Here is a 72,089-nt window from a genome sequence, read left to right on the forward strand (position 1 = left end):
GGAAATCTCCAAAGAATTCAAGTGAGAGTAGTGAGGTTAATGACACCCAAGATAATGGATTGGATGATTTCAATCATCTCTGCTTCAACAAGCAAGGAGGCCACTAGAGTTGTGATCAAACTCATATCCAACATTAGTTCCATTGATCTAATCATGAAAATTCAGATCAACATATCATATGCACTTGGACAGAAGTAATGACTCAAACTAGGCCACACATTTAGTTCTAACTAAGTCACTCCTTAGACCTAGCCAAGCATGGGTAGAATTGACTGAGTCACTAACTTAACCAAGAATGGTTATTTAGTGATATGTGAGAATTCAAGGGTTGAAGACCAATCTGACATTCTTCTACCTACCCAAGAATGGAGCATTTAATGAAGACCTAAATCATACATTTGATAAAAAGGAGAAATCATTGTTTCATTTTCATTACAAATTTAGAGTTTTCAAAAGAGTGTAGTATTCCTTGAGCTTCCAAAAGTGATTAGGCACAAGTTTTTTGAACAAAATCTTCAGGCAAATACAAAAACTTCAAATCTTTCATCAACCAAGCATCATGGTAGCATCTTCAAGTTCAAAGGTCAAGAAGGGATCATAAATGTTAATACAAAGTTCTAATTGCGTTCATCTAAAATTCCATCTTTATCCAGCAATTTTTGAGGAGAAGGATCCTTAAGGAGCTCACTCATACATCCCTCCAAAGGTACTCATTCATGATATGGTGCATTGTGTGATAGTGATGTGTTGAAGCCAAAACACAAATATCTGGAGGCCAAGGTTTTGAACCACATCATCCACATGTCAAGGAAATTTTGAGTCAAATGGACAAGGCTTATACTAAGTTGGGTTCATGATATTCATTCTGGCTAAAAAAAACCTATCCCATCATGAAGAAGATGACTCATAGGATAATAAGGTATCCAATGAAAGACAAGTCTAAGGAAACCAAAACCTTAGGTTGGGAAGAACTGAAAAAGTTGATCTAGCTGAAGGGATGGTAGAGGCATGAAGCTTAAAAATGTAACAAACATAGAAATCAAGCTTGGCATCCATGTCACTGCACATAAAATATATAATTCAAGCTATGTAAAGAGCATGCCATGTGAGCCAGTACACCTATCATATAAGGTTCTAAAAAAGAATCTGTCTTTTGACCTTGTCGAGCTTTAACACACCCAACTAAGAAAGAACATGAACAACACTTAGGAGTCAAAGAAAAACACATTTATGTTTGGTTGACTCTTAGTCTATTTATTATTTTATGTTAACAAATTATTTCCTTCATAAGGAATTTTTTTTTGAAGAAAGACAACCCAGTTTTGTATCAGATAAATGAATTCATAAATGAAATGGGTGAAAACATTGAAAACGTCATGGATTCATAATTTGAAAATTTTAAAGAAAGCATGCAAAGAAGGATTAGGATCCCTAAGAAACTTGCAGAAGATTATGAGTGAGATATATGCTTTGTAGTTGACTATAATAGAGTTCACATAAAAGATATTAGATCTAGGATTGCATGGGTAAAAACTCTAGCATATGAGTTGAATATTGATGATACAAAAGACATTGTTGAGGCACTCATCAATGATCCAATGGACCCCAAGGCTACTTATTTTGGAGCATATAATGAAGCTAAGACAAGAAGAGGAAGAAGAAGAAGAGGAGGAGAGTGAAGAAGAAGAAGACGAGATAGATGAACCTACCAAGAAGAAGGTGAAGACTCCATCCAAGCCTCCATCTAGGAGATCTTCAAGGTCTACTCCTGTGATTACTGCCTACAAACCAAGAAAACCAAGAAAGAAAGTAAAGATTCATGATGAGCATGAAGATGTTAAAGATGAAAAAAATACCCCTATTATATATTTGAAGAAGGAACCTCCTACCTTTGAGAAATAATTAGAAAGTATAAGGGAGGGAATGGGTATGTCAAGGTTTAAATACATCATGAATGACTCTAGAAGCAAAGAGGAGCAAAAACAGATTGAGGGGGCATTGGTTGTGAAAATGGTAAACTGGAAATATAACCCTTATGAGGTTAAAGGGCATGCTTTTGAAAATATACGGAAGATTTTTTCAAACTATTGGGATAATGCAACAAAAATAGAGAAATAAATTAGAGACAAGACCCTAAGAAGTCTCATGCCCAATCTCTCTAAGAAAGAAATAGAGATGGAAATGTGAAATAATGAAACCAAACAAACACCAAGATTTAAAACTTTTCTAATATTGTCAAATAATATAGAAGATGTTGTGTACGCACTATAATGTGTATGTGATTTTCAAAAAAAAGAAATTATAAAGTGCATACGCGCTATTTAGAATTAAATTTAAAAGACTTTAAATAGCACGTGTAAGCTATAGCGTGCACACACTATAGTGTGCACACACTATTTAAAGCTGTGCATTCTACCAAGCCTAAGGTTTGGTTTTGCCTTGGGGATCCAACCTAAAGGTTTGGACATTGTAAACTGGTTTGAGACGTGTTTTGTTGCAAACATACAAAAAATGATTGAATTTTCTTGTGTGCTCTCCTTCAAGTTTCCTTGTGGTTGAAGATCAATAAAATTAGGTTACATGACATTGTCGGTCTCTGTGTTAGCTATATAACCATATAATATATTTTTTATTTGAACTATTTCAAGCCTTTCATCTGTAATTTCTCTTGAATGTATGTCAATTTTTTGTCAAAAACCAACATGTACTAATTGGGTTGTATATTTTAGCTCATTCATCAAATTTTGCAACAACTTAGTTTTTTAGAAACTAGACTCCATTCTACACACTTTGAAAAAAAGAAGTTTTGATTTTAGATTAGTTTTCAATCATTTCTAGGGGGAGCACACAGATATTTCACATTTTTGGGATGTCTCTAATTATAAAATTCATAAAAAAAAAATACACATTATAAAATTACCCAAAAAATCTAGGACAAACTACATAGTGTTAGGTAACTTTTGACTTGAGTGATTAAAGAATTTCAAAAAAAAAAAGTTAAAATTTTAGGGGGGGCACACTTTGTACTATGTTATATTTTTTTGGAATAAATAGTACCACTTGCTGTGGCCCCCTTTTTTGAGGACCTACAAATAAACCATTTTGAAAAAAAAATTAGTAGTTTAGAAACTAGATTCAAAGAACTACTACTTTTGTTTCTATCATATCTTAAAATTTTAAGCATAACTATCTTCAAATTCTTGTTGAAGTTCAAAATTTGTTGATTTTAGAAAAAAAGGTGTCCACTTATAGCCCCCTTTTGACACCACAACTTGGTGCACTTACCCTTGAACATAGTCCAATTGAGCTTTGGAGTGAAGTTTTTTTTAACTTCATCAAGTTCTATCACAAAAGAAAATTAAGCAATAGGCTCCTACATTCTAAACCAAACTACAACAGGCTTTCATAGTCTCAACCAAGCAATAGCAGAAGGACTTAGTTGACAAACGAAAATATATTATTCCTTCTTCAATATCCAAGAGCAAGGGTAAAGGAAAAATATTTTATGAGATTGATCATGATGAGGAGATTTTAATTTGGGATTTGGACCAATCAAATCTATCAGTTGAGGACATGGATATTTTGGGAGAACTATGGAGGAAAAGGACAAAGCAATAAATGCTAAGAGCTGAAAAAGATAGGAGAAAAGTCTTGGAAGACATCAAAGAAATATTTGTATATTCTCTATCTATAGAGGTAAATGATTAAATCACTATTATTGATCAATTAATTATTATTGTGCATAAATTCAATGAGGACACTGAAGGGCAAAACAAACTCCTTATCAAAGCTGAAAGGAAGTTTGAGAATAAAGTGCTAGAAAATGTAGCATAGAAGATAGGAATAGATCAAGTAAAACTATGGAATAGATCAAGTAAAACTATCTACTTTAACTTTTGCATTAGGAATTCTTATAAATAATGTTGTCTATGTATTTGTGAAGTTAAGTGATTCCACTAACTTTATAAAGGAAATAAAAGAGAAACTAGTCAAAGTTGACATGGAATTGAAAGATAGTGCAAATCAATTGGTACTCAATCGTAGCTCCAATTCCATTCATTTTGCCAAAACTAGATTCTCGACAGATCTTCATGTAGAAATGCTAAGGGAAGAGGCCAGAATAAGAGAAAATTTGATTGATACACAAGGTCTAATACTTCTCCACATGGACATTATGTATAAGAGAATGCATCATGCAAGGACATTGGTCAAAGACACAAATTTGTCAGTTGTAGATCATATGTATGAGTTATTAAAAAAGGTTCAGATTGATCTGCACATCCTTAAGGTGCTACAAGATAACTAGGAAAAGACATTTTCTATAATTTTGAAGGTACATAATAATTTTCTTTCTCATTTTGGTATAACCTTGTAATTTTTTCACATTTGTAACAAAAACGAGGTAGAAAGAAGATGTAAAAGGGGTGAAGAAGATGTACACGTGAGAAAGTATATTAAAAATGTAGAATGTACATATTCATACATGTAAAGAGAGATATGTATAGGAAGGATAAAATATGTATAGTAGGAAAGATATGTAAAAAGAAGAAAAACAAAAATAATTTTGAAAAACCAAAACCAAAGTTTTCAGTTCAAAACAAATTGCAGAGTTTTTTGTGCAAACCAAACTACAAAACAAAGCATACTCAAAGGGGAAGTTTTACTAAAGAGTTATTTTAGATCTTGTGTATGATAAGTTTTTTTTTTTCACTAATACCAAAGGTGGGCGATTGTTAATCTCATCGCAAAATATATTGTTAGTTAGCATCAAAACACTTAGTCATAATGGACAAATAGTGGTACCAGAGTTACTAGTCTTTAGTGTTGACCGAGCTCACCAAGGAACCATGTAAACAATGTTAACTAAGTAGAAAGTAAGCAGTGTCAAATGAGTTATTGTGCATGCCGAGTTGACAATTCCCACCAATCTCTAGTGTCGACTGAGTTGATAGTGTCTACCAAGCTCCAGTGTGAACCAAGTTAGGAAAAGCAATTTTGTTCCAATGTGGTAATCAAGTTAACAGAATAGTGCAAACCAAGTTAGCAGTATTTACCAAGTGATCAGCATTAATATAGCATCAAGTATTAGCTAAGTGCAAGAGTGAACCAAGGTGACATTATTGCAGAGTATCTTTAGCATCACCCAGGTAAACCATTGGACCCAAGTTTCAGCACTAAGTTGACTTGGTCATTTTTTTGGAATTAGTTATATTGTAGTTGACCTATGATGGAATTATTTGGATAAATATAAGTACAAGGCATTTTTTTATCCAAAATAATCCATTCATTGTACTATCATTCAACCATTAAGCAAATATGGAAGAGTGGATTATTTGAAGGCTGCAAGCATTCCAAGGAAAGGAAGAGACCCATCCATCAAAATTAGGGGATTAGTTTACTTGAAAGGATCTTCATCAACAATCATAGTTACATTCCAAAGATCAATCCATTGATTCATCCTAATAGGTGCATTAGTCCCAAATCCTTTAACTAGGTGGACTAAATGGTCCTTTCTAGAAACTCATAACAAAATACATACTTAACTATATTGTAAAAATCCTTTCACAAGGTGGACCCAATAGTTTTATTTCTCTTAACAAAGTAAGATCATTAGAAGTGATTATTTGTAAGCTTTAACATGCCAAATTTATTACTATAGTAGTGAAGCATCGTGGGTGTCATCGCCACCCTAATTTTACCTTCTACTTGGAGGGTTTTTGCATTAAAAATATTGTGTTATGGTGTTGTTACTTTAGTATTTTATGTTTCATGCATGCAAGTAGATTAGGCAACTTATTAAAGTGTTATAGTTGAAAAATTTTAAGTAGTTCCTAATTCACCCCCCCTCCTCTCAATTACCTAGCTTGCATTACATTTCCAATAGTTATATCTATAGCTTCATACATAGAATCTCTCTCTCTCTCTCTCTCTCTCTCTATATATATATATATATATATATATATATATATATATATATATATATATATATAGATACACGTACATAATAAATGTATACATACATATACATATACATATACATACACACACACACACATATGAATATATGTATAGATATACATATATACATAAACACACACATATATGCATATATGTGTGTATACATACATACATACATACATACATACATACATACATACATACATACATACATATATATATATATATATATATATATATATATATATATATATATATATATATATATATATATATATATATATATTTGTGTGTGTTTGTGTGTAGTCTCAAGAAAATTATCCTATGGGCTATTGATGTTCATATGTCAGACAAGATGTTATTTGTGATAATCTTTTTACAAGACCTTGATTGTTTTGAATGATGAATCTTTTGTTGTTCCTACCCTATTTTGGGTTGTTTTATTTTTGGCATTCAAATTTGATTCTTTTGATTGGTCTAGTAGCATTGCCACTTCTCTATATTGTTTCTTGTTGGCTTAAGATGATTAAATTTTTATTGCAAATAGCCCCCTACCCTCCCCCAACAATCATGATTGGGTCATCACGAATTTGATAGTTACACCATAGGTAACCTGGGTTTGGAAAATTGGAGTGGACATTTGGGAGACCCAAATGGAGATATGTTGGCAACCTACTAGGTGATATTGAGCATCCAAAGTGCTTACCTAGTTGAACTTCTTGCCCTTTATGATGGGTTATTATGCTAACAAGGATTATTATGCTGACAAGGAGAAACTTGAAAAAATGTCATTATTAAAGATGATGACATAAACATAATTAATATTTTAAAGCATGTGGCTAAGGTCAGATGGATGACAGAGATGTTATACAAATGATTAGATATTTGTTAATAAATATGGAGGAGGTGTCATTTTTCCATACCTATTGAGAAGTAAATCATGTCCAAAATAGGTTAACAAGCATAGGAAAATATATGAAGGGGTTGAAAATATGGGTTGGCGCTTCATCTAGATCTCAATGGAGGCATATGATGTGATCTTCTATGATTGCTCAAAAATCATGTATTAATGAAGTTGTCATTATTTCGTTTATTGGCATCTAGTTTCAAAAGTTTTTTGATGAGTTAAGCATTTTGGGTGTTTGAGTTATTTAGCTTGTGCGTGAAGATAGAAAATTGGTGTTCAATTTTCTTGGCTTTGTTCTTTCTAAAAGTTCTGTGTAATATTTACAATCACTAGAGTAGGAGAAGTATGGGTGGGGATCCATATTATATTAAACAAGATGAATGGGTTGAGTATCAAATAGATATTTCATTGTAGGAGACCCTTGAGCATGGTGGGATTACTATGTATATCATGAGTAGTAAGGGCTACAACCTTGAGCTTTCTGACAAAACTATGTTGGCTTGGGATGATGGAAAGATTACAATGGGTTTAGGAGTCCTTTTTTGGCATTACTGGTCTTCTCATTAAAGGAGTAAAGACTCTAAGGAATAAAAAATGTCCTTAAAAGAAGCACTTGAGTTCTTTCTTAACCCAAGGGAGAAAGTTCTTAGGCTTGATCATGCATTCAATAGAGAGGTGATGAATGGGTTGTAGCCAACCATGGTGAAAGTCAAAAATCAATTTATGACCTAGAAAGGAATGTATAAATAGTTTCATTCCCATATTTTCCACATGTGAAATCATTTTTGGAGGAATGATGCTTTCCATTTTTAGTTTTGGATTTACCAACCTCTTTTTCTATTTGTTGAAAAGTGTAAATTTATAGGATCCCTCATCAAATATCAAGGTCTTTTATTTATACTCTATGAGTTCCATTGTAATCCAACCCTTTAGTCCTCCCCTCACTTTGTACCTAAGTTAAACAAGAAAATTTTCAAAGCCAATTCTTCCTTTGTGAGGCAAGCTTGCATCTGGACCTCTGCTAGGACCTCTTCTAGTGTGACTATTATGACTATTTCCTCCACAAAGAGAAAAATAAAAAAGATGATCCCTCAGATGTCCATGATAAAATCATGGTTATTTCAGATCACTATTGTAATCCAACCCTTTAGTCCTCCCCTCACTTTGTACCTAAGTTAAACAAGAAAATTTTCAAAGCCAATTCTTCCTTTGTGAGGCAAGCTTGCATCTCGACCTCTGCTAGGACCTCTTCTAGTGTGACTATTAGGACTATGCCCTCCACAAAGAGAAAAATAAAAAATATGATCCCTCAGATGTCCATGATAAAATCATGGTTATTTCAGATCACTATGAGAAGGGTTCTTCCTTAGCTATGGAGAGAGATTGGACAAGTAACAACTCATCTCAATTTCTAATCCCCTTTCTATGTTTTCTACTATGTAGGTTATCCCTCCACCACTATGGATTAAAGCTACCTATGTGACCCTCAAGTGTCTAGGGAAGCCTCCTTCGGTCCAATTCAAAAAAAGAGGATGGTACCATTGTTTTGGAATGTCTTACCTTTCTTTTGACAAAAGTGACCTATTGATATAAAAGGTTGAAAGTAGTGGCTAGGTGGCTTCATTTCTAGATGCACATTGTCCACAGGAAGATTAATAAGCTAAAAACCATCATAGAGGCAGAGCAAAAATGGTTTGACTAGACGTTGGACTGCAAGGATGCACTGTGCTAGAATTTTTTCTAGGAGATGGGTGATAAGCTTCTTAACTTGGAATAATTAGAGGAGTAGGTGGAGGAAATTAAGAAAATGTGCTCTTGGAGGAAGAAAGAGATGAAATGTTGAAGGCTATGGTGTTCATAAAGAAAACACAAGGTCAACTTGTGGAACAAGTTAATAGTATGGTCTCCTAGAATAACTTGGCTTAGGTCAAAATGGATAAAGACATTAGTAGTCTAAAGGCCTAGCTAGAGGAAAGATCTACAAAGAGGAAGCTAAAGGAGGATATTCTGAAAAAGGAGGAAGGCAATCACAAGGCCTCTTAGGGGCTGAGTGAGACTAGATCTTTCACTTCTCTTAAATATTCCCTAGAGGATTAGCTCAAGGAGATGCAAAGATGATCAGTTTGTCCATGTTAGTTTGCCTCCAGGTGGTGTGTTTTGGGTCCCTATTTGTGAGATGGTTAATGGCACTGGGTTGTGGTTTAGTTTGGTATGGTCGTTTAAATTGTTGGGTTTGGTGCAACAAGTTGACATTGTCTTTTTATTTTTTGGGTCTTTGTTGGTAGCAATTTGGTCCCTTTGTTGGACCTTTTTTGGTGGTGGTTGGTTTTTGCTTTGATCCCAACCTAGTTAATAGTTTTAAATTTTAATTTGAGCTTGGTTGTTGTTGTTTAGTTCTTGTTCAAGTTCATCTGGTAGGAATAACTTCTTGTGACCTTATTTTTGTTCTCAATGGACTTGATGTTACTTTTTCTATAAATGGGTTTAGGCCCTTCCTTCTTTACTCAATGAAAACATTTTATTGCAAATGCTTTGGACAATTTTAGTACATTGATAGCTTATTTTAGTTGTTGTATTATTCTTGCAACCTTTTATGGTTTTTATTTTTAATTCCTAATTTGTTGAGGCATAAAAATTAAATAAATTTTCAATATAATATGTATATATAATGCGGTCAATGATTTATACTCTATTGTCGCTTGTTTATAATTTGCCCAAATTATAATAAGAATTTAATAATACACTAAGTCAAATACTTATACTTCAAAAGTTTTATTTACATAAATTATATATTTTAGAGTGAATGCAATATAAATAAGTTTTTAAATGTATTATTTTAAAAACCTTTTATACAAATTCATTCAAATATTTAGATAGTTTTAGATGGGGTGCACTCATTATCAAATGATCAAATTGCTTTTGTTTTTGTTGATAAACAATGTGAAAAAAATTAATATATATAAAGATTGAAATTTCGCTCCTTATTAAACCATTCAAGTATTATTATCATTAATATAAAAGTACAAATCACTTTAACATTGATTTTGTAAGTAAAATTGTTATAAAATAAATTTTCTACAAAAATTGAGGAAGGTTACTTTTTCTCTCAGCAAAGCTTCATCCTAGTAAACTTCACACGAAACATTGAAGTCTAAATGGGAACCAACGGCAGATTGAATTCTGTGCATAAATCCTAAATAACTATCAAACACAACTGCGCGATATTCTCAAAGTATGTGCGCGGAAGAGAGAGAGTTCAGCTCATGTACGTCATATTGGATGATGTTATAGTTATCTTTGTAGGTTGTCATTTTCCACGCTTTCCTTAGAATTTCACCTATTCAAACTATTACGAATGGATTTCCACCATTAATCTCGCGTATAACATGCTGCACATTTCTTCTCGTCAATTCTTTGTCCTTTGCAAGCATTGACGCACGAGCTTTGTAAGTTTTCCAAGTCCATCTTCCTGTCGAAACTTGCGGAATGTAATCTGCATTTCAGCCATGTTTCTATATATTAGAATGCCCATTATGCGTTCCTTTATAAAGGCCTATAATAGCTATCCTTCTTCAGGAATTTATCACTAACTCCTTTAATCGAACATTTCTTACGTATTTTAGCCATAGTTGTATCCATAAGAACGCCCATTATATTAGCCTAGAATAGCAATTTTTCTTAAGGGATTTATTGCTTATTCGCTTATGATAAAAATGGCATCGAGAGGAACAAAACGAAAGTTTGATTCCCTGCGTCTTCCACAAACTGAGGTGGTGGAAAGATACTTGGAAGCGAATACCAAAAGCCCATCAACAGGTGAAAATGGTAATGAAGATGAACTTCAACAGTTTTTTGCTTTGCTTGACAGAATACTGGAAATGAAGAAACTTTTAAAGAGCAGGGGCATAAATTGTAGGTCGTTGGATCACCAGATTGGATTTTACAATATGAAATTGGTGAAGAGATCTGCATGGAAGCCCTGGTTAGAGTGGGAGGATTTTAATAGCTGTAACCGCCCTCGACAAAGGAATTCACAATATGGGACAAGTAACCATGGTTATTCGTAAAAGCAACAGTTGGCTTGTTGAATCACTTTTGTCTTAAAAGGACTCTGTGCCCTTTCAAAGGCTTGCTTATTTATGAGAAATAAAAATGATAATTGAAACCTGTTTTATGATCAATAAGACGATCCTCTTAACGATGCCAAGATCTGATCTATTGCTATGATTTTTCAATGCATTCAAAATCTTTTTCAGGCTTGTAACAAGGAACTTCACATTAAACTGTGTTAATAAATAGTAATTGTATTATGAAAAGTTTCCATTATATTGTTGTTTGGGTATAGGCTACACAATGGCTCACTTGTGATTTCAAAGCTCATGTCACGCAAAACTTCAGTTAGCTTTGGGAATGCGAATATAAGGGCTCGTCTGGTTGTTAGAATAGGAATAGGGAATTAGAAATATGTTTCCTATTTTGTGTTTGTTATACTAATTGGAATAGGGAATATGAATACATATTCCCATTTTACTCCTAAAATGAGCTTATGTCCAATCTAAAAAATATTTGTTATTGGAATAGTCATTCCTATTCTCAATGTACATTCTCAATTCCTATGCCTACAATCAAACCGGCTCTAAAGGTCTTAAGTATACAAATATTGTAATTTTATACATCTCTCTCATCTCTCTCTCTCTCCCTCCCTCTCTCTCTCTCGGTAAAAGATAGAATGTCCTATTAATTATATTATATTTTAAAATTACTTACAAATGCTTTTTTTTTTTTTTTTTCCTATGGCGAAAAGGAAGGGGAAGAAAACTCCCATTTGTAGCTTTATATTTTCATTAGATTGTATAATTTGCCTTAATTCTATCATGCTCAGAGATGAATATTGAATTTAAAATTTAACATTTTTGAAATTAAAATGAAGCAAAAATAGGGGGCTGACCCAAGAAACAAAATGTTGTAAAACAACTACAAGTCCTATAACACATACTCACCTAACCCCTTTCTTAATTTCAACATCCCCCACATTAATTATCTAAAATACTAACCATAAATAGAGTAGAGCAAGCAGTCATTAACATAATATATAAGAGCCAGTATAAACAAAAAGTCCAAAAAAGCATCATTAACAAAGCCCACATAGGTCAAGTGCAGAAGTAAATAACATAAGAAGAATTAAAGAAAAAAGGAGACGTAGCTCTCATTATTTTTCTCCTTGCACTCTACCTTGTCCAATAGCAACTGTAACCTATCATTGACCAAAAACCTATAGAGAGAGTGTGTGGTGTCCACCCCCACCACAATAGTAAGACCTTTTTTAGCATGCAATAGGTGAAGAGTCAATGCTACCGAGTGCATAACCCTAGTTCCACAAACCTTGTTGCATCATTGAATTTATGTTCATCAATATCCTGCCTCTCCTCCAATTTCTTAAAACTACTCTATATGGCTACCAAATCCTTTCCATGATTCTATTTGATGCCTCTTGGGGTCTCCTAGGGGCCATTATCCTAGTTCATCTTTCCCTTTCCATGTTGACAAGGAGGGGAAGTTAAGGTCTATCCCTTCTCACCCACTAGTTTGGAATAGAATGAAGCTTAAATGAATCTTAGTAGGGCTAATATCTCCCCCTCTTCATTCACTAGTCATATCCTCTTTCTCATCCTAAAGGCCTTATTTTTGTATCTATTTTTACCACTAGTAGTGGAATCCAAACTAATAAGGTACTCATATTTGGCCTTGGGATCCAATTTCACTTTTTTTTAAAAAAAATTCGTAAGGGACCTTTGTCTACCACCTCCCATTTCCACATCAAAGTCCATAATTTGAATATCTTTTTGCATTTTAATTAGCTTAATGATATGATTGGAAGAGGACTTCAGGATTTTAGTATCAATTGTAGACACAACTTGAGCCAAAATTTGAGGTGTGAAAGTGGAAATAGAAAGACTAAAGGGAACAACTTGGAAATTGATAGGTTGGGTAGGGAAAATGATTTTGTCAAAATTTAACAATTTAAACATAAAATCCTCATGAAGGACGTTGTAATATTTACACTATTTTATCTTCTTCCTAACCTTAAGAATATTATCTTCTATAGAGTGTAGGATGATATAGGAGAAGAAAATCAAGTCATGGTTCCTAAAATGGTTCAAAATGGGAAAGAAGTAGTAATAAAAAATCGAAAACCTACCCTCTAAAGATATATAATGCATGATAGCATAACATTACTCTTTTCAAGGACATGGTAAGATCACTCATACAAACCCACAATAGTAAGGGCTCATAGTTTTACTAAGGAAGAAGAACAAGTTGAGGCTAGCTTTATCGACAACCCATGTCTCCTTTCACCATTTTTGGGCATCCAAGGAGAAACTGCCAACCTTTACAATGACTTCTTCATTGATCTCAAATGTGATCACATTAAAAATCACCTACCTATTATTCAAAGTGTGTAAAAATTGTATGGACATCTAGGCTCATCATATTCCTCTATACACTATGTAAACGAAGTAGTCTACCCTTTTTCAAATATGTCCAAGTAGCTTCGTTGTATTCCTCAATAGTACTCAGCTCAATGTGCACATTGTTTCCACCTATTTCTTCATTATCATCCAAATTCTCAATGAAATCTTTTGTGGTATTTGACATTACCCCAACCTTCCTACAAAGAAGACTCAAAATAATAGTTTAGCTAGCAGAAAGAAAATTTAGAATGAAGTGGTTCCAATATTGGTCACACAAATAAAAGATACCCAGGTAGTAATCACAAGCTATGGGCACAAAGTTTGTTTCTTGGAATATGTAAAGCATGTTAAAGATGAGGATGGATGACATAGAACATATAAATCAAGGGAGACTTTTTTTTCACATTTCTATGCAATTTTTCAAGGAGAAGTTTGAACAAGTTTCTGGAACAAAAAGGAGGAGTTAAAATGGGCTAAATATTCATTGTATGTGTTGAATCTAATCATAACCCTAAGATCTATAATGATTTTTAGGTAGAAAAGGATTCGACTTTCCTATTTAATGAGGTACAAGGGCTAACCTAATAGGGTTAAAGGTTTTGTTGATGTGATTGATTGGAAAACTTAAGAGGAAGGCTAAGAAGAGTTGAGAAGAGGTGAAGAATGATTGCTTGAAGGGTTGCCAAGGGAATCAAAGACTAAGATGATAATGAAGGTCAGTTATTGGATCAACATTTGAGCTTACCTAATATCTATAATTGCAAATTGAGTTGTACTTTCCAAATAAAAACTTTCTATCACTTTCTAACCATTGTATCAGTATTGAAATCCTTTCATCAAGGTCAACCTAATAGTCATATGTAAATCCTTTAATCAAAGGGGCATTCTAATGGAATGGGCTAAATTCCTCTAACAAGGCCACTCCTAACAAGGAAGTTAAATCCTTTAACAAGGTCACATTTAAGAGTGTGTTTTGTAACCTTTAATAAGTCTCAATCCTAATAGAGATGAATTCAAAAGTGTGAAATAATTTGTGACATGTTACTGTTGGTTTTTCCCAAATTGGGTTTCCACATTAAATCCTAGTGTTGAACTTCTGTGGATGGTATTTATGATGATTTCCTATTAATGTTTACATTCAACAAGTCTATTATATTTAGGATAGTGGACAACTAGTTTATGTTACTCAAAGTTTATTATATAGGCCGAAGTAATGGATGTTGAGATTTGAAGTAATTTAAATGTTTGTTTGATCAATTAGTATAGATGGACCTTGGTTAATTGCTTCACTCCCCATATGAGTTATTCTAAAAATTCTAACAAATAAGCGATGTATTCTAGGTCAAATATTTTAACAAAATGGTTATAAGAGACCATGTTTAATCTCCTAATGGAGTGGTTTTAACAAACCTAGTTAAATCTCCTCACATAGTGGTTATTTCATTGTAAGTCGAAATATTTTAATCAAGGTATACTTAGTAGTCTTGTAACAAATCTAATAGGAAGGACCCCTCATAAGGTAGATCATCAAAAGTCATCCAAAATTATAACCCTAACAATAAAACTTTATTGGTGTAATAGTGAAGATTTGTGGTTGTCATCCCCAACCTAGTTCTACCTTCACCTTGGAGGGTTTTTGGGTAGTCAAACTCTTTTTTTATGTGTTTACATTTTAATTTCATGAGATGCATAGTTAGATCTATTTCAGTTTTAGATTTTATGATTACATGGTTTATGATCTAAGATATGAGATGGATTAGGACTGAATGCAATTAATCTATTATTTTGTTCAAGGAGGCAAAAAAATTATCGATTGTGATTCTCCCATTTATTGACATTAAGGTCCAATTGTCTATCAGTGATTAACACTTAGTTAAATGGTTACATTGCTACTAAGCTCTAAAATTGCTACTAAGCCTATCATTCAGTTTGCAATGTTAACCAAGTGATTCAATTCTTCCCTTGTCAAGTAGTTAGAGTACAGTGTCTACCAAGCACCTGAGTTAGATTGTAGTGTTTTTTGAGCTACACAGTGTTTATCAAGCTCCATAAACAATGTATAATGCAGTCCAAGCATAGTATAGGATACCAAGCTATTCAGTGGAACTAAAGAAGATCATAGTGCTAACTGAGCTCTGTAGTGTTAACCAAGCTCTACAATGTCTACTATGCTTGCAGTGTTAATAATGTGAATCTAGTGTTGATCAAGTCATGTAGTTTAAACCTATATATGTGAAAATGCGGCCTATGCTAACACACACACTTCAACATGGTCCTTATTTGTGGATTCATCCCAAAATGAACATTGGATTATTCATCCAAAAATCAGCTGGCAAGGTGACCTGTTGCCTTCTATCTAAAGGGAATTGCTTGTTAGATATCCTCAGATTTGAGGTGTTAAGCAACCAGACCCTCTAAGAATGAAGGATTTAAGAAATGAAATTAATCTATATGATTATGTAGATTAATCTAGAATGAGAAATGCATTCTAATATAAGAACAAGTAAAGGAAACTAGATTAATCATATGCTTATTATGCTAAATGAAATTAAGCTAAGGATGCAAATGTGAGCAAATGTGAGTATGAATTCCAGCAGTAATTTGATTCAAATTCCAAATTCATCCTCCTCCAAAATGAAGAGATGAGGGTATCTTAAATAGACTTTCCTAGAATCCATCAACAGTTGAGATCGATTTCAATCAATGGTCAGGATTAAAAGTGAAGTTTAGTTATAAAGGAAGATTCCCAAATTAAAGGGAGTTAACTAATTTAATTTGAGTAGAATAAGGAGTTAACTGATTTAATTTGAGCAGAATAAGGAGTTAACTGATTTAATTCCTTTTTGATCAATAGTGAACTGAGAATTTCCCTTTTAGAACTGAAGAAGGATTTTGAAGAGATATTTAATTTAATAAAATGAGATATGCTCCAATAAATATATTTCCTATTTAATTAAATAATTTCATTTAATTAATTAGAGAAACTTTCTTATTTAATTAAATAACTACATTTAATTAATTAGGAATTACTCCTATTTAATTAAATAATTTTGTCTAATTAATTAAAGAATAGCCTTTCATTTAATTAAATATTTTTCTTTAATTAATTAGAAATACCTTTTCCATTTAATTAAATAATTACATTTAATTAATCAAGATAGGCATATTTATTAAATTAAATAAATTTAATCCCATAGTACATTAGTCTTAGGAGATAATTTAATTTAATAAAGTATAAATACTTTTAAATTAAATTATAATTAAATCAAGTAGGTTTAATGTGACTAATATGAGTACGTACTATAAGAATTAAATAAGAAATGTGATGAATGTAGATTTGGGTCTTTTGCATTTGATAATTAAGTCAATTAGCGAGTTAGATCAAGAATGTGTCTAATGAAATAGGACTTTAGCAATGACCAAAATAGACCAGAATTGGTATCATGGCAATGAGCCAATTTTGGGGTATTACATTTTGCCCCTCTTTGAATGAATGTGCAAGCAACACGTTCAATTCAAAGAAAATCACAAAGTATGATGTGTAGATCAAAAAAAGAGAGATTGGTTCCAAAATTGATTCTATGAAGACCAATTGATGAGCTTTTAAGCACTATCTCTAAAACAAAGCTTAATCCCAAGGAATCCAAGTAGAATACCTAGATACTTCAATTGAAACAGATAAGCTTTTAAGGATCATCTCCAGCATGAAGCTTAATCATAAGGAATCCAAGTAGAACACCTAGATACCTAAGTTGAAATAGATAAGCCTTTAAGGATCATCTCCAGCACGAAGCTTAATCCTAAGGGATCCACGTAGAACACCTCAATACCTAAGTTGATAAGATCTAATTATGAGTCACAAAATCATCCCCAAAAATGAGGCTTGATCCTCAGGAGTTGGGGTTTAGACTGTCCCGATACTTGTCCATCAGACTCAAATTAGAAATGTTATAAGATGCGATCAAATGATGAAAAGATGAAGTAGATGACAAGGATGCCAGAAAGAGGAGGACAAGATGCCCCGAGTAATGAGATGCCCCAAGTGAGAACAACATAAAATGGGGACTAGATGCCCTAAGAAATGAGACTCAAAATGAGTTGAAATTTAGTTCAATGATGTAATCACCCTGCCCCCTTGGGAGCAAAATTGAAAGATGACACACCGGAAGTATGATGTAAGGAGAGTGATGAAAGATACAGAATAAATCCAAGGTTTAGTAGAATATAGAAGATATTAGAATGATTAGAAAAAATATAAAGAGATTAGAACGATTTGAAGAAATATGAAGAGATCAGAATGATCTGAAGAAATTTGGAGAGATTAGAATGATCTAAAGAAATATGAAGAGATCAGAACGATGTGAATAAATATGGAGAGATCAGAATGATCTGAAGAAATATGAAGAGATCAGAACGATCTAAAGGAATATAAAGAGATTAGAACGATCTGAAGAAATATAAAGAGATCAGAATCATTTGAAGAAATATGAAGAGATCAGAATGATCAAAATAAATTTGGAGGTTGATCTGAAGTGATTTTGAGATCCAAAAGACCAAGTTTGAGTTGAAAAGATTCCAAGAATTGCAAATTATTAGAAAGATTTGGATTGCACAAATAAATTTAAAATTCATTTTGAGCCACTTAAGTGTGTCAAATTTTGAATTTGATCTCGAAAAATGGGTTCAGAGCAACCAAAGTAGCCAAGAGGGTGATTAATCAATTATTTGTGCAGTTTGTGAAAGAACGTGATACTTTGAAGAGATTAGCAATCCCTCGTCAGAGAAGGTGAAAGTAGATTTTCAATTGAATCACATGCTTATGCAAGTGAATTATGTAATGCAAGACTATGTTAAATGCAACCCTAGGTCTGGTTACCAAGCCTCGATATTTAATCATCAATGGATATAAAATAAAGATTGTATGTTATACAATTCCCACTAACATTGCAATCATGGAAATATGAATATAACATACGTTATTGGTTTTTCGGGATTAAATGTAAGCATTCAAGGCACAAGAAGCTAGAATGACTAGAACATTTGTCCCTTTTAATGTAGCAAGTTAACATAAGCATCAAAGCATAGATGTTAGGATGACCTGAATGTTTCTTGCATAACAGACACACCAAACACATGAGAGATCCATCTTATGCTAAGTACTTAGTATTTATACTATCCGTAATGACCCTTGCATTCGTAACCTAAGATAAAAGTGTGCTATATATACTCGCAGTGACCCGTACGTTCACTTAATAGGACAAGTATCAATATGTACTATATCATGAAGAGTTCACTCCAACAAAGAAGGACAAGAACCAATGTCATTGACATATCTATATAAAAGGATTTGATGTACACACGGCCACCCAATATGAGATGGAGGCCCTTATAGTGGACACCCCTTTTATAGGAACATATCAACTTGTTGGAACTAAACCACAGATAGAAAGCCAAGAAAAGATCATGCCCCCAAAAATTACTTCTTTAGTCGAAGATGACATCATCGAGTTGCTCGAGGAGATATGATAAAGCAAAAAAAAAGCAAACAAAGAAAAAGCTCAGCATATCCAAACAAGTATATCATTTTTGAGTTCATTTTTTGGATTGATGTCAAGTGTCAGTGTCCAGAACATGTTTGAAAGAAATCTCTTCAGTAGGGTGACGACAGTAGGCAGACGCAGTTAGAACGACTGGTGATTGAGGTCAAAGAGGAATCTTCACGATGAAGAACCTAAAAAGGACTGAGCGACAATAGACAGACATAGCTAGGATGACTGGTGACTGACGCAAAAGAGATCTTCCATAAAGGAATCTAGAGACATGAACTTAGCAACAGTAGGAAGACACAATTGAAACAATTGGTGACTATTGTGGAAGAGATTCTATGAGGAGAATCTTGAAGAGAGTGTCACTGGTGACAATAGGTAGACATAGTGAGGACCACTGGTGACTGTCACAAAGGAGATTCTCTGAGGAGAATCTCAAAAATAGTGACACTAGTGATAGTAGGCAGACGCAGTGAGAACTATTGATGACTATCGCGAAGGAGATTCTATGAGGAGAATCTCAAAAATAGTGACACTAGCGATAGTAGGCAGATGCAGTGAGAACCACTGGTGACTGTCACGAAGGAGATTCTATGAGGAGAATCTCAAAAATAGTGACACTAAAGGGGGAATGCCCCCGAGCTATGACAAGACTGAATCCATGGATACATGAATGGAAAGTAGGAAAAGAAGGAAAGCAAAAGCATGAAAGTGACTGTACAAAGTAGCCAAAAGATGCACTGCAAGATGGAGCATTGGGAACAAGAGGTACTTGTTTACCAGGTTTTCACCTTCTTGGCAGGATTCACTTTTTTTTGCTACCATGATGCCTGTTTCCAGGTTTTCATCAATAGTACTATTTTTGTTTTTTTTTCAATTTTTTTGTATTTTTGTATTTTTTTTTTTTTTTTTGGTGTTACCAAGGCGCCTATTGCTAAGTTTTCACCAGGGTAACCATTTTTTTCAGGACTTTTTCTAATTTTTAGATTTTTTTTAGGACATATAGATATGTACAAAGAGCTTAGTAATATCAGATCAACTGTAAAACCGCTCCAGGTGGAGAGTGTTGACAGGTTCTTTAAGCACTTCTCCTTCGATTGTAGAAAGATGATAAGCACTAGATCCATATACTACAATGATGATGTACGGACCGAGCCAGTTTGGTTCAAACTTTCCCTTTTTTACTCATTGTTGTTAATTGTTGGGGTTCTCTCTCAGGATGAGATCACCCAGCTGGAAGTTATGTGGCTTGACCTTCTGATTGTAGCTTTAGGCCATTCTTTGTTGATATGCTCATATATGATCACATGCCACTTGTCGTCGCTCATCCAGTAACACAAGCTCTTGAAGTCGAGCTATCCCATAGTCGTCATCATTGATAAGACCCTTCATAGAGATTCTCAAGGTAGGAATCTCAACCTCAATTGGAAGCACAGCATCAGCCCCATACACCAACGCAAAGAGAGTTGTGCCAGTTGGAGTTCTAATGCTTCTCCTATATGCCCATAGGGCTAGGTTAATCTGGAGATGCTAGTCTCTCTATGACTTACTAACTGTGTGATGAAGAATTTTGAGGATCGCCTTATTGGATGCCTTAGCTTGGCCATTACCCTAGGGGTAATAAATGGAAGACCAATGTTGTGTGATCTTGAATTTCTTGCACAGTTCCTTGAGGTCTTTATTCTTGAACTATCCTCCATTGTTGGTAATGATTGAGGACAGTACACCATATCTACAGATGATGTAGTTTGTGATGAAAAGCACTATAGTTTTGCCATCAACAACTATGAGAGGGAATGCCTCTACCCATTTTGTAAAATAATCTGTAGCTGTGATGATGAACTTATGTCCATTAGAAGAGGTTGGGTGAATCTGCCCCACCAAGTCGAAGGCCCATTGTTGAAATGGCCATGTTGTAGTAGAGGGAATCAACTCTCTGGTTGAAGCATGAATGGGATTCCTATGTATCTAATACTACTTGCAAGACCTAGCGTACTTGATAGCTTCTTGCTCCATTTTGGGCTAGTAGTAACCGCCACGAAGGAGTTTGCAAGCTAGTGTCAAGCCATTGGAATGAGATCTGCAAATGCCTTCTGAACATCAATTAGTGCACGTTTGGACTCATCGAGTTCTAAACACCTAAGGAGTGTTCTGCTAAGACCTCTCCTGTACAGATCATCGACAATAATGACATAATGTGAAGCATTATGGATTAGGTAACATTTCTCATTTCAGGTCAGACCATCTGGAATGGCTTGATTACGAAGGTAGGAATAGATGTGATGGTAGCACGATGATTCTTGTCCTATAATATAATAGATCATCTTGGAATCAAGTGTGTCATAGGCTGTGTAGTGTAATGCTTCCACCAAGAACTCATATCAGAGATCATTTTCTAGCATTTGTAGTAGGGAGGCCAGAGTGACCATGGCATCAGCCACTTTATTATCTGCTCGTGGAACTTGCTGGAAGGTGATGTGTGCAAAATTCTTCTCCAATTCATCAACCATGCGCTTGTAAGGAATTAGTTTCTCATCCTTTGTTTGATACACATCATTTACCTGGTTGACAACAGGCTGAGAGTCACCAAAGATTTTTGACTCATCCACTCTCCATTCAGCTACAATTTTCATGCCATTGATCAAAGCCTCATATTCATCAATGTTATTTGTACAAGGAAACATAATCTTGTATGCTTTGGGCAATTAGTACCTCTATGGTGTAATAAAGAGTAATCCAGCACCTGATCCCTATTGTGTGAAGGACCCATCGAAGAACATAACCCATGTATGGTGAGTGAGTGTTAGAATTCACTCATATGGGAAATCAATATTTATTGGTAGAAGACTCTATATGGATGCCTCGGCTAGCTAGTCTGTAATTTCCTATCCCTTTATAGCCTTGCATTCAACATATTGGATTTCAAACTCACTGAGTATCATGACGCATTTAGCCAATCTTCCTGTGAGAGCTACCTTACTGAGCAAGTACTTTAATGGATCTATTTTAGCCACAAGCTGTGTAGTGTGGGCAAGCATGTAGTGTCTCAACTTCTAGGAATCAAAGAAAACTATCAAGCAAGCCTTCTCAATAATGTTGTAGTTCTTCTCATAAGAGACCAATGCTTAGCTCAAGTGATAAATAGCTCTTTCTTTGTTGTCATTGTCTTCCTGAGCCAACAAGATTCCCAAAGATGTTTCAGTGGCTGAAATGTATAAAAGAAAAGGCTTCCCATGCATAGGAGGCATCAAGATTGGTGGATTGACAAGATATTGTTTGATCTGCATTAAGCTCTGTTCACAATCCTGGCTCCAATTGAATTTCACACCCTTATGTAAGGTCTTTGTGAAGGGTTGTGATCTATCTGCCAATTGTGAAATAAACCTACAAATAGATTGAAGCCTTCCCTTTAGTCCTCTCATCTGAATGATGTTACGAGGTGGTGGCATGTCCATTATTTCTTGTACTTTTTTGGATCTACTTCAATTCCTTTTGCAAAAACAATATATCCCAACAATGTCCCTGATGTGACACAAAATGCACATTTCTTAGGATTGAGTCAAAGACTGAATTTCTCAATACGATCTAGGATGTGTCTCAAATCATGTAGATGAGTATTGCGTTTAGCACTTTTGACCAAGGTGTCATCAACATAGTCCTCCATGGTTCTATGCATCATATCATGGAAAATTCTAGTAATAGCCCACTGATATGTAGCACCATCATTCTTTAAACTAAATGGCATCACATTCCAACAAAAGTTTCCCCATGCACATGTGAAAGTCATTTTGCCCTGATCTTCTGGCACAATTTTTATTTGATTGTATCCAGAAAAACCATCCATAAGTGAGTACATCTCATAGCTAGCCGTCATGTCCATGACCATATCAATATTAATGAGCGAAAAGTCATCTTTAGGACATGCCAAGTTAAGATCACAAAAGTCTGTACAAACCCTGATAGATTTATCATGCTTGGAAATAGGAACAATATTGGATATCCATTCATCATAATCAATTGTACAGATGAAACCAGCCTTTAGGAGTTTCTCCAATTTTGCCTTGATGAGCAATGCAACATGAGGGTGCATTTTCTGAAGCTTTTGTTTAATTGGTTTGATGCCTGGTGCTATGGAAAAATGATGCATGATAAGATCAGGATCCAATCCTGGCATGTCAGAGTATGTCCAAGAAAAATTTATTTATTTTTCCTTGAAAAAGGCAATGAATTGTTCCTCCTCTTAAGGTGACAGTGACTGGGCCAGATGTATCACATGAGTATATTCTTATGTGCCTAGGTTAATTGGCTATGTTGGCTCTATTAACACTGATGATCTCTCCTAAAAGTGACTAGGAAGGACATCAAATATCTCATCTGCAGGTGCCTCAGAGAGGTTTTCACCCTTGGATACGTCTTTTGTCTTTTACTTTTTTGGGATCCAGCATTGCCACAATGTGGTTTTCACCATCAGACCTCTTGCATTTTTTCTTTTTAATTGTGTGACTAAGATATTTGATGTCAACCTCAATCATGTTGATGCTCTTCTCATTGGTGGTAGATGTTATAGGTTCAATAACACTTAGGTAATAGGCAAGAGCATAGTCATTCTGGAACATGGGGACTTTGTTAGATGCATTGGGGTTCTAGTCTATAAGCTCATGATGTGTGAGTGAGAGAGTAGTGGCTGGTTCAATTACATTCATAGTATAGTCATTAAATGCATGGACCAGCAATTTGAGACCTACAACAACCTCATCCATAGGTGTGTTCAAACACCTCAGAATACTAATGTCAAGAATTGACGACTCTAGGAGACTAGTTGGATTAGACCACCGTGACCTAACCCTATATATTTCACCCACTTTAATTCAATTTTCATAGACATGCACTTGGTCAATGTCTTTATCAGTAGTAGCTTTTGAAAGATTGTCAAACTCATATTCATGAAAATTGGTGCTACATGGTGAGAGACTATAGAACTCCCCAATAGTGATAGGGACATACTCTCCTTTAGCCTTTGGATTCTTACACAAATACTCAATACAACATGACTGACTAGATTCCCCCTTTTCTGAATGATATTTGAGTTGCTCAATATTATCCTCAAAAGAATCACTAGTATCATCCACAATGCTAACACGTGGAACAAAGTCATCTGGATCAGCAAAAAATTTAGTGAGATCATAAGGAATAGGGTGAGGGTAGGAATCCTCATCATCAGATTCTTCGTTTTAAGTATTTGACTCATCTTGTGACTCATTTTTAGATGAACTCTCAGGTTTGGGGATGAATTGATTTGATCCCAAATGGAAAGGGACCTTCTTAAGCCCTAGGCCAGTTGTGTCATGGTTGCTTCAAGCTCTTGCTTTGATAGGATCAATTAGGCCATTGTCATTGCACCCAATAGGGCCAGTTCCCTTGTAACCAAAACACTTCATAAGCCTAAGACTAGGTCCATATTTCTTAGGAGTGATTTCACGAGCTTGTTCTGTTAGGTCCACTGGAGCTTCTTCTCTATAAAGCCATGCAACAATGGCTCTGTTTTCACTTTCATCTTCTAAGGGAACTGTAGTCTTAACAAAAGTTCCATTATACTTGGTTTGAGGTGTCAACACGAATGGCTTCTTTGCCTTTGACGGTCTCCCAAAATGTCGAGGGGACTCTGGGAGAGACATTATTGATAGCACTAGTCCAATATGGTACTCTCCCATAGTAGTTTCTTTCAATTTGAATGACTGCTCAATTTGTTTCAGCTTATTGTTGTGACAATCAGTAGACTCACGGTTAGCAGGGATGAAATTTTTAGTAGCTTTGAGCATATTGCAAATGTAGCTAGTAGTGATAGGAATAGTAACTTCGAAGCCATGAAATAGGAATTTGATGCATTGGTGGTATGTGGATGGCATAGCACGCATCTCATGTATCCATGGTCATCCCAATAGAATGTTGTAGGCCAAGGGAATGTCAAGCACCTCATAGGTGACATCCCTTTCGATAGGACTGACGTGAATTGGTAAAACCATAAGACCTAGTGACTTTCGTTCCACTTCATCATATGCTTTAATAGTGATCTTTCGTTAGGGATCAATATAGTCCTTAGAATAATCCAATTGTCTAAGAAGAGCAGTAGAGACAATATGTAGGCCAGCGCTGTTGTCAATGAGTACTTGACAAACACATGTCTGCTGGATCATAACCTCAATGTGCAGAGGCTAATTGTGTGGGTGATTCAACGAGTTGCCATCCTCCTCAACGAAGGTCATAAGATAAGGTGAGGTTAGGTGACCTACCGTGGATTGAAATCACTCAAGATCAAGATCTTGAGGAACATTTTCCTCAGTGAGGGCTTTGTCCATAATTTTCCTATGAGCAGGTGAGATTTTAAGCAGCTCAAAGATGGAAATCTGAGCATTAGTTCATTTCAACTAATCGAGAACACTATAACTGATTGTGGTCAAGTTCATTGTGGGTTTTGCACCTTTACTGGATGATCCAGCAAGGGCTTTGTCATTGTGTTGTTCAAGATTTGAAGTAGGAGGCAGAGGGCCTTTGAGCACCAACTTGGCATGAGAGCAAGTAACAGTGTTAGCATAGTGTTGCGAAGACACATTATCCATTTCATTGGAAGTAGAGCCCCTCAAGACAAATGGTGTCATGGGTTTGTCATTATCTTGCTTGCACTTTATAGTAATAATGTCACATTATTCAAAATCTACAGATTCAACCATGTGAATGACATTTTCATCATTGGAATATGTATAGTTGACCTTATTGTAGGGTTTTGGTTTTGAAGTCTCTCCTTTATCATAAGTTGGGAAAGGTTCTTTGAATGCCTTGTGGTCCAAGTTTTTTTTATGTCCATCTACCACAAGATCACCAGCATCAATCTTGTCCTGGACTTTATGGTGCATGTTTATACAGTTGCTGATTTTGTGTCCCTTATTTTGGTGATACTCACAAAATGAGGTCTCATTTCACCATGGTGGACGTAGTTGTGGATCATAGGGACGAGGGTTATCCATTGGTGAAATAAGCTTATGTTGTAGCAATGTTTTGTAAACCACATCCAAAGGTTCCCCCAAAGGCATATGCTCTCGCTTGGGGCATGTTGTCCATGAGTTTCTCAATTTTTTTCGTGATGTCTTATTGTTAGGGGGAGGTTTCTTAGCATTTTTGGCTGCTTTGAGGCAATCTCTGAGATTAAATGCTGCTTTAGCAAGTTTTGGTGTGACATTGTCAACAACCCCATCATGTACAATTTCTCGGTTCTTGTTGACATGTTTAGTTTTATCCTTGTTGGAAGTGGAACCTTGTTTTGTGTCTCTCTAAAGAGTGATTTAACCTTTCTTGACCATAAATTCTTTGATACAAATAGCCTGTGTAATCATGTCTTCAAAGGTATGTGGACCTTGTAGTTGGACTCTATACCCGAAATCAGGTAAGAGGTTATCAGTGAAAATGTCAAGCTTCTCCGTTTCTAGGGTTTTATGGGAATACTTAATGTATAGTTGTCTCCACCTTTGGAGGAAAGTGAGGAAAGGTTCATCAACCTTCTGTTTAAGGTTGTCTCGAATATTGATAGGGTTTTGTATGTTATGAGAATATTGCTAAAAAAATGAATTGGTAATTTTGTCAAACGTCTTGATACCAGGAGGTAAATTTGAGAACCACTCCAAAGACGGACTACCTAGGCTTCTAGGGAATAAATGCATGAGGTATGTTTGATTGTGTATAAACTTCATAGACAAAGCACCAAATTTCTGCAAGTGATGTTGGGGATTAGTAGTACCCAAGTACTTATCATATTTGGGTAGCTCTACACCTCGTGGGAAAGGTGGCATGTTTATACTTTTGTCAAGTGGAAATGAACAAAGAGCATCCAATGTGTATGTCTTTCTGGGTTTCTCTTTCTCATGCATCATCTAAGCCAATTGGTCTTGCATAATTTTCAATTATTTTTGGAGTTTAGACGTCTCAGTTTCTTCTTCAGTTTTGACAATGGTTTCTACATTGAAATGAGATGGTAACTTTGCTCCCTCTTGGGAAAGTTTGAGAAAGTATTTTTCGTTCTCTTCGTTGATTAGGATTCCCATGACCTTTTGGAAGTTTTTCTCTCTTTGACATTTTCCTATGTGTTTAGGGAGTATTTCCACCTCTTCCTGTTCCTTATCAGTGTCATAGTCTTTCTCTTTCTCTTTGTCATTCCTAGGTGGTTCTTGATATCAACTATGACTACCATGTTCAAGTTCACAATTAGCCATTATAGGAACGTGTTCAATTTCTGTATGTTTTGTTTCAAAAGGGTCTCTGGAGAAAGGATCATACATCATGTTTGGGAATGCAAGACCTCTATCTATCTCACAATCCTCTTGGTAAAAAGGATTCCTAATTTGTTGTAAATTTATGGAAGATGTTTGTTGAACTCTAGATGACCTGGTAGGTGAGGGAGATCGTGAAGATGCCTCACTAGCCAAACTGGATACAGATTGCATAACGAAAGGTAAGAAACCTCTGCCACAATTATGACCCCTAGCACGACCACGTCTAAGGTTATAGGGATAAAATACATTGCCACTTCTGGTTGTGACAATCATAGACAAGGACAACAAGCTAGAACCTGGACAAGGACTAAACTAAGACCGAGTCTCAAAAAGAACAAGATAATAATAAGAATGTTGTTCACTAAGGCACAAATGATCTGATTTAAAGGCTAGAATAGCTAGAGATTATGACCAATGCAACACAAATTATGACAAGTATTAAGACAAGGACCAAAAATTACTTATGAGATGAGACTAGTCAAGGTGCAAGACACAAGTCTTCAGCTAAGCGAAGTGTTGCTATTTTCTGACTATTTTCAAATAGAGAGCGATAAACAGATGCAAAAAAAGATGGCGTACAAGCCGCAAATAGCTAAAATAGACCCAAATTGGTAATGCTAACACAAAGTCTCGCACAAGAAACCTTTATAGGCTGCGCAAAGAAGTTTCCTGAATCACACGAAAGTCAATAACAGTGTTTTAATTTCATGCGAAGAAGTTTATAGGGTCGTGCAAAGATTGATGACAGAGGTTTAAGTTTGCACGAGAAAAAAATGATTTCGTGTGAGGACTAGATGATTTCGCACAAAACCCAAATGATTTTGGATGAGAAGGAAGACCACTTTTACAACAACAACTAATTTTGACAAGGTTTTTTGAATTTTGAGATCATTTTAGTAAGCAAGCAGATAAACAGGCACACTAAACATCAAGTAGGTGATATCAAGCATGTCTGAAAATAATGAGCAAGGACAAAAGCAACCTTGCGTATGAACAATCAAGTGACATAGTATACGTTGATTCCTAAGAGAGCTAATTATGTATGTTTTTGAAAAATTTTGCAATCATGCATACATCCCTAGAAAATAAAAGTTGGCCTCTCTAAGGTTTCTAGTAATGTTTTGACTCTGTAACTTTTATGACTCACAGGGGTGACCTCCAATCCCGGCGCACCGAGGTTTCAACACAGTCCGAGAACTTAACCTTCAAGAGCTACTGGGGAGATCTGACAACCCACAATGAACCACACCTGTGGAGATTTCTTCCACAAGGACATTTATATAGTGGTTGTCACTACCACATCAAAAATGGCTATTACCGCTCGAGGTTTCGTCAACGCAATTTTCCCTGTCGAGCGATTGTCTACTATGGTTAACCCTCTCTAAAGGTGATCGACTCACAATAGTGTACCACAAGGGGACTTAGCTTCCAGATTCAAGGTCTTGACACCTTTTCACTTTTAGCCCAATCAAAGTAGACAGATTACTCTGACACGCTAAACTAAGAGTATCTCTTAAATATCTATGATATCAACTCCTAGTGATCTATGAACCTCTCTAGAGAAAGGAAGCCTCAATCAATAAGTTGAAGATTTATCTATCTGCAAGATGCTCAAAGTATCCTCCCCACCTACAAGGAATCCATCGTAGAGAGGAGTTTCACTATGAGCCCACTCTCTCAAGATCCACGAATAGTGTTCATGGGGCCTAATTACTACGTGTGTACAGATGTTAATTCCCAAAAGAAAATCTATCCAAAAGTAGTCAAAGGGCACAAGGTGGTACACTTAATGCTTTAACTAATGCGAAGTGAGTCCGAAGATGTGGAACATTTAACCCCTCACACAAGCCAAAATGAGTCCACAACTCAGAAACTAGTGAGTTCTAGACAGCACAAAAGGGTTGCTTGGTGGAGCATTTAACGCTTCTTTCCTATATACCCCTCCCCTTTAACGTGGTGTTGATCTTGCAACCACAGGGTGAAACGAGGGGCCAATGAATTTAGTGAGTCCAATAACCCAAAATAGCTATCTAAATCTATCACTAGTACCTAAGCCTGCTAAATGAATACTAACGGAGATCACACCCTAGTATTAAAATGAAAACATGGAAGGAAACACACACAAGCTTGACACGAGAGATGTTCTTTTTAGATCTAAATGAATTGTTATTAGCTGTTGAAGGTTGCCTAGTGATCCTCGCAACACGCTTAGTAGATTTTACCTATTTTTTAACAATTCTTGTGCTGTTTTCGAAGCTAGCAAAAGTGAGATGCATTTTATTTTATTTTCTTTCTTTTGTCATATTTGGATGACCTTTCATTCTTTCTTGTTATTTTCCAGAAAAAACCTGCAATAAAAATTATTGATTAAAATTCCAAGATTTGCATCATGAGTTAATTTTTTTTTTTAATGAAAACACATAAATTTTTTATTAAAAATAGAATTATGATTCAAAAAATTTGAAATTATTACTGTAGTCTACAGAAGTGTCCCAAATTGGTAACAAAATTTTTAGATCAAAATGTTGAGATTTATCTGATAAATTAAATTTTTTATGGAAAACAATAAAAGAATTAATAAAACTATATATTAAATCTAAAAACTCTGAAATTTTAATTACAATATCTAGACATCATCCTAACCTTTCAGTAAAAATTTTAGATTTTAATTCGATTATTTGCTATCTAAATTAATTTTTCAATGAAAAAACCATTAATGAATTACTAAAAATCCAATTTTGATCCAAAAATTCTGTAATGTTCACTGTACATGCCAAACATTGTTGTGAATCTGTAGACAAAAATTAGATGAAAATGTGTTAGTTTACTAGTTCAAATAATTCACATATGACAAAATCATTAAAAAATATATAAAATAAAGCTTTAATCAGAAAAATCTGAAATTTTACATGTGATTTTTCCCTATTGTTTAGAACTTTCAGTAAAAATTTCAGACCAAAATTCATCAAGTTGGCCTACTTTTTATGATTTTTATGAAAAATCATAAAAAGCATTTAAAAAAGAATTTTGATCAATTTTTTTTTAAAATTTTAACTTTAGAACATGAGAATGAAGACAAAGAAGAAGAAGAAGAAGAGAAATAGAAGAAGATTAAGAGGAGAAGAGGAAGAGGTTTCTCAAATGCTCATTTTCTTATCATTGTTGGATGCCTTCTCGAAGTGTCTTCAAACCTGAAACAAGACAAACCTGCAAAACAAGATAAAAATAAAAAACTAAAATGCACAACAAAAAGAATGAGGCTAGAAAATTGATTTCTCAGCCCCATGGTGGGTGCTAGAAATGTATATGTGAAAATGCGGCCTATGCTAACACACACACTTCAACATGGTCCTTATTTGTAGATTCATTCCGAAATGAACATTGGATTGTTCATTCGAAAATCAGCCAACAAGGCGACCTGTTGCCTTCTATCTAAAGGGAATTGCTTGTTAGATATCCTTAGATTTGAGGTGTTACGCAACCAGACCCTCTAACAATGAAGGATTTAAGAAATGAAATTAATCTATATGATTATGCAAATTATTCTAGAATGAGAAATGCATTCTAATCTAAGAACAAGTAAAAGAAACTAGATTAATCATATGCATATTATGCTAAATGAAATTAAGCTAAGGATGCAAATGTATGTAAAATATGAGCAAATGTGAGCAAATGTGAGTATGAATTCCAGCAGCAATTTGATGCAAATTCCAAATTCATCCTCTCCCAAAATGAAGAGATGAGGATCTCTTAAATAGACTTTCCTAGAATCCATCAATGGTTGAGATCGATTTCAATCAATGGTCAGGATTAAAGGTGAAGTTCAGTCATAAAGGAAGATTCTCAAATTAAAGGGAGTTAACTGATTTAATTTGAGTAGAATAAGGAGTTAACTAATTTAATTTGAGTAGAATAAGGAGTTAATTGATTTAATTTGAGTAGAATAAGCAGTTAACTAATTTAATTGGAGTAGAATAAGGAGTTAACTGATTTAATTCCTTTTTGATCAACAGTGAACTGGGAATTTCCCTTTTTGAATTGAACAAGGATTTTGGAGAGATATTCAATTTAATAAAATGAGAAATGCTCTCATAAATATATTTCCTATTTAATTAAATAATTTCATTTAATTAATTAGAGACACTTTCTTATTTAATTAAATAACTATATTTAATTAATTAGGAATTACTCCTATTTAATTAAATAACTTTGTTTAATTAATTAAAGAATAGCTTTCCATTTAATTATATAATTTTCTTTAATTAATTAGAAATACCTTTCCCATTTAATTAAATAATTACATTTAATGAATCAAGATAGGTGTATTTATTAAATTAAATAAATTTAATCCCATAGTACATTAGTCTTAGGAGATAATTTAATTTAATAAAGTATAAATACTTTTAAATTAAATTATAATTAAATCAAGTAGGTTTAATGTGACTAATCTGAGTACGTACTATAGGAATTAAATAAGAAATGTGATGAATGCAGATTAGGGTCTTCTGCATCTGACAATTAAGTCAAGTAGCAAGTTAGATCAAGAATGTTTCTAATGAAATAGGACTTTAGCAATGATCAAAATAGACTAGAATTGGTATCATGGCAATGAGCCAATTTTGGGGTATTACACAACCGATTCATTCAACAGCTACCAAGTTTCTTAGTGCTCAACAAATCATATAGTGTTGACCAAGTTTGAGATACTTTGAAGTGATTAACATGGACTGAGCTTCAAGTTCAACTAAGTGTCAAATATTGCCAAGCATTGATAATATTTTATGAGTATCAGAACATCACTGAGTTGTTCTCCAGAACCCAAGTTACAGTAGTTGGCCTAACTGTTTGAATTATAATGAAATTGGTATTGTAGCCAACTCTTGTAAGTTGTGATTAGATTGGTATATATGTAATGCATTGTATGATATCTATACAATTATGAGAAGGATAATATGATGAGAAGGAGTTTGAATTGAAGAAGGCTACAAGTAGTATAACGGAAAGTAAAGATTTATCTATCATAGGTAGGTGATCATTATAATTCAAGGACTCTCATTTAGAAAATCAGAGTTGTACATCAGAGGGAAGCCACTAGTTCATCCTAATAGGTGTATTAGTTAAATCTTTTAATAGGGTAGACTTAATAGTCTTCTGCTAAATCTCTTAACCGAGTGCATACTTCATTGTATGTTTGTAAATCATTTAAAAAGGTGGACCGCATAGTCCTTATTGCTCCTAACAAGGTAGATCACCATAAGTGGTCAAATGTAAGCCTTAGCAGGTTAACTTTATACTACACTACTAAAGCTTGTGGGTATCATCCCCATCATAGTCTTACGTTCTAATTTGAAGGTTTTTGGGACACCATATCTTGTGTCAAAGTGTTATGAATGTTTTAAATTGCTTTCATGCATGAAATTAGATCAGAATAATATAAGAAGGATTAATTTGAGAAGTAAGATAACGTTTTATTGGTTCTTAATTCACCCCTCCCATGTGTGTAATGTTTCCTACCTTATATTTCCAACAATTGGTATTATAGAAATTGGTTCTCACATTAGAAGTTCAACAACTTGACAAAAGTTTAGAGGCAATGGTGGTACACGACTAGATAAGGCTAATGACAATGAAAAGTTGGATCTAGAATTGTCTATTGGACAACTCAAGAAAGAAAAGGAGCAACTCTCTCAATCATTAAAAAGAAGGAAAGATATTGCATTGCAAATGAATGACAATCTCTATACTAAAGAAAGAATTAAAGACATGTGTCTAGAAAGAAATTCAAATAAAGCTAATGAAGCAATCAAAGACCTATTTGAAAAGAATTCCAATCTTCAAGAAGAATTTAAAAAGTTGAAAAGAGAAAGAAATCCAATAAGTTAGACTATATGAAGTCATGTAAGAAAAAGATGAAGCTAAAGAAGAGATAGAAGAAAAGAGCAACGAAATTCCATCATCAAGTAGACTTTATTGATCAAATCATCAATACAAATGAAGAGCTTATGAATCTAAGATTAGAGAATGAAAGACTATTGAATGATCTTAACATTGAAAAGAAAATCTATGAAAGAATGATGAAATCTCAAGGAAAGCATAAATCAATTGAATGAGAAAAGTCAATATAGACACAAAGGTAAAGCTAGAATATGATATATATAAGAAGGTGAATCATCTTAATGAGGAGCTCAAAAGAATAAAATGCATAATTGCAATCATTGTGGTATGATAGGTCCTACATCAAACAAATGCCATAGTAATGGTAAAGAAAAAATCAATGGAAAATGTTACAGTTGCAATAAGAATGGTCATAGAGAAAGTGAATGTAAAGAGAAACCTAAGTTTGAAGATAAATGTTACAATTGCAAGAAACAATGACACAAATATTTAGAGTGAAAAACCAAGAAGTGGAATCTAGAAAAACAAATTATGAAAGAAATATTATGATGGAATTACAACACATGGTGTAGATGTCACTACTATGGTGAATTTGGGCACATAGGAGAAAACTGTGTGAATAATCATATGAGGAAAAGAGATACTACACAAATATGTTTTATTTGTACAAGACTTGGACACATTGCCAAGAATTGTATGAAGATAGGTAGAATTGAATATGAAAAGAAAGGAAAAGATGATAATATCAGAAAACAAATGAGCCAGAAATGGGTACCAAAATCTCCAAAGAATGCAAGCCAAGATCATGACACCCAAGTCATTGAGTTGGGTGGCTCAAACATTTCAACTTAGTTGCCTATGGAGATCACTGGAACTATGACTTAGAAGAAGTCATCTAATATCAATTACACCTAGAAACAAGAATGATCCAATTAGTATTCAAGATGCAAAGGGATCACCAAGAATGATAAGAAGTAGGAGATCTTATCAATAAAGGTCAGGTTAGAAGACCTTACTAAGCAAGGTCAGGTTGCATATTACTTCTGGATACCAAGTGATGGTAACTCTACCAAGTTGTAGATGTCTCCTAAGTATTAAATGCTAAACTAAGTGGAGGACAACCCATTACTGAGAGAGTATGAAGAATAGAGCATTAATGGAGATCAAAGAGAGGAAATTCGCTAAAAGGAAGAAATCAAATGCATTATTTCACTATGAATTTCCAAATCTATTTGTGAATAGAAAATTTTAAAGAGCACTCAAATGATTTGATTATTTTTCATTTAAGAATTCTCGAATTCTTTAAAATTCTTATCAAGCATGGGATCTTTAAGAAGAAGAGAAAAGAAAGGTTCTAAAGTTTGTGGAGTCGACTTCAAGGCACCTAATTTCAAGTTGAGTCCAACAATTGTAGAGGCACTCAACCCAGCTAGTGTATAGTCTTAAATTCTTCCCAAGGTATTACTCATGCATGAAATCCATTCATTTTACCACTATTCTATTCAAGAACTCAGAACCCTAGAAATGAATGAACTTTTCAAGGATTTGTGTGTGGATGGTGCATGAAACCCAAGCATCAACATTTGGACACTAAGAGTTTAACACATATTTCACATATGACAAGGGATTTTCAAGTCAAATGGATTAGACTTATCCTAAGTCATGTTCACAATGGAAAATTGTAGTTGGATCAACCAACTTAGGTTACAATTAAAATGATTCACAAAATTGTTGGTCCACCAATGCTAAACAAGGATAAGACAACCAAAACCCTAGGTCATTCAAAACTAATCAAGAAGACTATGGCCAAATGGGAAAAAAGAGGTATGAATTTTAATGGAGTAACAAATATGGATTGTAAGTTCAACATACATGTAATTGCACACAAAATTTATAGCTCTATTTGGTTAAACAATGTGTCTTGTGAAGTTGTCGAACTTGCATACAAGGTAGTGAAAATTAATCTATCCTTTGACCTTGCCGAGTTTCTATTGAATCAATTAAAAAAGAACATGGAGAGAATCAAAGGGTAAAATAAGAATTCATATAAGTCTGGATCTCTTTTCATATGACTATTCTTTTACATTCAGAAGTTTTTTTTCCCTCAAAAGGTACAATCGTATGGAGGAAGGATGTTCCTATATTTAGCATCATGGATAATTATTTTGAATCATTCAAAGAGAAGATGAAAAATAGATTTAAGATCCCTAAGAAACTTGTAGAAGATTACAAGGATGATATTTTTTTCTTGGTGGACTCTAACAGAGTATATATTTAGGTAGTTAGAGGCTAGAGTGGCATGGGGTAAGCCTCTAGAGTGTGAGGTTAACATTGATGTCACTAAGGATATTATAGAGGCTCTACTAAATGAGCCTGTGGATCCCAAAACCACCTATTTTGGAACATATGATGAGGCAAAAGCAAGAATTGAGCTTGAGATCAAGCTACATGAAGTAGTGAATTAAGGAAGGAAAAAAGTAGAGAAGCTACCAAAAATAACAAAGAAAGAAAAGTTCTCCTCTAATGCTTACTTTGAGAAAAGGTGATGATAGAAGATAATGATGAAGAGGACAAAGTAGAGGAAGACAAATATGAGGAAGAAGAGCCTCTCCAGAAGAAAGGTAAGGTTATTATAACAAGACCTACCAAGTCATCCCATGTTGTATTCACTAGAAGGGCAACCAATTCCAAGAAAAAGTTGAAGTTAGGTGAAGATGAAGCCAATAAGATTATCATCAAAATATTTGCACCTAGACTTCATAAAAGATTGAAGAAGATGGAAGAAGGAACTAGCATGACATGTTTCAAATTTCTCAAATATGAGACAAGGAATGAGGAATAGAAAAGGTAGAGTGAGGATGCTATTATGGCTAAGCTAGGTAAATGGAAGTGCTCACCAAATGAGTTTGTACATAAAATCTATAGTGAACTTATGTAGTCAATAAGCCTAGATGGAAAAATGCATAGAAGATTGAAAACGACATCTTTAAATAGACTTTGAAGCAACTCATGCCAAATCTCAGTATAAAGGAGGTAACATAATACTTGAAGAAAAATGAGAAGAAGTTCACTCTCAAGTTAAACACATGCATGATAATACTTAAGGACATCAAATATGTAGTGAAGAAAGCTATGATTACATAGAAGAACATCTATTAGTTGCATCAACCCAATGACTTTGTTGTTCATGTTGATGACAAGGGTGATGAAGATGAGGAAGAAGATGTAGAAATAAGAGTTGATGAGCTAGATGATGTCAATCTGGATGGTGAGGAGGAAGAATAGGAAGCTACTAGAGGAAGCCTTCCAAAGATACAAGAATTTTGGAAACTAATACAGAGAAAATTGTAGTAGCAGTTATGGCCACATTTCCTCACTCTCTAAAAAAAGCCTTAGTGCAATCAGGCGTAGAGAAAGCTTCTACTAAGTTGGTTGTGGATGCCACTACTATACCAAGAACCCAACCAAAGCTCTGGATCTATTTATATGAGTGTTACATTGACTGAAGTGCCCAACACTTCATCTTTTGAGTAGTAGTGTCCTCCATCATCGAGCTTAACCAAGAAACAGTAAGGTATTGATGTTACTAGTGCTATTTCAACATTTGTTGCTAGTCTATCAATTTCTAAAATAGTTTCTACCCCAAGTGTATCCATAGCTAGTACAATGATAGTTGAGAACCAATCTCAACTTAGTACTAAAGTCTTAGAAAAGGGTAAACAAATTATTTCTACCATTCTAGAGGAAAAGGGTAAAGAAGAAGTAGAAGTAATTGATCTAGATGAGGATATAGTTATTCCAAATTAGGATATCTCTACCCTCACCTCTTAACAAGTGGATACCATGGGTGAACTATTGAAGAAGAGACCTAAGTAGAAGAAGCTTAGAGAAGAATAGAAAAAATAAAATCAAGTTCTCGAAGACATAAAGAGAATATTTATTAATGCTCTAAGTATTAAGGTTGATGGAAAATAACCCATTCTGGATCAATTAGCAGAAATTGTCCACAAATTTGATGAAGAATTGAATGGATAGGAGAAACTACTTCAAAGAGCTAAAATAAAGTTTGAAAATAGAGTATTGGAGCACATTGCACAGAACATTACAATAGGTCAAGTCAAACTATCTAGCATTCTTGCTACTCTAGAAACTTCTGTAAATAATGTTGTTTCAATATTTGTCAAACTAAGTGATACATCTATCTTCACAAAGGAAATAAATGAGAAATTTTCTAAGATAGATGAAGATATAAAGGCAAGTGCACACTAGCTATCACTTGATCCAAGTTATAGTTCTATACATTATACAAAGATTAGATTCCTAACAAATCTATAGGCAAAATCATTAAATGAAGAAGCAAAGATTAGAGCCACACTTGTAGAAATCTAGGCTATGATTCTTCCAAACATGGATGCACTATAGAAACATTTTGAGTATGCAAAGAATCTCATCCTTGAAAATAACTTCCCCATAGTTGATCACATGATGGAATTATCAATAGAATTTTAGATTGCATTGCATGCAAGTAAGGTACTGCATGAGAATTAGGAGAAGACAATGGTACTTATTCTAAAGGTACTTTCTAATTTCTTGTCACATTTTGGTATTAACATATAGATATTATAAACATTTGGAATTTATGTAAAAAATGGGGAGTAATAATATGTAAAGGAGGATAAGATATTGTAAAGGAAGAGAAGACTACTATACTCCAAATGTATGTATATAGGAGTGATATATGTATGGGAGAGTAGCATAGTATTATGAAGATACTTGTAGAAATAAGAAAAAAAATATCTCTACAACAGAAATTTGGAAAAATTAGAAAAATAAAGTATGTGATTGAGCTATAGCTTTAGGAAGTCAAACTAAGTCGAAGAGACAAAATAATGATACTAGAATTTTTTTACTTATAGTTTTGAATTTCATATTTTTTGTTTAATAAGTGTTTTTTTCACTAATGATAAAAAGGGAAATTATTGACATTAAGGTCAATTTTTCTATCAGTGACTCAACACTTAGTCAAATTGTTATATTGCTACTGAGCTCTATAGGTTCTACCAAGCCTATCATTCAGTTTGCAATGCTAACCAAGTGATTCAATTTTTCTCAAGCCAAGTAGTTGAAATGCAATGTCTATCGAGCACTTGAGTAGTTTACAGTGTTTTCTGAGCTACACAATGTTTAGCAAGCTTCATAAAAAATGTATAGTGAAAACTGACCATAGCAGAGGCTACCAAGCTATTTAGTAGAAGTAAAGAAGATCATATTGTTAACCAAGCTCTACAATCTATACTAAGCTCACAGTGCTAGGAATGGGAATTTAGTGTTGATCAAGTCATGTAGTGTCAACTGAGTGATTCAACAGCTACTGAGTTTTTCAATGTTTACTGAGTGACATAGTGCTAACCAAGTTTGAGCTACTTTGAAGTTATTAGTATGGAACAAGCTTCAAGTTCAACCAAGTGCAAAATATTCTTAAGCATTGATAGTCTTTTTCAAGTATTAAAACATCATTGAATTTTTCTTCAAAATCCAAGTTATAATGGTTAGGTTGACTTTGTGAATTATGATGAAATTAGTATTTTAGCTGACTCTAGTAAGTTTTGATTTGGATCAGTATATATGTAATGCATTGTATCATATCCAGAAAAGTATGAGAAGGATAATATGATGAGTAGGAGTAAAAATTGAAGAAGGCTACAAGAAGTATAAGGGACAAAAAATATTTATCTATCAGAGTTAGAACTTGATCATTATAATTCATAGAATCTCATTTAGCAAACCAAAGTTGCAAATCAGAGATCGACCACTGGTTCATCCTAACAGGTGTATCAATTAAATCCTTTAATATGGTGGACATAACCATCTTTTTCTAAATCTCTTAACTGAGTTCATACTTCATTGTATATTTGTAAATCCTTTAACAAGGTGGACCTCATAGTACTTATTTCTCCTAACAGGGTACATCACTAGAAGTGGTCAATTGTAACCCTTAACAAGTTAACTTTATGTTGTAGTACTAAAGGTTGTGGGTATCATCCCCACCCTAGTTTTACCCTCCAAATCAAAGGTTTCTAGGTCACCATATCTTGTGTCAAAGTGTTGTGAATGTTTTAAATGCTTTGATTCTTTCATGGATGCAATTAGATGAGAATATTATATGAAGGATTAATTTGAGAATTAAGATAAAAAATTATTGGTTCCTGATTCACCCCTCCACTCTTAGTAACCTTTCCTACCCTATATTTCCAACACCCTCCCTTGTCTCTTAGTATCTTTCTTCCCAATAAGGCTTCCAACAATTTGTATCAGAGAATTTTTCAGTTAGAACAAGTATAACAACTTGAGAGTCCAAGTCTTCGAGATAGAGGCTTACAAATTGGGAAAGACTATTGAGAATTAGATGATTAACACCTAGATAATACACCAACAATGTGAGGAAGAAAGAGATAAATTATGGAAATTGTTAAAGAAAAGGAAGGATATGGACATTCAATAAAATGATACAGTTTACTAAGAAGTAGACACCAAAGCACTATTTGAAAGTGGGAATTCCAGTGAAAATGATGCAACAATAGTAGAGTTATTGGAGAAGAATAAAATTCTAAATAGAGAAGATAAAGGTTTGAAGAGAGATCATGTAATCCAATCAATAAGACTATATGAAGTGACTAAATAGAAAAAGAGTGTTGAAAAAGAGAAAGTCATGGTTGAAGAAGACAAGATACAAATAACTACTAGACTTGAAGAAAGGTTATCTAAAGCACAAAAGCCTACAAACAATCAACTTGACATGATGGTTTAATTGTTACTTTCAAATCAAGAGCTAAATAGAAAAGATATAGAGAATGCCAGTTTTAGATCACAAATTTACCAACTAACCAATTAGTTAAGATATGAGAAGGACCTACTATAAAGGATGAATAAACCTGGTGAATCTATAAGATAATTTGAAGAACTAATGAGATGAAAAACAACACCTAGTGAAACCTTTGGATAAGGATATATCAAACACTTCTCATCTACTAAAGAAGGTGAATCATGCAAGAGTGGAGAGCAGGGAAATGAAAAACCTAAAGGAAAACCTACATGTCATCATTGTGGCAAGGCAAGATAGACAAAAAATATTTGATGAAGTAAGATTGGTAAACATAATCTTAAACCTAAGTTTACTAGTAACAATTTGAATTTTAAGAGAAAAGGACCCCAAGCACATGAATTCAAGTCAAAGACAAGTGATACACCTATTTCACTTGGATTTGAAGGAAATTGCTACATGTTTTAGAAATCTAGACATAAATCCCAACAATGTAGATCCAAAGAAAAATCAAACTAGATATCTAAGAAGCAAGAACATGCATCTAAGAAAGGTAATTACTAGAATTAGGATTATAACACATGGTATAGTTTTCATCATTATGGAGAATATGATCACATTCTAGAAAATTTTATTAAAATGCATTTTAGAGGCAATTACAAAAAAAAGGTTAAATGGAAGCCTAGTTTTCTTTAGTTGTCAAAAGGTTGTTTATGTTAGTAAAAACTACAAGATTTGAGGACCAGCACCAAGAAATGAACACATCAAAGGAAAAGGAAAATTTGACATAGAAAAAAGAAAGAAAGATATGAGTCAAACTTCGAGAAAAAAATTAGAAGATGGAAGTAGTGAATCAATTGAGGCTAAGATCACCCAATCCAATGAATTAGGTGATCACACCATTACTAACTAAGTAAAGAAGGTATGTTAGGAAATATACACTTTAATGAAAATTTATATACCAGTTCCTAACTAGAGACACTATTAAAAGTCTACATCTGCATGATTCAAGATGTTGTAGAACATATCTAAGAAACAAACAAAGATAAAGATTTCATATGCATAATAGATGTTGAATATCAATGTTACTATCTATAATGATCGAGTAAAGTCATATGAGCCAAGGTTTCATATAGAATCAAACTGATATGTTGAGCAAGCTAAGAAATTGAGAACAAGTGATTTCATGAAAAATAGTGCGAATAAACTGCTATGTGAAAGCCAGGAAAATTGTAATGCACCTAATATAGTACAACACATTTATTATATACCTAATTTATTAGATTGAAGGCTTATATCTGATATTTGAAGTTCATAGTCACTTACCAAGAAATTTTAGAGCATGCAGGTGATTCAAAGGATATTCAAAGGTGATTTCAGCAAAAGTGTGAGAAAATCTCATTGTGTCATCTATAAAATTCTAGAACTAAGTAGGTTTGAAGTGTTGAGTTTAGTTTCTTTGAAAATTATTGAAGCTAAGTTTCAAAATCATAATTTTGAAATGACATCGTTTGTGTCTATGTCTAGAAAAGACATGTTGAAGGAAAGCAACTTGCAAATTGCTAGGAATGATCAATGTCATCCACCTAAATTCAAGCCTTATCATGACATTGCAATGACTAGAGACACATCAGGTGCTCTTTCATTGATTTAACCCATATTTTTTATGGTTCATGATGTTTGATCATGTTAGATGTCTAAATTTGGAGAGATTGGAGATTATGAGTTACAAGCTTCTTATGATAAAATATTTAACAATGGAATTTAGAAACATGAAAACAAGGTTGTTGCTAAGAAAGAGCTTACTCATGTCATAGAATTTTTAAAAGTATTCAAAATTGAATGGATAAAGATAGTACTAAGCCAAGTACATTATATGAAATTATGATTAGAAGGGGGACCAGTCAAGAGTAACAAAACAATTATTCCTTGAGTTACTAGTTATCTAACCCTAGACAAAGTAAAGATGATGAGATATGCAACAAAGAATGTCATTAAGGATGAGACAGATGCGAAGTGGAATGACTGTGGAATATTTATTGATGCAATTGAGGATCCTATTATCAAATTTTTAGTGTGTGTAATTTCACACAAGCTATATCAATTGAGCCAACTAAATAGTGTTTCATGCTTCAAAGTTGACCTAGGCTATAAAGTTGTAAATAAAGACCATATCTATGACTTGGCTGATCTAAAACTACAACAACTATTGTAAAATAGTGGAGCAATTCAAAAAGACAATAATACTTCTTGTGACTTTGGATCCTTGCTAGTTTGTATATTTTTTGATGTAAAAAATGCATTTCCTACTATTGCAACTATTGTATGGGGTAGAACCAAATCTATCACCAATCAAATCAATATTTTCATTGAATGATTGGGTGAAATTTTGAGACTATAATGGATAATTACTTTAAGGAGCTTAAGGGTAAAATGAAGAAAGAATTAGGATCCCACAATCTGTGGTAGATCACTACTATGAAGATATTTATTTTATAGTAAACACTAATTGCACTTATGCATAGGTAGTGCAACCAAGGGTTGCATTGTTTAGACCAATGCAATATGAAGTAAATTAGGATAAAATCACCGTAGTAGTCACCACATTATTCGCTGAAGAAATGGACAAGAATGTTGAGCCTTTTGATGACTATGAGTCAACCAAGATCAAAATGGTAATGCAAACTAAAGTGCCAAGGATGGATGGAAAAAGGAAAAATATGAGAGCATCTCTTGAGGGTAAACTTGATGAAGGACCACTTTAGATATTAGAGGGAAAAGATGAAGATATAGAATTAGATGAAGAAGATGAAGATGAAGAGTCAAAGGATAAAGAACTAGTTGTTGCCAAGCCCAAGGAAGCCAAACAAAAGAAAATTTTAATTATTAATCCTAAGGTGAAGAAGGATCTAAAGAAGTGGGCAAAAAATATAGAACTACACATCCTACACCTAAACCTAAGAGGAGGATAATCACAAGATCCAAGGCAAGGCGTCCCTTGACTACTAAGAAAAAGAAAAGCCTGGCAAAGTGAAAACAAACAAAAGGGACCAAGTAGAGTCCACAAAAGAGGCCAATAAAGAAATTGGTTGTTACACCTAATGAGGAGGAGGATGAAGGAGAGGAAACTAAGTTTGATGATTTGAGAAAGCTTTAAATTGTACCCAGATGACCTATAATGACAATTGATTAGGTATGTGGAAACATAAGGAACATAGTTGGCATCAAAGGCTTTAATTAAATTAAATATGTTTCTTTGAATAAGGAAATTCATAAGAAAATTGAGAAGGCCATGCTAGGTATGATGGAAAATTTTAAATATACACCTATAGAATTAGGAAAATATATTCCTTAACATTTATATAATAAATTAGATGTAAAGTGAAAATGGGCATTATCTATTAAAAGGAAAATAAGGGAAACCACATTGTTCTAGACAATGCATGACTTAGGGAAGACACATATGTTTATTTCGCTAAGAGATTTTGCTAAGAAATTTGTGCCAATAGTAAGGGCATATAAAATTTTGAGGAATAAAGAAAAAAAATTTGAACAAGAGAGAATTTTTATATGGAAGACAACATTTCTATTGTTACTTCCATCAAAAGAAGAGGATAAAGAAGAAGAAGGTAGAGATGTTATTGAGATAGATAACCAAGAAGAAATATGATGCACCAAATAATCTAGTAGAGGAAATAATTATTAAGGAAGAAGAGAGTGAACAAAAAGATGTTGTCACTATAGAGGATGTTCACGAATCATCATCATAGAGTCAAAATATCTTAACTTAGGAAGATTTGAAAAATGTAGAGAAAAACACCTTAATTAACCTTCTCCCATTAACCAATCCTATTTTACTAAACATACAAGATGTTCCATAGATTGACAATGCATCAACTAATGGTTTTCAAGTTACATCAAACACAATTGTTCTAGATATGAGTGTTGAGCTACAAGGCAAGTCTATTATTGTGCTACTCAATTTAACTCATTTAATTGATGAGAAAGAAGAAGAGAAAGGTGAAGAAGATCAATCTACTCAAGATACCTCAAGAAAAAATGTTGAGGGAGATAAAGAGGTGGAGTAGTATAAGTTGATGGAAGCTAAGAATCCTAAGTAGGAAGAGGATATCAATGTCCTAATTCAACTATGGAGTCTTGTTTTGGTACAAACTAATGCATCTAATGTTACACCTACTCAATAGACACACATTTCTACCAAGTAAAAAATACTTGGAATGAGTGCTACAAGGATACACTTACTAATAACATTGGTAAGTGTCACCACCCCAAAGTCAGAGATAATGCAATAGAAGTTCTGAGTCATCAAAGACTTGAGTGATTCTAGATGAGGTCATTACATTACCCAAGTATGACCCTAATACTATAGCACTAGAATAAATGCAGAATCTACAAACTTTGCTACGTCATAAGGCAAAGAAAGAACAACTAAAGTGGGAGATCAAGAAGAAACAAGCACTCCATGCAATTAAATATAATTTTATAGAGTACGTGTAGGATCATGATGGGCCAAAAAATGGCGATATAGATAAAAAAATAACTTTTCATCTAAATTTGATGAAATGAAAAGGGTTTCTTAAGGACAAATTATCATATTTCCATCAATATAATTGCTATCAAATTATGAGTTTAGTAAGTCATTATTACTTATTTTCTAATGGAGTGTTGATTTACATATCCACAGAAAAAAAGTTATAACATTAAAATGATATAACCTTTTCAAAATTTGAAATATGCATCACATTCTATGCATTTCCTAATATGAAGGGGAAAAAAAAATTAATTTTATATAAATTTGAATGAGTTAAGGTGGTTAGACATGAGATTTATTTAATTCCAAAAAATTTCATAATAGAAAATAAAAATTTTATTATTTAGTTGGAATAAAATTACAAAAAAATATGCATCACATTCAGGCATGAGTCTACTTCCTTCATCTAAAATCTTAAAATAATATTATCCTTTGATTATTATGGTGGTGTTTAGACATACACCTTCTTATTTTTCTTGAAACTCTCATAATTTTGCATTGAAATTATAAATTTTGACCAACTAAATTATTTTTTATCAGAAAAGAACAGTATTTTAGAAACTACATTCAATTTACAACAAATTCTATTCTTACAATTTTTTGATATAAGGTTCATAACTAGTTCAAGATTTCACATCAATTTGAGTAACACTTATGTCCTGATTTTTAATTGCCACTCAAGGCCATAGTTTGTCCCACCATGATCGTGGATACACACGATAGATGCATTGTATATTCATGACATAAATGATAAAAAACCAATTTGGGAACAATTAGTTCATATAGTTGAGGAAGTAAATAATGAGGATATCGTGAGTAATGAGAAAATGTACAGATGGTCTGACGAAATGTTTGAATACAAAGTTTTGGACAATGTCTCAATAGAGATTGCAGTAAAATCAAGTTAAGCTTTCCAACATTGCAACTAGTTTGGAAGAATTTTGCAAATTATTCATTTGTTGTATATAAAATGTTTTGATGTTGATGCTTTCAAAATGAACATTCAACTCTAAGTGAATCAATTACAAGGAGATTTGAAGGTTAGGGCCAATTATTTGAGAAAGAATGCAAGTTCAAGCTCCCATTCATTTAATAAATTGACATTTGGTTAAGGGAGATTAGCCAAGTTGATAGCTAAAGATAGAAAATACCATAACTAAATTTATTTCAATGCAAACCATGTTGCTACCTTATATTATGGTAATGCAAAAAAAAGTCTCAGCTAGAACAAACTTAGTCAAGAGAGATATGCATCTCTCTACTATAGATAGTTTAGTTGATCTAGCTTCCCAGCTAGAAATCTAGATTTAGGTATTGGAATAAAAAAAATCTAGATGGAAACATGGATTAGAGGTAATTTTATTATCTCACAACACTATTTTTGACAAGTACCAGTCGACCCCTATAAACCCTAAGCCATAAGTGTCAATAATAAGTAAAAGAAAATTACATAATAAAGAGGAACTTTTACTCATGACACATGGGAAATTAAAGTATAAATCACAAAGGGGATATTATAAGAATAAGCATCATATATCATAGATCACAAGTATGAAGAGTCATGTACATATATTATGTATAGAGAAATCATTTTTTTGAAGATTGAATCACTGCTTAAGGGGGAGTGTTATTTTTTATTTTCTATTTTGAATGGATTACTATCTCATGACAATCTATTTTTTCCACTAATGTCAAAGGGGGAGATTTATTTATCAAAATTGTAACCCTAATAGGAAAAATTTATTCCTATAGTAGTGGAGATTTTTGGGTGTCAGCTCCAACCCAGTTTTACCTTCACCTTGGAAGGTTTTTGGGTAACTAAAATCTGATTAATGTGCTTACATTTTATTTTTCATGAGATGCATAGTTATATCTATTTCAGTTTTACAATTTATGATTAAATCACGTATGATCTAAGGTATGAGATGGATTAGGAGTGAATATAGTTAATCTATTATTTTTTTAAAGGAGTTGAAAATTTTATAGATCTTAATTCAACAACCACACCCCTCCCCCACCTTAGTATCTTGTTTCCCAATAAGGCTTCCAACATTGACATCAATGATAGCATAATAATTGTTCCAATTGCAGCTTCCAACATATGTTTTCACGAAGTGTGGAATAATTATTTCCTTTGTTTAAGTTCATTCTCATCAAGTAGAATGACTCTTTTGATAACGAAGAATTCTAAGTTTTAGAATCATCAAAATGAAATCATTTCGTATGAGAAACTTGTGCATTTTCATTAGGTCCTCTATTTGTTTTGTCATGATGTTGAGTAAATTCATAAGGTCTATGTCCTTCTTAGTAATAGAAACATGTTCCATAGAGACATCTCCTTTTTGTTCCTTGACCTCATCCTCTTCCTCTCTAATATAAATTAGTTTGATCACAAAAAAAATTAAAATTATTCTACCTCTATTTTTAAATACTACCATTGCATCACTCTTTCTCTAATCTTCAATTTTACCTCCACAAGATCATCCTTTAAATCTCATGACATAGTACAAGGTATAAGAATTCCCAAAGGAGATGTCGTAGACCCCCAACAAATAACCACATGGTGGAATATAAAGATTAACACAAAGATTTAGATCCACTAACACCGATTCTCATAATAGAATCACAAGATTTACACCCAACATGCCTCTCTTAGCTTATGATGAAATACAATGCAATTACCATAGTGATTATACATAATGTCTTACAAGATCAAACCACTACCAAGCCCAGATCCACACTCGAGTAGAAAAATCCAAGAAGAACCTAAATTTGTGTTCACAAGCCACCAAGCAACCTTCTTGTTCTCGAAGCCAAACTTGGCTACTAGCACTACTAAACTTTGCTCCTTCTCAACTACTCTATCTTTTTCCATGCTAGTTGATAATGACTCCACACTTCACAAGAACCTCTACCTATACTATATGAAGCCACATGTTGGCCCATAAAATTACATTAAATAAATGCTCTCATATTAAATATTCCTCAAATGAAAAATTAGTCTGCAATAGATATTAAATAAAAAATGCCTTAGCCAACTTACCATGCTCATTAAATGCACCTAAGATAAAGATACAAGGCCCAAATAAGCCTACACATATCTCTAGATTGACCCACATCATGATCACACTCCACATGCATTAAATGCACCAAGTCAACCAATCCAATCCACGAAAAATCTATTACTAAAACTACATTGTGATCATCAACAAAACCTCGAGCCTAGCACTATCGAGCTCCATCCAGTGCATAGTACCTTGAAGTAATAATTACCTTCAATGAATGAGCTCGTTCATGAATTGATCATGAAAGGAATTAATGAAAAATGGTTTACGCTAAGTGCCTTCTAAGACTGAGCCCCTCGATGAACACTACAACCAAGAACTACTCAATAATGACTGATCATCAACCCCTTCTTCGATCGATCTCTACAACCTGAAGGTAAAAGCACTCGAGTATGCATGATTTTCAACCACCCTATGGTGCTCCTACATCACATACTCTAGGTGAAAAAAATGTTCTTAAATGTTGGAAGAACATCTTGCAACATTCAACACATAAATCCTGAACTTGTTCTTTACATACATATCTTCCAAGTTATCAACTTCCACACTCTTCCCTTTATTCTACATCTTCCAATCCTTTCCAAAAATAGTCATACAATTTCTTGTCTTCTATACATTCTTTCTCGGTGTAGTACATTTTTTTTCCTAGATTGATCTCTAACACTCTCAGAATCCTTAAGCTCAACGTGGCTCCCAAAGCTTAGGTTCCTCGTAACAAGTTCTTGATTCTATATTGGAATTAGTGGAAATTTCCTCCCACCTTTCTCATGAACTATACATATATCTTGACACAATCATGCATAGCCTTACAATCATACTACTAAGCTCTACCAAATAATATGTCACAACTACCCACATGGACAATATTATACAATGTTTGATCCTTATACTACCCAATTTGAAAATCAACAAGACACTACCCCCTCATATTTAAAGAATTTTTATCTGATAACCAACCAATCCCATAAGGACAAGGATGACTCATTCTCTTCAAACCAAGCTTCTGAGACATCTCCTTAACAAGAATGTTATTAGTAATACCACCAACCACAATCATACCACATATTTTACCAAGATTCCTACAATGAGTCTTTAACAAGTTACTCCTTTGACAAGGTTCTGATACCTTTTTATAAAAATAATACTCATTGAGCAAGTAAGTCCTCTCCTTCCCTCTTAGGTTCATTTACTGAGTCTTTATCCTCATTCACCACATTAGTTCTCCTATCAGTGACCTTATGGGAACATTCATAAGATCTATGTCCTTCACCACAATAAAAACAAGTACCTTTAAAAGTAACATTACCCATCCTCTTCCTTGTCTCAATAGGTTTTGGTTCCTCTTCTGCACAGGGTTTATCTTTTGTTGAGTAATTCTAGTTCTCCTTCCCTCAAAAACTACACAGATGTCTCATTTTCATCTTATATTCTTCCTTTAGAGAATACTAATAAGAATCCTCAAGAAAAACAATACTCAACATACCTATCCCATTGTGAAGATTGCATCTAAAACCATTAATGTATCTAGCCACCTCCTCCTTAGAAATTTATCTATGCCTAGGTTGAATAGTCAACTTGTAGAACTCCTTAGTACAATCCTTCACAAACATATCCATCTATTTGACATTTTGTAGTCTCTTAAACAACTCTAGTTCATAATAAAAAATCATGAACTTATCCTTAAATTTAGTCACCATCAACCTAAAATGAGTGAACATCATTTTATCATCTTCTTCTCTATGTTGCTGCACTTCTTTCTAAAATAAACCAACATATCCTTTCAAATTAGTTTATTCCAACCTTACTCTGAGAGGATCTCCAATATCCTCTAATTAAAATTCATCTTCCAATTCACCAATTAAATCAATCAAGTCTCCAAGATTCATATTAACTTTGGAATTAGAAACATCCATTGTGTGCTTCATCTTAAAATAATATCTTGATCCATCCAATCAACCATCCCTATCTTCCATAGGTCTCTTCATTCTATCTATTATTTATTTACCACTAGATCCAACAACTTCAAGGTCTTTAGGAGCTTTTTTATTACCTTCTTTCATACAACCATTCCTAGGTACTCCAACAATAGCATTCATGATCTCATTATTCATTGTCTCCATCTAAAATCTAAAATTTGATATAAGCTTCTCTGAAATCCTAGTCCCTACAAGATCATGGAGATCATCAATCACCCAAGGGTACAAGCTTCTAGGAGACATCTTCTATGATCTTTCCAAACAGTAAGAAGCAAATCCACAAGATAAACCAAATCAAACCTTTAGTCTAATAAGATCAACCACGCTAATCAACTAGTCAATTTGATACCACTTGACACAATACAAGGTAGGAGAATCCCCAAGGGAGATGTCCTACCCTTGAGAAAATAACTAAATAGTGGAATATAAATAATAGCACAGAGATTTCGATCTACCACAATACCATTTCTCATAATAGAATGATAAGAATTACATAAAACATGCTCGATCATAAGGCCTTATGGGTTATGACCAAATATAAAGAAATCAAAGTACTAATTCTATAATATCTCATAAGATTTAACCACTAGATAGACTAGATCCACACTCTTGTAGAAATCTCCAAGAATAATCTAAACTTGTGCTCTCAAGGTACCAATCAACCTTATTTTTCTTCAAGCGACACTTAACTACTAGCTCTTCTAATCTTCACTCTTTCTGAGCTACACCATCATTTCCATGATGGATGATAATGACTCTAGATTTCATAATACCATCTCCTTACATCAAACCAAGCCACAATATTTCCCAGAAAACTACATTAAATAAAATGTCACATATAAATAACCCTCAAGCCACATGTTTTCCTTCAATAGATATTAAATAAAATTTTCCTTAGTCATCTTACAACACCAATTAAATGTACCTAGGATAAATATCCAAGGCCCAATTAAGTCCACACACATCTCCAAATCAAACTACATCATGATCAGACTCTACATACATTAAATTTGCCAAATTGACCAATCCAATCTGAAAAATACTATTAAGAAAACTACATAGTTGAGCATTAGCAAAATCTCTAACCAAGCACTAGAAAACTCCTTCAGGTGACAAGTACCTTTAGGTTCCAAGTACGTTTAATGATTTGGTTCCTTCAGGGGCCATGCACATCACACATTTCTTTGAAATAGTTTAGACCAAGATCCTTTAGAGACCATTACCCTCAACCAACACTATAACCAAGAACTCCTCAATATCTACTAAGCATAAACTACTTCTTTGATTGAGTTCTCAAACCTCAAGGTCAAACCTAGATCTAAAATTCAATTTTTCCAACTACCTAGGATGCTCCTACATCATCTTTCAGCATGACTACTTCCACCTTTTTGTACATTCTATTTAATTTTTCTTAAACTCTTAAAGAAATTTGGCAGACCTCTTCAATATTGTATATTATAACTAGATTCATGTAATCCTAAATACATAGTTTCAACCCATTAAGGTAATATGAAAAAAATTCTTTCTCTTATGTAAGTGGTGTACAATGCATATGAATGCTTATAGAAAGAAAGGATTGGGTGAATGCATGTTTTATAACAAAAAATTCTTCAAGGAAAAGTTGAAGGTAGAAAATATCAAGTCCAAAAATGGGTATGATAGATTCTCTCTTCTGACCCCCTTAGCTATTGGCTATCTCCAGGTAATGAAATATTCTACCTATGAAGGGTGATTCAACCATTATAATGATTACCATTTTCATTTGCTAAATTTCTTGCATCATGGAGAAAATATAAATGTGTTTTTATTTCTATTATCTTCTCTTAGAAGTAGTATTGCTAGTGGTGAAAATCCCCCACTCTACAAGGGGTTGGTTTTAGTGCTTTACCATTATGGTTTCTCCCAGTACTATAATTTTAGTAGTATTTTGAACTTTAGGAAAGAAGATGTCCTTACTAGTAGTCCTACTAAAATTAAATAAATCACCTCTTCTCCCTTGAAGGATAAGCCCTTGGCCCAAAATGTTAGTAATGTGGAACCTATCCCTTATATTCAGTAAGGTAGTTGTGTGAAATATTGAAGTCGTAAAAATAATAACTCTAAAGATCATTCCCTTGAAGAGTTCCTTATGCATGAAATCCCACCCAAAAGGAAAATTTTTCCTCTAAATATCACCATGGGCCCTACCCCTAAACTCAACATAATTGATAAAGAAATTGTAGACATAGATAAATAGGGTTTTGAGGAAGAGGTTGGTAAAAAAGATATCACTAGGGTGTTAGGGAAAAACTAGGAGTCTACTTCTATAGAAAGGAGGTCTGAAAACTTATTCAAATATAAATAATTGAATATTAGGGTGGACATAAAACAAATATACAAAAATTGTAGAAGAAGACATAAAGTTTTTGGAAAATAAAAATGAAGTGTCTAATGACAGTGAGGACAAAGATGCTAAATATGAAGAGTATTTCGAAGATGAGGAGGAGAGATATGATGGGGAGGAGAAAGATATAGACAATGAAGAATAGGAGGCACATATTGAGATGTATTTGGGAGATACAACTAGTAAGGTTAATCCTATGAAGGATTTGGGCCAAGAATAGGGGAACCTAAATAAAAATGTGGCAAAGCTATATAAGGAGAAGAATAAAATGGAAATGATGTGGGATAGGGTTAATGTGATGGAGAATTGTCTCACCAATCAAATTGAGATTTTGCAAATTAAAGTGGTCTCTCTACATAACTAGTATAAAGGGGCAATCATTAACATTAAATTGGGTATTTTAGCCTTGACCCTCTACAAAACCCAATGTGAGATTTTGGATAAAGGTGGTCATGAAGTTGTCACTATTAGGATCAAGATGAAAAGGGAAATGGAAGCAAGGAATGACAATAATGAAGAGGACCTAGGAGCAGGTGATATCATTTAAAACTAGAATCATCTCTAAAAATTGGAGAAGGATTGGAATGCTATAAGAAAAGGATTCATAGTTCATTTTTTCTTTGGGTTTTGACCTTTATAGTTACCTCTAGTTCCAGAGGTCTTTATGTTTTTAAAGATACTCTGTGGATAAGTACTTATATGTTTGATAACTGTAACAACAATATCTTTTGCTAGTTGAACTTTAAGACTCTTAATTAAATTTTTTTTTTTGAAGTAAGTTTTTAAGTAGGTTTAGGTCTATGAAATCCTTGAATAGCTTATTATCTAATTATATTGTGGAGGATCATAGTTTAGTTTGTGTTCTTTTTTTGTTTCTTGTTTTTGGTAATTTTACTAGAGGTATGGGTTACTTTGTTGGTTCTTGATCTACTTGCCTACTACTTGGTTGTAATGGATGAAGTAAGTGCTACATTTCTTTAATATGGTTCTATTGGTTCAAGTCCCTTTACCTACCTTCATTACAAAGACATTTTATTTTTCATATTTTACATGGCCTATTCTGATGAGGACTCGATAAAATTCTTTTCTATACCCCTAAACAAATATTCCCATTTTCTTCTACCCTTACATTTTCTTCAACAAATAAGGTTGATTAAAAACATGAAGCAATAATCTCTTCAGTTTATCCATCTATATATCCCATCTTGTGATTTTTTCCTTTCCTCTTCTATTTTATTCTAATGGAATCTCCAACCACCAAATCTATGGATGACCCCCCATTTTGGCCTTGAAATTGTTGACCCTCTTGAAATATTGGGTATTTTTATACTTAAATTATTATTCTAATCATTGTTCCAATTACTTAGTTCCTTTAGTTTAATATTTTTAGAAAATGTAAGGACTTCAATCTTGGGTCTATTTCTAATCTTGGAAATGCCCCTTAAAAGCCTATCTTCTTTAGGGTTTTCTTCCAAAACTTCTTATCTAGGATTTTCTTCTTCTTCAAATTCCTCATCACCTTCATCTCTTTTCATAATATTTATTTCTCTATGAATCTTCTCTTGAAATGAATTCACTTTTCTCTCAAGGCCTCTTAAATTATCCTCCATGACACCTCAGGTTCTTCTCCCATTATTTCTTTGTTGAGAAACTTTTGCACTTATCACTGAAACCAACAAGCATGGTACAAATTCACACCAGAAAATATTTTATACTCTATCCATGCACACACAAACACCTACTCCAATACCACTTGATAAAGGGTACTCACTTTATTGATACAACCATTCACAATAGAATAAAGAAATACTATGAATTTACGAGAATAGAAGATGGGCTTCTTATTTTCTCTAATAAAATAAAATTATAATTTTTTTTAATAAAAACATGTAAGGTCACATGGGAATTTTCATTACAATATTATGTAGGCCAAAGCCACCATCTATATTTTCAAAATTGTCCTAGACAACCCTGCATGCTTTTATTATATATGCAATATCCACCTCCCAAGAACATTCTATAAATTTGAACCCTAAGCAGTGATGTCGACTAACCAAAATATATTATTATTTGTATCTAATTACATTGGAGCTTGCCTTTAAAATAATTTGTAACCCAAGAGTAATTTTGACAGAATTTCATTTTCTATGATTTTAGGTAACACAAATTTTAGAGACCATAACTTATTGCTAGTTGATGTGATTGGTTATTATGATAGCATATTAGAAATTCAATAAAGTATTTTAATATGCCTAGCTCATAAAACCTCTAGTCAGCTGAGGTTTGAGCCATTTTTAGACCATCTAAAGATTTCAAAATTAAATTAAGAGGTCTTATACTCTATTGTAAATAACAAGGTTTTTTTAATAACTTAACAAATGGACCCTATCTTGTAATAAAACTTTTCTAGAGGGATTATATATCTAAAATTAACTCGTATGGATGAAATGAGAATATTCTAAGGTTGAATGACTAACTTACTAAAAAAAGAAAGCTTTTATAAGTAGAAACTTTGTACTAAGATAACTCTTATTGAAAAGACAAAAAAAAAATTTAAAATTTTAAAAATTAAGTAATAGAATGTTTCCCTTATAACTAGTATGCTCCTCCACCATCTTCTTTGACCATTTTAAAAAAAAAAGACTTTTTAAGATCTAACTAAATAGTAGATTTTAAACTCCTTTAGAGATTCACCTTATTAGATTATTTGTACCTGAGCCCCATTAGATTCCCTCTTATCCTTTTAAGAGCTACATATAGTTAGGGAATTTTACTTCAAAATTTTCTCAAATCAAGAAGTGTAAAGTGATTTGATAATTGCACTTGATGCATCATAGATCCAATGTATTATTGACCAATTATCTACTCTAAAATGCTTCTAAATTTCTTTTGACCTTTGCACCATCACCAAATTATCAATTATCATAGGTCAACACTTATCACACATCAATCTTAAATCTCCATTTGTACTTTTTCTAATGCAGTGGAAAAAACCTAAATGTATCACCATTTATTTGTATTCAAAAGTAGTTAAAATTTCATTAAAAAGAACAATTTCATAAAAAAATAGGGTCATGTTGGGTCATTAAAACTTACTAGGTAACTATTTTATGTTTTAGTTTTTAATTATCAAACTATGAGTTCATCACAACCAATAGTTTCTATCATGTTGTTCTTCACAATGTGACCTATTCCTTGCATCTAATCTTGACTTGTACTTGTCCCTTGTAGGAAAAACTCTAGAAATATGCATATCTTCCTTTGACAATCAAAATGCTTCAACTAACAATCTTTTTAGTACACTACAAACTTAATAATTCTATCAATTAGATTAGATCTATCAATAAGGTTGATCTATCATGTCTCGATCATATTATTGGTCAAAGTAATAATACAAAAAAATTTATTTAACAATTTTGATACCCCCAACCTTGTCACACATCATCATCACACCAATAGTATGATCCAAAAACTATTAGTTATAGAAAACTGTACAATTCAATGAGCTTTTTATACCTTCACATGTAAATCAATCTTTATATGAAGGATATCTACCAAACTAATGAAGAGGTAAGGTAAATGTGATTCATTTATCTCATTAGTATAACAATAGAGACAAATGTGCAAAATAACCATTCATATAGACCAAAAAATATTGTATGTTAGTGCATACCTTAATCACTTGCAAATTATAACCATGTAATATGAAACTTCAAAACAACATGGAGTGAAAGAAGAATAAGACATGTATTATTTTATCTATTATGAGTTTCATTTAAATGGAGTTTTTCAAGCATTCTAAGAAAAATATATAATTTGAATAAAAATAAAATGATGTGGATAACTAAAAGGATGTATATGTGATATAGAATAAAGATATATGAATGTATGAATAATATATGACAAAAAAAAATTTGCGTGTCCAACAAATAGATAAAAAGAACAAAAAATCTTATATGATGTGTGCACAACCTAAATACTAGATATCTATACAAGAAAACATATAGTCTCCCTAATACCTATACTAAAACACATTGATTAACTAGTTCTATGAAAAAATATAGACGCAAATAATACCTAAATTTAGATATTTATCTTTTAATAGAAGATTTTATAAACATATCCATAATGAGATATAGTTTTACAAAGAAACTATTACACATAAAAACAAAAATTTAAATTTGAATGGAATATATTTAACCATCCTATTTAATCATATGGAAATCATTTGTAAGATCATCCAAATTGATCATGTAAACAATGTCATTGAACTTTTATTTTGTGATTTTATTATCAAATAGAATATCTTGTTTCTTCAAAAATGCACAAATAAGGATAATAACCAGTCACTTGTGTCGATTTGTTTAGTACACCCCACTTAAATTCAATAAAATTCATAAATAATATTACATCAATATATAAGAGGCTATAAATATATACATAGTTCATTGAATAATTAATTGACCAAGGATGTATTGAATAATCTTTTGAGGTGGTATACACTGTGACAAATTTTTGACCATTGTTAAACCCCAATGATGGGGTTTTGGGAGCCTTTAAAACTGTGATGGGTCTTCTTGATAGTGAGAGGTGTTATTCTATGTGAGGCGTTGGTCTTTATGTTGTATTCTTTATGGCATTTGAAGTCTTGTGTAATATATTTTTTTAACCTACTAAGTATTTGCTAGTTTTGGATTTTTGTTTTTGCATTTCTTTATCTTTTGTGGATATTTGTTTTGTTGAGTTTCTATATCCCTTCGAAATATGATTATAAAGGACTCTGGTCCTCTTCAAGGCTTATTTTTATTCTAATAATAACTATATTGGTTTCTATATTTGTGGATTTTCTTTACACATTTTGTAGATATAATAAGATATGAAAAATATAAGAGTGAAATTATAGTCTATTTAATAAAATTTTACAAAAGAAGTACATAGTGCATCCAAAATCTAATAAATAGATGCATCCTTGCATATTTAACTAAATAGCAACACTTTATATCAAGGCATGTTTCTATTTTTTTGCCATTCTTCAAAATATTATAAATGATGAAATATAAGATATATTTACAAATATCTATACATTATTCATAAATGAAAATTTGTGGATAATGTGTTAATAATATATAATTTATTTTACTTAAAATTTAATTTAAGAAGATAGGTTATGAAGATTGAATTCACTAAAGGGGCTTATGATGTCCCTTGTAGAGTTTCTCATCTAACTACAATGATTCATGGGTAGTGAGATAACCTTCTCAATCAAATCTTACCAAGTTTTGGTTGAATACCGCTTAGATATTAGAAACTCAATTTATAATTAAAGGACATGAGGTATCAATAGTTCTCTAAAAATGAACTAGTATAGTGCCATGATGGCCTATCATCTCCTTCATATAGTTTATCACCTAACTAAATGATTCACATGTAATGAGATAACCTTTTCAATTCACTCTTAGAATATTTTGGTTGAATAGCACCAAGATATTTGCATCCCATGAGTTGATGCTTAAGGGTGATCCACAAGATCATCCTTAAAATATTGCAATTGAATTATATTATAAAATAATTTTTTTTAAAAGAAAATATTCTAAATATTGAAGAGCAAGGAAACTAAAGGACAAAAGATTTTTTAGACAATTGTTTTTTCAAAACGAATTTCTATTTTGATTTTTGTTATAAGAATAAGCTTTTTGAAGTTTTCAAAACTTAGATGTGTTAAATAGGTTTGAATTTCTAGACGTAAAGAGATAGAATCTTTTATTTATTACTATAATTTTTTAATTCAAATTATAATTATGAATAAAATATTATATAATATTCATAGGTATACACATATATTCATGACTATTATAGTTATAAGGTTCTATTTTTTAAATGTGAAGGGAAGTTCAAGAAATTTGATGCATAATCATTTAATTGTTCATTAAAACATATTTTTTATGTTTACTTGAATTAATGAAGAAGAATATAAAAATCCAAACAAATAATAGTGTTTATTTTTCATAATTCTAAATAAATATTTCTTTCACCAATATATATATATATATATGTAACTGTACTATAAGCATAATTTAAAGATCTTATTGTATAAAATGATATAAACGTACAGAAAAATATGACCACATAAGGGTACAACTTCCTATCCTAATATAACTTTTTTTCGAGAGAAAAATAATAAGAAAATTCAAAGCGTACCTTTTAAATTATTATCTATAAAAATATTAATATATTATTACTACTATAGTAAAATAGGTGTACGTTCCCCTTTCACCCAGACTAATTGAAAGCTCATGTTTTTGAAAGTGAGAAGGAAAGGAAAGATGGAGAAACAGTAAGCTCAAATTCTTCAAAACTGAAACGGAAAGGGGCCACAATATTGTCTAATTCACGGTACGAACAAGAACATCTTAAAAGCCCAAAAGAAGCAGAGTTTAAAGGAGCCCCGCATTCTCCCTACCAACTGTTACTAACTGTATGTGACGTATGAAAAACACTTTAGATGTGGTGAATTTAAAACCACTAAATTTGAAGCAAATTCTCTTGATCAATAATAACCATAACTTTGCCTTGCACCTTTCACATGTTTTCAAAAAGAAATTGGACAAACCTTGAGACTTTACAGATAAATTTCAACAATTAGAACAAATGATTACAATCACAGAAAGTTAGTCAGTCAGCAGCCCACGAAGAAATGATGATCTGTGGTTATTCCTTCCCAATTGATGATGCAAAGTTGAAATGTTCTCCTTAGTAAGACAACCACATGAAACTTAGCACACAGTTGTTGATGTTAAAACCTAAATATTCTGCATAGTAAGTGGGGTATGTAATGTCTCTTAATTTACTATTGGACTCAGTGGGGCGGTAGTAGATAATGAACCATCAAACTGTACCCTTCAATTTTTGTTATACTTGTTAAGAAACCATAGTTACCCCCTCTGTTCACTCACGAATCACTTTCCCTATTTGCATGGAAAAGCGGCATCTTCCAATGAGGAGTGGCCAACGTTGGTCTTTGTGTTTGGTTCCCTTAGCCACTTAATACATTCTTATGTTGCATTACTTAAAAGTACGTAGACCTCCAAACATTGGCCTACTAATTTACGGTAGAAACTAAAGAGAAGAGTAATCAATCTCATTCTCCTTACTGAAGTTGACGCTTTCAAAATTCTGTTAATCTAGTTTTGATCAGCTGTGATATGTGCAGAATCCCTAAGCATCTCCTATTTTTTTCTCTTCTGAACGAATGAGAGCTTTCCAATCACAAATTGGATCTTCCATCATATCAAAATTACCCGATATCTATATTGCTATTGGACGAGTCCTCAACATTATCTTCTGTCTCGAAAAATAGCTTCCACTAAAAATTTATGCATTTTATTTTATTTTATTTTTACTGTATTAGACCAGTCCTCAATATTATCTTGTTTCAAAGTATACTTGAAAGATTATGTTTTTGCCTCGGAAAAGTTGCTGAATGATGTGTGGTACTGCTAATACGGAATCGCGGCTAAATACCTGCGATTATTATATTGGTTTGGTTTGTTTTTTTTTAATAAAGGGTAAATATCTAAAATTCAGAGGTATGGGTTAAAAATAGACAGTCTCATTATCACACCAATTGGTAAATATAATATATAATAGACGGTATCTCATACATATTGATATATGTACTTTTCCAGTTATTCTAAAAATTTATTCTTTTTTAATACTTGGACAAATATCATATAAGTATGGGAGGTTTTAATTAGTATATAATATTTATGTTGATCATTTTAATTTAGAGAAAATAATAATATGGCAATTGAAGAGAATTTTCTTGAGTCTATATAGAAAACAATTTTGACAATTGTACAATTCAGTCATCTCAATGATAATTTATAAATATATTACAAAATGATACAACAAAAATATAAGTTTTGATTAGATAAAGAGGGAGAAGGCTAAAACCCTTTCACAAAAAGTAACATTGGGTCTAGTAGACAAAAAAATAGGAATCACACAAAGTGAAACCCAACTATTGAACATAAAAGCTAGCAAAAAAGAAACTAAACCAGCATAGAACAACAACTAGCACAAAACATGGAAAAACTACAAGCCACACATAAGAACAAGGAACCAAAAAAGACAAACCCAGGACTACTATTCTCTCTACTCCTTAACCTTATCCAAGAAGGAAGCCTACTTGAGAGGCCTAGATCAAGTCACATCCCCAACAACCACATAATTTTTAGTAGCCAATTAAAGACCCTCTTCTTCACCATGACTTTCCTCAATTTGTTTCCCCTTCCATTTTTTCTTGTCTAGCTCAACCTTGATACCCCTAATAGCTTTCTTAGTCTTATCATGGGATTTCTTTTATTGAGTAGCCAAATAAATCATTTGTTACCTCAAAATGCACCTAGGACTCTCTTATAGAAACTAAGATGATTAGAATATGATTCTTTTCTTCCTCCAAAGACACCTAAGCTCTTAAATCCAGAGCATTCTCCTTCAATATCTCCCAATTAACTAGCTTCTCCCAAGAATCCCACACAACCTCCCAAAGAGCATAATCTCTCTTCCCATTAGTATAATATTCAACCTTACACTTGGACTCAATTAGGGCTTACAATTTGTTGACTTTCCTTCTAGAAGTTTAAAGCTACAAGTGGAACCACTTAGAAATAGCTTTGAGTTTATTCTAGAAGATGCACAAAGTGTCCACTTTGCAAGAAAGGGCCTCTAGGTCAATACCATCAGTTGGCTTAAGAAGCATGGTAGGGGAAGAAGACCTAGAAATTTGAGGGTCTTAAAGGTAGTTGAGTTGGATTTTATGGAGGCAAAAAGAAGGTGATGGAGGGAATGTTGGGGAAATAATTGGGTGTAGAGTTGTTAAGCCTCCAAGAAGACACAATATATTTGAAACAAGAGGAAGTTGAGTTACCCAAAATCTCCATAGTCTCCTCATATTGAAAAGAATATTTAAATTTACAATTATAAGAATGGTTAGCCCTTGTGCAAGAAATAAAGGGAGAATTTTGAGTATGTAGAAAGCCTTTAGTTAGACCAAGTAAAGTTCAACATGATAACTGAGGGGGATGGGGGGGGACATGAATTAGTTATATGATCAATACAACTTTTATTAATTTTATTAATTCTTAAACATGTGATCAATATAAATATAAACCATAAGGAGATAAACATACAAAATAACACCAGACATGTTCTCTAGGTAGGGATGGTACCCACAAAATGATATTCTAATATATTAGTTTATTATAAGAGAATGGAATCTATTAGGATTCAATTAAATGCATTCAGTACATATTAGTCCCTATTAGGAGACATTGAGTCCCTATGAGGAGATTCCAACCCTATTAAGAGTTGTACTAATTTTGTTAGGAGTTGTGGAAGGAAAAAGGACCTAGTATTCAAATAACTTCATGGGAAATACCACAAAACTAACTATCCAACTAGCCTCTATATTATTCCTTACAACCAAATTGTCAACTGTCTAGTAGAAGTCTCTACCAAATATAATTGTTGTGCTCATTCACCATGCCTCTAGTGCACCAAATACTTCTTAGATCTCAATTGAAGACCCATAAAATTGCATCACAATAATCTCTTAGATCACTTACTCTAATGTAATAATCATATTTATTCACCACATACTCAATCACAAGGAAAACAACTTTCTTTTATACTAAGTCCTCAAAATAATCTTTTGAGTTAGCCTTGAGGCTTTCCCAATTTATAGTTATAGTTGGACCTCATTAAGATAAAATAATACATGATATATTACATCTTTTCATAATTATATAATATTATTGACTCATAGTCTTACAAATATTTTACATGTGTGACCTTAGACTTCATGACCTCACTAATGTCATCACTAAGATTTCTTCTACCTCTATTTAACTTCTTATAACAAGATTCTACCCCTATTAGGAGATATAACCTGATTGCCAGGAACTATATCTAAGGAACTCGGTTCATAAACTATCTTCTTTAAATATTGAATAACTATAACCAATCTTTGACTTTTTTCATGTTCTCTTAGCCATATCATTAGAACAATCTATAGAAAATGTCTTTAATATTTCTCAATCTTGTCTTCAATCTTTAAATTGTATGGTCTCTATCTCTATCTATTACTTTGTTAGTCTTCATAGAATAACTAGTATGTTGTCATCAATGAAAAACACATTCATGAATGCAACACAACCACTATAAAAATTTCTCAACTATTACAACAATACTAGGATACTAGACACTATAGGAAAATCATGTGAATTCGTGTTAAAAATCCCCTCCTTTGGCATTAATTGAAATATAGATGAAAAAGATCTAAGTTCCAAGATTACCAAATATTCTAGGTATGTGTTGGATCGTGGTCAAACAAACTATGCCCTTAAGTGGCAATGAAAATTAGCAAATTAGGGTTATGTCAACTTGACATAAAATTTTAAAATTGTTATTAACATTCAATCAAAAATTTGTTATAAAACGCTTTGTAGGAAATTGAATTTATTTATTGAACTACTAGGCATTCTCTAAAGAAAGAAAGAAATTATTCGTCAAAATGTTGAATTTTAATGCAATAGTAAAAAAATTTAAGAACAAAAATAAGAAATAGGTGTATGTATGACAACCTTAATTGAAATCAAATGATAATATTTTCTGATAAGATTCTAGATATAAAAAGTAGACACATGACAGGATGTGACATACATTTTTGGGTATTTAAATATTCCAAATAAATAATCAATTATAAATTATCTCCTACAATATTTTGAAATTAAAAAAATTCCATGTCTGACCACTTTAACTAATTTAAAACTTTACAAAATTTAAATTTTCTTTTATTTTCCTTATAGTAGAAGACGTATATAATGTTTCACATCTTTTGTATTTCAAAAATAATATACCATTTGAAAGTTATATTTATTTTTCAATCAATGTGTCAATTAATGCTTTACGCATAACTTTATTAGAAAATGAACAATAATTACTTACTAAACTTGTAATTTGACAAACATTACATTTACAAAAAGATAAGAAAATTCTTAAGAAAGCCTTTTTATTTCATCAAATATGGATGAAAACAAGTCTTTAGACACATGTTTGAAGTAAAAAAACCACAAGAATAGGCCAAAAACATATCTTTGAGGTTTTCTCTCAAAAGTTGACCATGTAGGGTTAGTATCCAAAGGAATATTAGGCCTTATAAAGGTATTAATATATTTTTTGGTATTAGGATGGGTGGAAAAAAAGTTGAAAAAGATTTTGAAATGCTTTGAGACATTTTAGAACTACATATTTTTTAGATCTCTACTTTTTGGCACCATGATCCTTCACATACCCTGCTACTCTATTGTTGCTCTCATCTTTTCAAATCCTCTTCAGCAATGAAATCTAAATCTCTTAGGAAAAAATATTCATTAGTGCTTCTGCTCCCCAATTGATATACTTTCCTCATTGACATTAATATTTTCTCCATCTCATGAACACATCTCCCGCTTTCTTAGGAGATAATTTTCTTTGATATTCACAGGATTATTTTTTCATGTATTCTCTCCCACAATGAAAGTATCATTATGCCAATTTTCTTCTAAATATTTTTAAAAACAACTCAAGTGTCCAAAGACATGGTTGAAATACCAATTAGCTAGAGTTGTTCATGACTTGGCTTAATTGCAAATACTCCCCCATAGAGGAAACACCATCATTCAATCTAGATAAACAATAGTGCTTTGTACCACTAGATTGATCCAATCTATCCATCATCTACTCTAAATTTGGTAGGGGTGTAACCCAAAGAATATTTCATAAATACTCAAATTTATCATTAGCTAAAGAATTTGTGCGTATATCTACAATCCTCTCCTTTATAATAACAAGTACTCTTGTCTAATATTTTTCTCTGTCTCAAAACATAATACTTAATAGATATGTACTTCATCTTAGGATGTAATATAGGATTCTTAAAAATACTTATTGTACTTGTATTATCACAATGTATGAGAATAGGTTCAGTATACTCAATGCCTATATCCTTTCACATTTGTTTCATTCATGTGAACTAATGGTAGTTTTTTTCCATTGCTATATATTCTTCTTCTATTATTCTCTTTAAGATACAATTGTGTTTCCTACTTACCTAGGAAACCAATCTCCCTCTTAAGAAAAATGCTCCACTACTTGTCCTCTTTCAGTCATCTATATTGCTTGAGAAGTCCACATTAATATATGCACATAATGTAAAGCCATTTCATTTGTCATACCACAACCCAAATTGATTCACCTTTCAAATATCTTAAAAATCCTCTTACTGCTACATAATATGATTCCTTAGGATCAACTTGAAATATTTCAACAATGCTAACTGCATTATCTATATCTAGTCTTGTATGAGTCAAATATCATAAATATCTAAACACATCTATATATAGTTTTTCTAATCAATGCTATGTATCTCATCTTTTCTAGACAACTTATGATCAGTTACTATAGGTGTACTAACATGATTACGAATCTCTAAAAAAAATATCTTTAATATGTCTTTCAAATTCATAGTTTGAGAAACAAAAATACCTTTGTTGTTCTACACAATATGCAAACCCAAGAAATAATTCATCTCACCAATCATGCTTATCTTATATTCCTTATTCATTTCATTGGAAAATTCTTTGCTTGCTTCATCAATTCCTCCAAAGATTATATCATCCACAAATACTTCAATAATCAGCAAACCAGTTTGTATTTCTTTCAAATACAAGTTACTATCTATAGTATGTTTAGAAAATCTTAATCTTTCCTAATATTTATCCAACCTCACATACCAAGCTCTAAGTTCTTCCTTCCAACCATATAGTATTTTCTTCAACTTACAAATCATATCTCTTTCTATTGTCAAAGGAATTCCATTAGGATGCTTAATATACACTTTTTCTTCAAGTTCTCTATTCAAAAATGACAACTTCACTTCCCTCTAATACACTTGAAATTTCTTTTTAGTTGCATAACATAGAAAAATTCTTACTTATTCAATTCTAGCAATATATTCAAATTTCTTTGCATAATCTATACCTTCTTGTTGTGAATACCCTTTACATATGAGTCATGCTTTGTTTCTCACAACCTCACCTTGTTCATCATTTTATTTTTGAAAACCCATTTAGTTCCTATAATGTTCTTGTCCATAGGTGTATGAACTAATTCCTATGTATCACTCTTCTCAATCTAATCTTACTCCTCTCTCGTATCTTGAACCCAAAAGTCATCTTTTTTAGCTCCATTTGTACTTTTAGGTTCTACTTGAGAAATCAAGCATAACTCTTTATGTACCTTTTTTCTTTTCATAACTCCTGTGTCTTTGCTTTCAATAATTATGTTAATAACGCAATTCTTTGTTAAACTCTTATTTGATGTTACTATTTCAACTCTTTCTTCTTTTTCAGGTCCAAATCTTTTTTCCTATTGACACTCATTTTCACTTTGCCAAAATTCTAAAATTCTAATGTGAAAGTGTATTGAATTATAATAATCTACTAGTGTTTTATTATGATATGTCACTAATCCTCTAGTAAAAACCCCAAATCTAATAAAATTGCCTATCCTTGATAGTTTGGTTTTCCTTGAAGTTTTATAAAATCATTTACCATAGAAAAAAACCCTTATCTAAAATCTACACCAATTTTGAGCTTTTTAAAATTTTAATTGTTTCAAAGGGTTGTATCCCGTTTCAATATTTTGGCATATTAAATGTAATCTCATAAAGATTTTAAGTGTGCAACTTGGTGACCAAGGTTAATTGCAAAGTCAAAGCTCATCATAAGATAATGGAATTTTAAGGTGTAGTCTAATGAAGCAATGAAGTGTCCTTTAATTGCCTAGTCAGACAGTCAAATTCATAGTTTCATTTTGTACTACGATTGAGAGAAATAGTCAAGCAAGGCTCAATTGCATGATCACTTGAATAAGGAATATGTAATGAATAATCATAGCAACTATGTTAGTGTTTATGTTTTCAAGGTTGGAGCATCAACAGATAAAGCTTGAAGGATAATTGTGACTTTGCGAGAGTATAAAGAATCTCATAAAGAAGCTTTAATTGCATGGTCATATGGGTAACAAAATCGTCAAGAGATTTGACTATGAAGAAGTGACCAGGTTAAACTGTTTGAAATTATTTTTAGTCACATGGTCAGGGTAGTTAAGTCATGTTATGTAGAATGGAATATGACCTAGCAAAAGTTAGTTATGAAGCCAAAAAATATTTTTTTCCTAGTCATAGCAATGAAAACCTAAAACCATGAATGGTGTGTGAAGCTGCAAGTTAGCAACTACTAGGGGAATTCATGTAGTCACAAGACGTAAGTGTAAATTTTAATGAAATGAAGCAGCTATGTTACTAAAGATAAAGAGATAAAAAATGTTAAATGTGCTTAGTAACATAGTTAATGGCTAAAAGTGTTGAATAGACCATGAAGCGAGGAAAGGAGGTATAAATATATGATCACCTAGTTGCCAATGTTTAAGTGCTAAGGCAGATGATGACTATGAAATTATGAACAAAGGGAGTCACTAGGTCATAAGGATAGGTTTTAATACAAGAAATGACTATTAAAGAGCCTCATTATTACTTAAAAGTGATTCCTTATCAAAAGTACATAAAGTGTTAGGAAAAGTTGGCAATACAAGAAGATTTGACACTTTTATAGATATTGGGATTTATCATGCACATTAACATAAATGATTCTCTATTGTTCTTTCTCTATTAATAAGATTAACACAAAAATATTCTAATTTAAAATCTTTTACACAATCTAGAGATAAAAATTAAGTGCTAGGAGATTTCTAGAGTTTCTAGAGATTTTTGGAGCTTTTAGAAGTTTAAATTGATAGAGTTTTTTGGAAGGAATCTGATTAAATAAATCATGGAATAGGAAGAGGGAATGTTGATAGCCCAAATTGATGTGGAAGAATCTTTGCAAGCTACTGAACAACAAAAACCAATGTTGGCAACAATGTATGGGGAGGAATGGGTATATTTTCTTGTAGGATCTTCTCATGTTTAGACCTTGAATGCACACTTTTCTAGAGATACATATTATTTTTGTAGAGATGCCATTATACCTGATACAAAATAGAAATGAGATTTTCTTGTATTTCCATCAAAATCATTTTGCAAAGTCACCAATTTGCAACCCATCAGTTAGGAAAATGGGAAATTTGATAATACTAGAAGTAATAATAGATGTTGATCTGATAAAAGCATTGAATAAATCCTACAATCCAACAACTAAACTTTTACATAGCAAGGGCATGAGTATGCTATGTAGATTGGATAGGGAGACTTTTATTGGGGTCTTTGACCTAGGAGGGCCTATGACAAAGGAAATTGAAATAGAGAAGATGAATGAAACCTTCAAAACCTATAAGAATTTCTTTATTGGAAGAGTCATGAAGAGGAACATTCCCAAATCAAAGTTGGAGAAGAGTGAAATTCCAAAGAAGGTAGGAGACCTAATGCCGCTTGAATACTTCTACAAGTATTTCATGTACACCATTTTTGGGATCAATAAGGTGATAGGAATTGAGTTAAAAATAATGCCCCATGCTAGATATATATCATTTCTCTGGATATCCAGGATCCCAATCATAATCCTGGATATGATTTTATTGAGTACATCATCAAAAAAATGCATAATGGAATTATGGTGGCTTAGAATGGAGAACATGGAAATTTCAAATTCTTCTACTACTCATTGTTGATGCACATCATTCTATATAGGAACATAGGCCATATCAGTCTAGAATTCATTGAAACCACTAAGGAGAATGAAGAGAACTTGCCCATGTAGATGTGGACTCAATTTTGGCAAAGGCTTTTTCCCTGTGCTAGTGCTATTGTTTTTTATAATGATTTATTTTTTCTTATTATAGACATGTTAGTAGATATAATTGAAAAGAATACCTAGAGGTGTAACAATGTTGATAAGACCATCTACTTGCCCAAATGGGGATGGGGTACTTAGTCATAATTGGGATAGTTTTTTATTTGAAAAATTTTCAATTATAAGAGCTATTGGGTGTCCACAGCCCCCTCATGTATTGCCAAAATATATCCCTAAAAAACTAGGCCAACTAGAATTCTTTTGGTAGTTACTAATGATGAATAAAGAGTATCTAGGTCCTACTATAAAGATAGGCCCTTTTGTAGAAAGGAATACCAAAATAGGGGATTTTCTAATAGGAAAATATGCTATAGAGGAGATTGATCATTATATGGAAGAGTTTAAGCTTCCCTCAACCCATTCTAGGACCTATGATCCAAATGATTTGGTGAGTCATGCTCTAAAAAAAATGAGAAAGTATAACCTTCTTAGAAGTAAACTTAGTTAGGAAGAAGACTACATAATGAAATATTTGGAGATAGAGGTGTGTAGAGGTAGAACCCAAAGGTGGAGAAAGATAATACCATTTGAAGAAGCCATGAAGGTAGCTGATCCATAATTTGAGCATTCCTACAATGAGGCAGCATATCTAGAAAGATATAATATATTTCTAGATAATTTTGAGAAAATATTGGCATAGGTGCCTACTAGAATCATAAACAAGGAAGATCCTCAAATCCCTTAACAAGAGGATGTCACAACCATTGGGATTGATAATGACTTGCTAGAGAGTTCCTCATGGGAAAAAGGGAGGAAGGAACAAAAAAAATGATTGAGATCCTTGACAAGGTTAGAGGAAAGGCATTAAAAATTTTACAAAAGGGATTTCAAGTTTTTTGACACAATAAGACACAATTTTGTGCTAAAGCAAGTTGGGGGGCATGAGAAGATCCCAAATAAAACTAAATTGCAAATTCAAATATTTGATAAGTGGATCATTCAAGCTCAAGAGTTCATGAAGGATGATGAATTCATCAAATTAGATAAATTTAAATGTTTGTTATACAAATTTTAGTAGAATGAGCTTACTTGACAATTGCAACTGGGTGATTCCCCTAAGAAGACTGCATAGCTAGTGCAAAGGTTGCAAGATTATGCCCCTAGCAGTGGGAGCCTCAAAGAAGAAGAAGAAAAAGAGCTTGTAGCTAGGACTAGGATGCTTCTCTTTTTAGGATGGGAGCTCAGCTCATCCTTTATGTTAGATTAGATCAAGAAACAATATAAGTCAGTCCATTTTGAAGAGGCCAACATTGCTAGAGAGCTGCAAGGTTTTGATTCTCATATTGATAGTAAGAGAATAGCTATATGGAGCTTGGCTCCTAAGGGAAAGAAACCAACTCTCATGAAAATAAAGGAATCCCCCTAAGGATATTTGATGTTTCATAATGTTAGTACTATATCCAGTGATCAGATTCATAAGCTACAAAATACAACATCATTAATGGGGAACAAAAAAATGGATATGTTATAGGAAAAATTGTTTAAAACATACAACATATCCATTGAGGCTAGGAAAATGTATAAAGAAGAATTGAAAAGGAGTTATGCCTTGGAATAGAGGGTGGCTACATTAGAAGAAGAAACAAGAATCCTCAACAATTTTGTAAGGCCCATCACAAAGGTAAAAGACTCAGAACCACAAATAGAAGCTTATGTATAAAATGTGGGAAAGAGCCAACAAATGGACATTGATGAATGGGATGGTGCCAATGAGGTGGAAGTCAAGATAATTCATAGCTTGATGATGTACAAGATATATGCCTTATAGATTGTATCACAAAATATGCACAATAGTTACATCTCACTACAAGGAGCTAAGTTTTAGTGCTTAGAACCATTAGCCCTTATGTCCTCTTTGTTCACAACATGGGGACCATATACATAATTCTTTTATAACTTAGTTCCCCTATTGCCCCAAAATAAGGAGCTACCTAAGGAAATGATTATTAATGTTAAAAAAGATGATTAGTAAAGGATAGGAATTGCATGGGTTTTTCTCAGGAAAAATGCAATCAATACTAGGCAAGATGAAAATAATTGTCATAGAGATTCAAAATTTTATTCCCACCATCCTAGATATTGATGGAATAATTAAAGAATAAAAAGAATGGTCCTCCCCTTTTGAGGATATTTTGAGACATCCATAGTTTATGGCTTTTTTCAATAATGAGAGAGATGTAACAACTGTCTATGATATGATTGACTTTTTATTTAGAATAGAATCAAATATGAATAAGGTCATAGGAGAGTTAAAGAATATAATTGATACTAAGTGTAACAAATATATTGGTGAATTAGATATCATTTGGGATGCCACATGGAAGATGTGTATACTAACATTGAAATCTAGGAAGTCATTGGTGATATGAAGGCTATATTGTCTATTGATAACACCTAGGCAATGCAGGGATACAGTTAGAGGCAGAGGAAACAAGAGAAAGGAAAGGAAAAAAACATGAGTATGAAGAGTAATATAATTCACTAAAAGATACTTGCTAATAAGTGCCACCTACCATTTTTGCAATTGCATCTAAAGTTTTGATCCAGGTACAAAGACTAATTGAATGTAAATGAATATAGAATATCTTTGTATTTTGTTCTTAATTGAATTTTGACATGTGTCATCCTATATGAATCTTGTTTTAATCTTTCCTATAAAAGGATTTCCAAGATGTGGAGTTGAGGTCTAAAATCTATGTAATTTTAGTGTTATTCTATTTTTGCATTCTGTCTAGTCAATCTTTATATCAAATTCTATGTATTGTCTCAATTTTGCATACTCTGAATATGATTGAATCTATAATGATAAGTTTTCATTTGTTGAAGTATTCTTGAGTTTAGGAATATTAATTCAAAGAAAATTTTTGCCATATCTATGTCTCTGAATTTTGTCTCCACTTTCATATGTTTGAACTTTTGGGAATGAATAAATAAGATTTTTTTTAAATTTTAATGCATCTTGGATGGGTTTATGTCTTTCCAATGATTTCTTTTAGTTTAAGGAGTTAAGTAAATGCTTTCAGAGAATTGATAGGGTTTCAAGGTGTATGGAATGGATAGTCATAAGAATGAAATTCAAGGGTAACCACTGATAGAATTAATTGTTAGGAAATTAATTAGGTCAATTTTTTGCTAGGTAGAATTTGCATACCAATGGATAGGGCATTGATCATCAATTCAGATGCAAACTTCTAAAGAAATTACAAGGTTTCATAAAACAAAATTTTATATATCAAATCAATTTTACTTTACTATTTGAAGATTTAAACTATCGATCAAAACTTGTTTGTAATATTTCTTTATGTGTCATAGTTAGCTACTATAATCAAGAATTATTTAAAAAGTTAAGAAGAATTGCACCATTTATTCTATATAAGGGGTAGTTTTGAAGGAAATAATATATATGAGTGAATTGTGAAGAAAATATCAAGCATCTAGTCATTTTAGCCCTAAGGTGCACTTGCCTTGGTTTTGTATAACCAAAAGTGTAGAGAATCCCTATGATTCTGTTGAACTTGGTCTAGATCTAAGGATTTTCCAATTGAATATAGGAAGTAGCTACCCTTATATTTTTCTTTTCTTCTAAACTCTCGTGTTAGGTATTTTGTTGCTTAGTAGTTTTCAAACACCAACAATTCCTCTCTTTGTTCCATAACATGGATCTGATTCTACAAATCATTATTCATTTCATAAAATACTTCATTATTTTCTTGGTTAGACTTAGGATTAGATTCTTCATTATAATCATAATTAAGTATCCTTCCTTGAACTCCAATCTTCTCATCCACTTTCACATTTATAGTTTCAATAAGAGTTTTAGTTGTCTGGTTAAAAGAACAATAAGCTTTGATTTTCAACGAGTAACCATGGAATGTACCTTCACCACTTTTTGAATCAAATTGACAAATACCATTATCTCTCTTGATGTAACACTTTCTTCCAAATATTCTAAATTTCTTCACTGATGGTGCATGTCTAGACCATAATTCATAAGGTGTCTTGTTTGTACCTTTTCTGATCTTTACACCTTTCATTGTATACATTTTTGTATTAACTACTTCTCTCTAGAATGTCTTTGATACATCATTTTAAAACATCATAGCTCTTGTTGCTTGTGTTATGTGTATCCATTTTTTTCTCAACTCTATCATGTTTCCATTGGATATATTAATGATAAATAAGATACTGAGAGTGGGGTAGGGTAGGTGAATTAGGATCTCTAATACTTTTTTAGATAAAACAA

Source organism: Cupressus sempervirens, chromosome 5, assembly GCF_028749045.1.
Source record: "Cupressus sempervirens isolate cs-2001-9-10 chromosome 5, ASM2874904v1, whole genome shotgun sequence".
In the NCBI taxonomy this organism is placed as follows: domain Eukaryota; kingdom Viridiplantae; phylum Streptophyta; class Pinopsida; order Cupressales; family Cupressaceae; genus Cupressus; species Cupressus sempervirens.